The 72,089-nt window shown below is 44.1% G+C and overlaps 1 protein-coding gene across 1 annotated transcript; it reads left to right on the top strand.

Annotated features, from left to right (window-relative positions):
• The first annotated feature begins 18,360 nt into the window (after positions 1 to 18,360).
• Positions 18,361 to 41,345, top strand: C15H8orf48 (chromosome 15 C8orf48 homolog). Its single transcript, XM_063141798.1, has 6 exons — positions 18,361 to 18,409; positions 23,465 to 23,727; positions 25,735 to 25,863; positions 35,136 to 35,377; positions 37,262 to 37,414; positions 41,106 to 41,345. Exons 2-6 carry the CDS (start codon positions 23,523 to 23,525, stop codon positions 41,232 to 41,234), a joined length of 858 nt encoding a protein of 285 aa, XP_062997868.1. The 5' UTR covers positions 18,361 to 18,409; positions 23,465 to 23,522; the 3' UTR covers positions 41,235 to 41,345.
• Positions 41,346 to 72,089: the final 30,744 nt, after the last annotated feature.

Here is a 72,089-nt window from a genome sequence, read left to right as displayed (position 1 = left end):
GTCCTCCATCTTTTTGCAAACAATGCACTGGCACATTTGATCTGGATCAATGTAGAGGTATCTACTAGTCCCGCTACCCACCAATCAGTGCAACCAATTTGGAGACAAATGATCTGTCTGCTTATTGATAAGCCATTGTCTTGTATTTATGGTGTAATTGAGTTGAAAGTAGAGGGGGGTTAAAATTAATCCCTTCTGTTCTGGTCACTGGGAACAAATCAACTGGATTCGATCATTGTATGTCACTTACTGCTTGTAGAGGGATTGCAAATTAGGCAGTTAGATATTTTGCCTTTGAGGGAAAATGCAGTCAATGCAAACCTCCTTCCAACTGATACCTGAAGGGACTTCTGTAATTCTGAGCTAGACAGAGGAAAGTAGTGTATCTGTGTATTATTGGATGGTTTATGCGATATTCAAAATATTAGTGGAGAACACAGAAGGAATAGATGGCAAAAGGTTGCCGAAACCATTGTATAACCAGAAAGTATTTCCTTTGACAGAGTTACTTTAGTGCTCTGAAGAGAGATCACTGGATATTTAAAACATAGAAGCTATCCTTGAAACATAATCTGTGAATATTTCCAGCGAAGACATGAGAAAATATTTTTGAGCTGCCACGTGAAATGTCTTACTATGTTTACTCCTAGCAAATGTTCTTTGAGTCAGCTTACCTATAGATAATTCTGTTTGTGGCTGACTTGTGATTTATTTTCGATATATTGTTATAAGCCAGAAGTGATTTATTGTCTCTGTATTGTTATAACTCAGGTGCATGTTTGCATAGTTGCCATGGAACATATAGGCCTTATGATACCCCATTGCTTTTAAAAATTTGAATATTATATGATGATGATGATTTATGTAATTTAACCCTAAAGAGGCAAAACAGGCAAGCACTGTGTGCGCGCCTCCTGAATGAAATGCTTCTGAGATGCAAGAAGCCATTTTTAGCTCATACTTGTCAATTCCTGCTTACAGATGTGTATGTACTTAGCTATAAATAAAGGTGTGTGTAGTGTTTTGATCCAGGTCTCTTGAATTGGTTGGCTTAACTTCTGGCATGGATCCATTCCAGCTGATACTCGATGATCTATGACCCCCCACTTTTTTCTTCTCTAATATTGCTCATATTTTGATTTCCATCTAAGGGTGGAAGTCTACAAGCAAGGATGTTGGTGCTTAGAACCTCCCTTCAGAGCTCACCTCTAAATGCAGAATTGAGTTGAGCAGGTCTTTCACCCGGCATATACCGCAACCACTTTCCTGAGAAATCAGCTTTCAAATTAGGGTGCCGTTCAGCCCTAATTTGCAGGAATATCTTGCTCATTATGAATAATTCCAGTATACTTTGTCAACAACCCCTAAATACAGCAAGGGTGCAGGATGCGTGGCCCTCCAAATAGCATAACTAATGGGAGTTATAGTCCAACAATGTCCCTACTTTAATAGATGGAACCTGGAAGCATTTATATTGCAAAACTAGTTGAAAATTAGTTGCTGTGAGCAAAAGGTCTAATTCCTGCTGTGGACTAGGGATATTCTCTTTTTTTATATAACCTATAATAGACTTTGTAGCTAAGGATCTTAGCCCAGGATTGACTTACCATTGGATATGACCCTACCCCCCTAGGTAAGTTCATTCCTCTGTTGTCACATCTTTTCTAACATTTAGTATTTTTATTATTAATATAATGTACTTTTGGTATGACCCTATCTGCTCATCACTTTAAAAGATGCTCCTAGATTTTATCTATTAATTACATATTTATACCGTCCAACAGCCTAGGCAGTATACATATTGGTGGATGATAAAGAGAGGTGACTGCCCAGTCTTTGTATCTCCCAATTCCCTGCTCCCAAAACTTTCTTTACCTATTTCATTACATACAAAAGCTGCTTGTCTAAGTGCTTGAACCCTGAGGTTTGTACCAAGTTAGACCAATGGTCCATCTAACCCAGGATCATCTTGGTGCCCTCCAAGATGTTTTGGACTACAGCTCTCCTCATTTTCAGCCCACATGGCCATTGCACACATTAGCTGGAGATTATTCAAGTTATAGTCCAATTTATCTATACTAAGAGCTCCATCAGACAAGCGTTTTATTGCATCAGGGCACTCAACAGATTTTCATGGGTCCCTTTCCAAATTCCAAAAGTTCTTTATTGTGTCTTAGCAAATTGTCATTATACACAAACACAGGATAAAACACTATACAATTTAAAATTCCACCAACAAACCATTAAGAGTTGAATAGTTTTCCATACAGCTTTTTGACTTCGTGGCACGTATTTGTAGAGCATTGACAAGGAATTTGGCAGTTCTAAAGGATACATACTTCTCAGCATCAGACAATAGGAAACGAGCCTTAACAAGGGATGGCCTTCCCTTGAACGACCTTAACGGATGAGTGTATTTGGTTCTGAGATCATTATACACAGAGCATTCTAGCGTTACATGAGTAGTATCTTCAATTGATACTGAATTGCAACTGCATGCTCTATCCTTCTTAGGAACCCCCCTTTGCTGACCCACCCAGTCTGCCAATGGAAGAGCATTTAATCTTGCCTGAGTGAAGGCAACCCTCATTTTAATATTTGGTAGCTCTACCAGGTATTTTGGAAAAGATAAATACAAGGGAATATAGGAGGCATAGAGACTATTAGATTTTCATGGGTCCCTTTCATAATATCGTCTGCCTCCCACCCCTTCTAGCCTTCTTTGCGCAACAAAAACACACACCATTAAGTCTGAATTATTTTTAAAGATGGAAGTTGCCTCTACTGGCCCAAGTTTTAGAAACTGAAAAAATAACTTTTTAAAGCTTTTTAAGCAATCTTTTTGCGTGTTTCATCTCTCCTCCTGTCTCTCTTTTTATATTTTTCCTCCTTCCAACAAAGTTCACCAGCTTTCTGGCCTCTTCCATGGCATGTGCTCTTTCAAGAGCCGCCTACATTCCTACTTTTAAGATCAGACTACTGCAAAGTTAACAAAATGGCCTAAGAAAGAAATTAATGTCCGTTCTCCATGCTTTCAGCTCTTCCGGCAGGTCCCGCTAGCACTTTTTCTCTCCCTGGAGGTTGGAAAGTCAAGGCATTCAAGAGAAATGTTGACTTGATGTTAACAAAAGTTCCTCAAAGCTCAAGAAGTATGCTAAAGATTAAAAGCAAGCAATGTGCCAATAAATGCTGTAGCAGCAGGGTTGTTGGCTCTCCTGGTAAAGCTTTATTTGAACTTTTTGAAATTCTCTGCCTCTAGGAAATATTTTCCCCGTCTTAGGTACACCTTGGATTGTGACTTCTGATTAGGTGTTGGAAATGTGCTGCTGTACAAAATTGGTTCAATTAACAGAACGACTGGGTTCGCATGTTGTGCGAACCCACACTCAGGGGTTGAGTGTGGGTTACTGTTGAACCATGGGTTGTTTGTTGAACCTTGGGATAGCAAGGTGTCTGACATTTTCTGTAGGATGGCTGGTTAACCAAGCAGTGTGGGTTATTTTTCTCAAACAAGCCACCTTGAGAACCTATGGTTTGTTGTTGGGTTATTCACAGTGGTTAACAAGCCACAGTGCATGGTTTTGTGAACCGCCCAGAGAGCTTTGGCTATTGGGCGGTATAAAAATGTAATAAATAAATAAATAAATAAATAAGTTAACAAGCCATCCTGCAGAAATTGTCCTGGGTTCAGACAACATGCTAACTCACAGTTGAACAAACAACCATGGTTCAACAACAACTCATACTGTCATTCTGTTAATTGTACCAGTTACGTACAGCTGCACATTTCCCACACCTAATCAGAAGTCACAATCCAAGGCTTACCTAAGATGGGGAAAATATTTCCTAGAGGCAGAGAATGTTAAAAAGTTCAAATAAAGCTTTCTAGGCCTGGGGTCCAGGCCCTGAATCTATTTCCCTGGGCCCTGGATCTATTCACCAGAGCCCTGAGTGCCTTTTAGTGCCGATGGAAGGGTTTTTCTTAACTCAATTGCCATGCAAGGGGCAATTTTCAAAGGGGATTGCAGCAAGGGAGCTCCAGTAAACGCTCCCCCTTCTCTCCTTACATGTCAATTAAGAGCTCCATCACACCTACTTCCCACCACCCTGGTTTGAGTCTGCGGTTTCCCCCTCTGTTTCCTTAGCGAGTCTAGCGCTTGGCATTTTCACGTTTGCGCATTGTTGTGCTATTTCAGCTCATGTAACTTTTCACCTGTGTCGCTACTATGCTGGCGAAATCTCCTGCCCCATCCCCTAAATTCTCCTCCCCCCTGCAGTTTCTTTCTTTCTTTGTAGCTCTGTTTGCCACAGCTGCCAAAAAGATCCGAAAAAACACATAGCAGAGATAGCCATAAACTGTAAAGGCGATGGTCACATCTGACCAGATCTGATTTATATTACATCACATATGGATCACCTATGACATGCTATTCCATACTTTTAAACTTTTACATTTTGTATATCATGTTACATGCAATATGTTTATATGCATTATGATTAACTTCTGTAATTTTTTTTTGTTTTTCTTGTTGATTATTGTATTGTTGTTTGTTTTATGCAAAGGTTATTGGCCCAAAGCAATAAAATTTGACTTTATTTATTTGTTTTATTTGGGCAAATACAATTGTATGGCAGCCTGTAACTGCAATTACTACACCCAATCAGAGTTTCTAATGTCTCTGAAATTATCTGACAGTTTTTCAGGTATCAATACTGTGTGTGTCTTAATTGAATATCTCCATATTTGGAAGAGGCTGAGTGGGGTGAGGGGTAGCTTTGACATTGACATCTGCAGCTAACCAAAATGCTTACATCTGTGTAATTTTTAAAGGTAAAGCGATGAAACTTGGCACGGTGATAGCTCTTAAGGAGGGCTTTAGCCGCGCTAAGTTTGGCTCAGATCTGTTCATGCCTTGATTTTTTAGGAATTGGAGCAGTAAAAAATCAATTCAACACCACTTGCTGGAGGAGGAGAAGCGCCCTGCCCTCCACTTTCATCAGCAAGACTCCATTCAAAGCACACGCCCCCAACAAAGGAAAAAGCAAGAGGACAGCAATACACGAACACTTAAGGGTGCATTAAATCCACTTGGGGAAAATAATTCAGACTTTCCCCCCAACCAAAATAATATGCAAAACGGAGGGAAAGAGGTGAGCTGGGCGCAGGACAGGGACAATGTCATGTGAGTCCTGCGCTGCAATACCAGATACTAGATGTGGCAAGAGTGTGTTAAACCACTGGTGTGATGGAGCTCTAGGTTTTGGGTGGGGGAACCCTTTTCCCATTAGTTTAGGATAGTCTGCAGTTGTATGCAAATAATTAAAAGCACTCATTTTGAGAATATTTGGATGAACATTTGATTTGCTGGCGGTGCCTCCTGTGAAATGTAAGCAAAGCCTAGTCATGGTTTCTACTTTTGCATATATAGATATAAATCAACAGATGCAAATTTCATGCAGATTTGTGTCCTATAAACCTGGGCCCCAAATATTTTAAGTCCCTAATGTATCCTCTCCCTCTGGGCCCAATTTGCATAACTTCCCCGGGAGGAGTGCTGGAGGCAAGGTGAGGATGCTGCCGTGTCGCCTGATTGAGGTTCTCCTCCCCCTGCTCCTGTCATTTCCTGTAGAAGCAGGGCTTGCCCTACCATTAGGCAGAGTGAGATGGCCACTTCAGGTAGTAGCTTTTGGGTAAACAGCAAGTAGTTATTTTTTATTATTATTATTGTATTTCTACTGCCCGGTATGGGTGGGGAGGGGAGGTGCTTATGGGATCTTCTGCCCCATGTACCAAAATAACTTGGCTAGCTTTGCATATTATGCATCTTGGCTTGGGTAAGAGGATAGATAGGCGCCATTTGCTGCTATACTTCAGGCAGCAAACTGTCTTAAGCTGGCCCTGGGTGGAGGGCAGGTGATCAGACAGCAACAGCAAGTAGTAATCATAGAATCATAGAATAGCAGAGTTGGAAGGAGCCTACAAGGCCATCGAGTCCAACCCCCTGCTCAATGCAGGAATCCACCCTAAAGCATCCCTGACAGAGGGTTGTCCAGCTGCCTCTTGAAGGCCTCTAGTGTGGGAGAGCCCACAACCTCACCAGGCAACTGATTCCATTGTCGTACTGCTCTAACAGTCAGGAAGTTTTTCCTGATGTCCAGCTGGAATCTGGCTTCCTTTAACTTGAGCCCGTTATTCCGTGTCCTGCACTCTGGGAGGATCGAGAAGAGATCCCAGCCCTCCTCTGTGTGACAACCTTTTAAGTCTTTGAAGAGTGCTATCATGTCTCCCCTCAATCTTCTCTTCTCCAGGCTGAACATGCCCAGTTGGAAGAACAAGAGTACCAGCAGAAGGCCACATGGGTCAGTCTGTAAAGCGGTGAAGGCTCTGTTTGAGTAGGAAATGGCTTTCCAAATTAAGTGCTGCTGCTCTCTATTAGGCCAAAACCCTTAAGCTACAACTGATTAAGAGAGAGAGAGAGAGAGAGAGAGAGAGAGAGAGAGAGAGATCAGCAGTGCCTAGAATGGCAGCAAAATGTACGACTTCAGCTTTGCCTCCTGAAGAAAGAAGAAGAGACTTCCCAGGAAATGTCAGAGCGAAGTTCAGGAGTCAGTGACAGGAGACCCACCTGTAGCTGCAGGCGTGTTCCTCTCTGCTAATCAGTGTGACAGGTTGTCTCTACTCCCTGGTGATAAAAACAGATGTGATTACTGACTTCTAGCCACACTACAGGAACTAGTGAAATCCCATCAGGCAATAATGACAGGGTTGATTATTAGGCGGGGGAAAACACTTTAGGGCCTTCACTATTAAAATAAAACAAAGAAACAGGTGGTGTGATACACACGGAAATGTGTTTTGTGAACCAAAGCTTCTCGTGGGGAGAGATTTAGTCATTTTTCTGCGTAATTGTTCCTCTCCTGCTCCGTGAATTCGCCGGCACGGCCGATTTTCCCCGGCCAGATGCTCTGTTCAAGTAAATCGCTTTTGTCATTGTATCCTCTCCTTGCCTAGCTGGAAACTTCTCAGTTGTTCAGCAATTGTGCCGTGAGAATCCAATTCAGTGGGCTATGAAATAAGGGAAAGAGAGGGAATTGTTTCTCCCTGACATGCCAGGCAAATCTTCCTTTTTCGGTTTTGCCGGATAGAGTCATCCCTGCTGCTATTTGTCTTCACAATAAAATGTCATTCGGCCCTACTAACTGAGAAATAAATGCTTATGTTTTTAATGGAACATGCAAGTCCTCCTGGATTAACAGTCCTCTGTAGCATCTGATGGGAAGGAGGGCCTGAGCAGTGGCTTATGCAGACACGCAGTGGGGACCCCTCCTTTGTAGGAAGATGTTTGGGGCTCATAGGAACTTTTAATGAGCTATCCCAAAGCCATCCCATCTGGCCATCTCTTCTGATTGGAAGGAAGAAATCTTAGAGCTGTGACTCATGCAGTGTTGCAACAGGCTACACCTGGAGGGATGTCGGAGGAAGCCATCAGGAGGAGGGGGAGTTTGCCAAACTTTTATCACTTGGACACCGGCTTGCTTCCCTACGAGCTGGCCCAACTGGATTTGAGTTGGGCCACCTCATGGATTTTATGGGGGAGGTTTTCTCTTGTAAATAGGAAGTTGCACGAAATATTGCACCACACGTAAAAAAAAAAAAGAAGCTATTAAAAAGTTGGGAAAAGTACAGAAAACAGCAACTAAAATGATTAAGGGCTGGAGCATCTCCCCTGGGAGGGAAGGTTACAACACCTGGGATTGTTTAGCTTGGGGAAAAGGAGAGACATGATAGATGCACACAAAATGATGCATGGTGTGGAGAATGTGGATAGGGAGACATTTTCTGTCTCTCTCAAAATACTAGAACCCGGGGCCATCCCATGAAGCTGACTGGTGGGGGATTCAGGACAGATAAAAGGAAGGACTTCTTCAAACAGCGCATAGTTAAACTATGGAATTCACTGCCATGAGATGAAGTAATGGCCACCAATTTGGATGGCTTTAAAAGGGGGGTTGGATAAATTACTGGAGGAGAAGGCTATCAATGGCGACTAGCCCTGATGGCGATGTGCTACCTTGGTTTGATCCATGCTGGATCAGACCAAAGGTCCACCTAATCCCATCAGGACTAGTCGCTATTGATAGCCTTCTCCTCCAGTAATTTATCCAACCCCCCTTTTAAAGCCATCCAAGTTGGTGGCCATCACTACGTATTGTGGTAGCAAATTCCATAGTTTGATTATGCGCTGTGTGAAGAAATCCTTCCTTTCCTCTGTCTGGAATCTCCCACCAATCAGCTTCATGGGATGGCCTCTTTGGGCTCTAGTGTCATGAGAGAGGGAGAAGAACACCTCCCTAGCCATATTCTCTGTATGTGATTGTTTATTTTAAACAGAAACCTCTGCTGGCATTTAATGCTTCTTGATGCTGCTGCAGGAGCAAAATATTAATAAGACATTGTGAAAAAAGACAAGCAATTTTATTCATCCGGAGAGTACATTTAACTACATCTATCAGCTTTCATTAATGCGAATACGACTGCTGTTTCTCCGGCTCATCTTATTCTGTCAAGTTTGTCTATGAATTATGATTTTAATATTTTTGTATGTGCCTGAGTAGGATCCATTGGGGAGGCAGAGAGCGCTGCCTGAATAATACATAATCAGGGTTCATGTCTCCATGACACCAGGGATCATGTGGCAACGTGGAAAGTCAGTGTGGTATAAGGCAACTTTCCCCAACCTGCTGCCCTCTGAATGTTTTGGACTTCAACTCCCATCATCCTTAACTATTAGCCATGTTGGCAGGGGCTGATGGGCACTGCAGTCCAAAACATCAGGGAAGGCTGGTGTAGTGCGAGGAAGACAAGAACTGGGGAGATCAAGAATCAGGAGGGGGCAGAACCTGAGACCGTTGAGAGGCTTTGGACTACAATGCCTATGATCCTCAACCATTATCCAACCTGGCTGGAGCTGATTGGAGTTGGAGTCCAACATCTTCTGGAGGGTCATGGATTCCCCCACCCTTGGTTTAATTTCTCACTCAGTCAAGAAAATCACTGGGTGATTTTGGGTCTGTTACTATTTGTCAGCCTCTCCTGCCTCACCGCGAGGATAAAATGGGTCAGGAGAGGGAAAGGAACTGTGGTTGCAACCATCAGCTCTTGAGAAGGAAAGGGGAATATGAATGCAGTTAAGAATATATGATAACTTGGGGGAGTTTTTGAGGAACGCAACATGGGAGACCGAGGGATCAGGCCCAGAGGGTGAAATCCATGGAGACGTCCTCTGGCACAAGCCCCACTGAGGTGATCGGAAGTTGCGCAAGAGCTCACACAGCACATAGTTGAACTGTGGAGTTCAATTCCCCAAGATGTGCTAATGGCCACCATTTTGGATGGCTTTAAAAACCATGGACAAAACCATGGAGGAGAATGGCTAATAGTCCTGATGGTTATATGCCAGTATCAGAGGCAGTATGTGTATGTACATGAGTTGCGAGGGAACATGGGTGGGAGGGTGCTGTTGCACTCATTCCCTGCTTGTGGGCTTTAGACGGACCTTGGTCTGATCCAGCACAGCTCTTCTGATGCCCCTTTGTCTCCTTTAATTAGAACCATGACTACTGGAAGAGATTCAGTAGGGGGGATTCCACACGTCGTACTGAGGGCGCTTCCATGCGCCCCCAGTGCGACTCCAAAGCGATCGTGTAGCTTGCCTGGAGAAGCGACGAAGAAGAGGCGTCCTTGCCGCAGCCACTGCCGCCGCCACCCACCTACTTCCTCGCCGGCCGGGTCGGAGAGCTCGGCAGAAGAAGGCGGTGTGGAATGAAGATGCATCGATGGGGAAATCATGGGGAAGAAGGCGGGGCTCCACCCCGCCTTCTTCCGCCGAGCTCTCCGACCCGGCCGGCGAGGAAGTAGGTGGGTGGCAGCGGCGGCGGCGGCAAGGACGCCTCTTCCTCGTCTCTTCTCCAGGCAAGCTACACGATTGCTTTGGGGTCGCACATGGAAGCGCCCTCAGTACGACGTGTGGAATCCCCCCTGGTGTGGAATGAAGATGCATCGATGGTGAAATCTCAGAGTGCTGAATTTCTGTCTTTTGGTCACACAAGCTCTGCCAGCAAGTGGGGGAAACAACTTGTTTCACCATGACGCGCTGAGTAGAAACAGCCATCGCTCAACAGTAGAGCGCATGCTGTGCAGGACTTGTCGGATTTGACAAGGGCCATTTCTCAGCTGTTTCACCTACCTCAAAGTCGGCTGTTTTCATTCAGCAAAATTTCGGTAGTAAGTGAAATTCTTTTGGGGGAGGGGGGAATTGGAATGGCTGCCATTTTGTTTCCCCCAGAAAGCCCTATCTTGATGTGCTTTTTGGACGTTGGGAAATTCAAAATGGCCACCTCATTTGCCACTCGTGGGGGGGGGGCTGCCATCATAGAGGAGAGTGGTTGCATATTTACAGAAAACACATTTACAGAGGAGGTGGATCATTCCTTCAGCAGCTCATTTGATCCAAATGTAATAACGTTATTAGGCTAACACAAAGATCACAAAAATTTGCAAGCTTTTGAGATGTCTGGATCTCTTCATCAGGCAAGATGTTAACCTCCCCCCACCCTCAAAAAAGAACAGAAAAAAGCAGGCTGGTGGTGGGAATGGGAGGCTGACTGGATCTTATAGACAGGAAATCTGTGTAGCGAAAGTCAAGATGATAAGGAGGGAAAAGGTTTGCGGACATTCAAATTGGGCTCTGCCAGGTGGTTTGATTGTTTCAGTGTCCCTAAGATCATGAGGGGAAAGAAAGTAGCAAACCGTTGTTGATCCTCCATTTTGGAAAATATAAAATCCATCTGTTAACTCAAAATTGTCTCCATCCTGGGTGAACCAGATGGGTTCTTTGGTTGCTGGAAAACAGAAGATGAGATCTACTAGGCAGTTTTTATTAGGGGTGTGCACGGACCCCCCACTCCGCTTCACTTTCAGATCCGCCATTTTCGGATCGGGCCGCTCCGCCCCGCCCCCACTCCGCCTGTGCCCACTCCGCTCCGCTCGGAGCTCCGGATCCGGATCGGAGCTCCGTTCCCCCCCATAGGGGGGGTTACCGGGCCCTGCCGCCATCGCCGCCCATGCGGCGACGGCGGCAGAGCCCGGTAAGGGACCAAGGGAGAGGGGGACCTTACCTGCCTCCGTCCGTGGTCCATCACCGTCTTCAATTGATAGCACTCTTCAAATACTTAAAAGGTTGTCACACAGAGGAGGGCCAGGATCTCTTCTCGATCCTCGCAGAGTGCAGGACACGGAATAACAGGCTCAAGTTAAAGGAAGCCAGATTCCAGCCCAGACTTCCTGCTGGAACCACGGGCTCAATTGAAGACGCTGACGGACCGCGGACAGAGACAGGTAAGGGAGAGGAGGGCGGGGGGACAGCGGCAGGGCCCGGTAAACCCCACTTACCTTTCCGGCGGAGCTCCGGATCGAGGTGAAGGATCCGCCTTCACCTCGATCCTCTTCGCCACGCTCCGCCGGCCCCCCAATCCTCTTCGCCTCCGCCTTAAGGGCAGGCAAAGCCCCCCGCTCCGCTCCTGCTTCTCCGGTCCGATTAGAAGCGGAGCACATCCCTAGTTTTTATGTTAACAAAGCTGGAGATAAATTTGTATGTTGTGTTAGGGAAAATAAAAATAAATGAAAAGAGTAGACGGAAACTAGATTAGGTAGTTTTACCTACAAGCTGGAGGGAATGAACCACACAGCTGCCTTTGATTAGTATTCAAGAGGTGCAGTACAGTTACATATCCTTCCAAGGATATGTAACTGTACCTCCACCAGCTCTTTATATTCCTGACCCTCCTGGCTAGTGAAATCTACCAGAGCTGGACATATAATAGGGGTATCAGAAGTGGTCAATGCTTCATTAAGAGACAGGGTCGTTCTGGTGATCCCGGACTTCGGTAGTAGCAAAACCTCTGTTGAAAAAGCCAGGTGTAGATTCATTAGCTATGGAGAACTATCCCCCAGTTTCAAATCTACCATTTCTGATCAAAGACTTGGATGAGGTAGTATCCTGTCAGTTCCAGGCAATTTTAGAGAGGGATAAATTCATTTCAATTCAATTTTGATCAGTTTGCACCTTCCAGAGCGAATATAGATTCAGATGCAATCTGCGGTCAAAGCCCATATGTTTTCAAGCTCGCCGTGTGATTCGCACCCCCACCCCACCCCAAGTGTTTGACAGCAGTCCTACATTTGAAAAATGTGCAGGAAAAAATGTGTCTTTTTGAAAAATGCACACAAATACGCTATAATCAATGGGGATAAGAATGTGTACCTTTCAAAGATGTGCAGAACTGATGCATACATTTGGAAAAACATGCATGAAAATGTGCATGGATTTTTATGAGAAAAGGGGGGGAATCAAAGCTTGCAATCTGATATGGACTCAGAACAAGCTTTGAGATGGAATTCTGAGATCTTTGAAGAACTTGAGTTTCTCTGATTCACACGTCCCTAGTTTTGGATAACACAGTTCATTTAGATACATTCTTGTCTGACTCCTGCCCTGCATTTGGGTCAGAAACTACCTTGATCGCTCTGGTGGATGACTTAGCTGGGGAATTGATTGTGTGAGTGTGACCTTACTGGCTGTCCTGGATCTCTCAGTGGCTATCTCATTGACACCATGGTATCCCTCTGGATCGTCTTCATGGGATGGGATATGAAGGCACCGTATTACAGAGGTTCTATGGAGATGCTGGTGGACTCAGTTGCGAAGAGTGCCTTTTGCTAGCCTAGGCTGGTCTAGCAGGGGCAAAGAGAAAGCTGCCTTAGCCTACACAGGAGTCAGTAAAAGCACCTTATGCGTCATTAGGAGAACATTCAGTTTGGCCCCAAAGGGTACTATTGGAGTGGGGCATAAGTTTGAATACCATTGGCGTGTTTAGAGTGAGCATGCTTTTTTTGCCCCATCTGTTGTGTCTCAGACTGCAACCTGTGTGGACTTTGTCCCATAAACCTGCCTTGCAACCCTGGTGCAGAGTCTCCGGGAGGCTGTCTTGACATCGTCTTTGCCTTGGGGTGGCTCCAAATCCGTGCTGCGTCAGTTATACAATGCAGCCACAGATTTGAAGCCACTGCAGAGCAAAGAGGCACGGCTGAAAAGTCAGAGCCTTACTCCGACTTTTCCAGCCAGAGCAAGGTCAGACCGGCTCTTCTGCCGGTCTGTCCTCACTCAGAGCCATTAAAGGGGTGTTCCTGGGCAGAAGGTGACATCCTATTGGTCTCTGGAAGCCACAGAAGGTGGGGTGGCCCTGGTGAGCCAGGGTCTTGCTATTTACTGTTTTACTCTGTACAGCACTATGTACATTGATGGTGCTATATAAATAAAATAATAATAATAATAATAATAATAATAATAATAATAATAATAATAATAATAATAATAATAATAATAATGGCCACCAGAAAGCCCATGTTGCCTCCCCTTGGGAGGACAACTTGACACCTTCAGACACCAGCGATAGTGTGGGGTTTGATGGCAGAGCGCCACCAACTCAGCCCCCAGTACTCCCTTCAGGAAGCAGCTGATCCTATAAAGTAGAGGTGTTGAACCTCAGGCCCGTGGGCCAAATGTGTCCCATGTTGGGATCCAATCATTTAGTGGGTTCCCTGCATTTGTGCATGTCTTTCCTCAATTTAGAAGGTTGGAATTCCACTCCTACGGCTTAGGTACTGGAAGTAAGAGTGTTAAGCTAAACCATGCTGGCATCTTGGGTATTTTCGCCACAGCTCTTTTCCCTTTGGCCCTTTCCCCATAGCCTCTGAAACTGAATTTGGCCCGTGGGCCAAAAAGTGTTTCACAGCCTTGCTATAAAGCATCGCTGGAACTTTTCACTGCTTGGGGAAGTGAGGACATGAATCAATATTTTAAAAGGAATAGAAATGTTTTAAAAGCTCGTTTAAAGGAACAGTAATTGAAATATGAAAAATAAGTACTTCAAATGAGAATCTCTCTCTCTCTCTCTCTCTCTCTCTCTCTCTCTCTCTCTATATATATATATATATATATATATATTCTTAGAAATATGGCTCATTACACAGAGACCTCATTTATCAAGGAATAGCAGAATATTGCATTTAAAATCTTGAGATAATGCATCGTTCAGAAAGACCGCTGCATTAAAAGAAATGGCTTCAATTTCCATTCATCCAAATCTTCAATTAGGAAATGGACCAGTGTTCAATTTAGTTGTTTGGCCCCTGCTGTATCAGAAATCATGCATACAGATGAAATGTTAATAGTTTCCATTGCTAGATAAGTGTGAGTTAGATACGATTTTAATGAAACTACCGAGTAATAATAAACAGCCAGACGTCGGGCTGTCAGTTGATTAAGGATTTTTAGTTGATGAATCATCTGGCTATTAACTGATTAAATAATTCACCAATAAATAACATTTCAACATTCTGCATATACTTCAAATATATGCCTTTTTGAAGATATCAAAGGAAAGGTGTGAATGCAGAAAGAAATGGAACCAAAACTGAAAAGCTCATTACACAGGAAAATTGTTCCTGGGTTGTACCACTTCTGATTGCTGATGTGGTGCGGGGGTTGCATAATTGAACGCTTCTTCCGTAACTCCCTGTGCATTAATAACTAGATGTGGGAGAGAGGTTCTAGCTTAGTGTTCTCCATGGCATCCTAGAATTTTTTTTTTACTTGTAGGGATTTCCCTCCCCACCCTTTTTTATGCATGAAACATTCAGAATTGTTCTACATGATTCTGTTAATCGGCTCTTAATCTGCTTTTTCTACTTTCGGTTTTGTTGCAGAACTGAGATCTGAACGCTACGTGAGGATTATTCCCTTTCTTACCTTTCTGTTCCAAAACCTCTAGGTGGCACTGTGGTGTAGTGGAATAGTGCAAATGCACAAGAGGAAATTGTGCTTTCTTTCGTTTTCACAATTAATTTTCCCTGCTCTAAAAAAAAAAGAAGAAGAACTTGCTGAAAGTATTGTTTAGAAGGAGAATTGGAGGGTCACAACATCATCTAAAGAACCTGTAAACAAACGTGAGTATGGAATGATAAGTGCACAATAAATGCCTTGTGTAGAAAAGCCCAGGGTTACATAATCCCATTGCCCTGTTCCCAGTCTGGAATGGCACAATGCAGGAATAATTTTACCACAGCAAGCTTCCTCAGCCTGGGGCCCTCCAGATGTGTTAGACTACAATTCCCAGCATCCCACAGCCAGCCATGAGATGCAGTTTAACACATCTGGAGGGCACCAGGTTGGGGAAAACTGTACGACGTGATGCTTGGATAGCTTCTTAAGGCTCTGTTCTTGCGGAAATGAACTTTGCACTTTGATACCAGCTGCCCTGTAAAGTCTTGTGAGGCAGTAGGACTGTGTTCGCTGCTGAAATATGAAAAGAGGCTCACAGGGGTTAAGGGCTTTGTCCAAATCCACATTGCAGAATAGTATAGTCAAGGAACTGCCGTCCTGATTCCTAGACCTCTGTGGTGATCAGAAACTCAGAATGATTCGTTTTTCATCCAAGAATTCATTATCACGTAATGAGAATATGTATATTTCTGATTCATGCACGTACAAACACACACTGTAATTGGGTATATTATCATGCAAATAGAATTTCAGTGTTCAGAGAGATCACGAATCCAACGGCAGAATTAAGCGCTTTTAAAGAAAACCCATGCGCTCTTTCTCTCTCAGAGTGTAATAAGCTCACTGATTAACATTTCTGACACATCGCTGTCCCGCAGATCCTCCTAAAGGCGTTCCCTGCCTTTCCGCATCCCCCCCACCCCCCATGTGCACGTGAAATGTGTCTCAAAGAAGTCCTTGAAAAATGCAGGCTCCCGATGAACACAACATTCACTCTCACGTACTTGTAATAATGTCAGACATGTTTCTGGTCTATGATAGGGGGAATCAGAGAGTGTTTGCTGCTCATTTGACATGCAATGGATATTTTAAAATCTCATTTAACATATGATTAAGTGAACTGGTATAAAAGCTTGTCAGGGCCTCTCATGTCACAATGCATGCATCTTCACAATGTTGAGAAATCACCCAGGGACATTAGTGCCGGCACGTCTTAATATCCCGTGACACAACTAGGCCGGGCGATCCATTAGCACCTTCAGGTTCACGAAGAAAACAACTGGCAGCTTGCTAGAACAATGCTCTTCAAAAAATATTCATCCTTACAGCAAAAGGGGGACATTGTCGCAGATTAACAGCAATGCCCACGTACAGTAATGGCTACCTTTTGTTTTTTAAAAATTCTGCACACTTCTGCACATGAGAAGTATGCGGAAGTATGAGTTCTGTGAATGGAACTCACTACCACAAGATGTAGTGATGGCCACCAATCTGGATGGCTTCAAAAGGGGGTTGGATAAATTCCTGGAGGCAAAGGCTATCAATGGCTACTAGCCCTGATGGCTATGTGCTACCGGAATCTAAAGCAGCAAGCCTGTGTGTACCAGTTGCTGGGGAACATGGGTGGGAGGGTGCTGTTGCCCCATGTCCTGCTTGTGCATCCGGTGGCAGATGGCTCATTGGCCACTGTGTGAACAGAGTGCTGGACTAGATGGACCCTTGATCTGATCCAGCATGGCTGTTCTTATGCTCTTAATGAAGCAAGTTTCTGTATGAATTCATTTAATCCCTGAACCTAAAGAGGTAAAGCCACAGAAACGCCTGCCAGGTGCTTTTCTGGCCCACTCTGATTAAAGAAAGCCTTTTGTTGATTGTTTAAAATTGTTTTAGATGTGTGTGTGTGTGTGAGCGTGTGTTTGTTTGTTTATATGTTTGCATGTAAATGATTTTTTTTACTTGTAAACCACCCAGAGAGCTCTGGATATTGGGAGATATAGAAATGTTATCAGTGAAATGAAATTCATAATTCATTAGGGGAAGTAACAATTAAAATAACAAACAGCATCATTTTCTCCCTCTCTGGCTTTTCATTACTCTATGAGGGGACTACAATGTGGCTAGAGCAGGTGAACCTCTGGCTGGTTTGCTAGGGTGACTATATGAAAAGGAGGACAGGGCTCCTGTATCTTTAACAGTTGTATTGAAAAGGCAATTTCAGCAGATGTCGTTTGAAGAACCTGGTGAAATTTCCTCTTCATCACAACAGTTAAAGCTGCAGGTGCCCTGCCCTCTTTTAAAGCTGGTCACTCTAGTATAGCTCCTGCAGCTTTAACTGTTGTGATGAAGAGGGGATTTCACCAGGTGTTCCATACATACAAGTGACACCTGCTGAAATTCCCTTTTCAATGCAACTGTTAAAGATACAGGAGCCCTGTCCTCCTTTTCATAGGGTCACCCTAGGTTTGGCTATCCCAAACCCCCCAAAGGGATATATAATAGGGTGACCATATGAAAAGGAGGACAGGGCTCCTGTATCTTTAACAGTTGCATAGAAAAGGGAATTTCTTCAGGTGTCATCTGTATATATGGAGAACCTGGTGAAATTTCCTCTTCGTCACAACAGTTAAAGCTGCAGGTGCCCTGCCCTCTTTTAAAGCTGGTCACTCTAGTATAGCTCCTGCAGCTTTAACTGTTGTGATGAAGAGGGGATTTCACCAGGTGTTCCATACATACAAGTGACACCTGCTGAAATTCCCTTTTCAATGCAACTGTTAAAGATACAGGAGCCCTGTCCTCCTTTTCATATGGTCACCCTAGGTTTGGCTATCCCAAACCCCCCAAAGGAATATATAATAGGGTGACCATAAGAAAAGGAGGACAGGGCTCCTGTATCTTGAACAGTTGCATAGAAAAGGGAATTTCTTCAGGTGTCATCTGTATATATGGAGAACCTGGTGAAATTCCCTCTTCATCACCACGGTTAAAGCTGCAGGTGCCCCGCCCTCTTTTAAATTGGTCACTCTAGTATAGCTCCTACAGCTTTAACTCCGGTGATGAAGAGGGAATTTCACCAGGTTCTCCATATATACAAATGACACCTGCTGAAATTCCCTTTTCTATGCAACTGTTAAAGCTACAGGAGCCCTGTCCTCCTTTTCATACGGTCACCCTAATATATAATGAAAAGAGAGTAGACCTCATTGACTCTAAAGTCTAGGGCTGCGGGAGGGAAGAGCACCAAGCGGAACCCGAGTGCCTTAGGAACGCGAGCCGGCGGAATGTAAAGAACGTGACTCCCGCCGCTGCCCAGCGGGAGCCATGGCAACGCGAGAGGCCTGCAAGAGTGAGCGAGGCGGACCGGGCTCGCTGGAAAGCCAAGCCTCGCTTAGCGAAGAAATTCGTGGAAGGGAAGGGGCCGTATGCAACCTCTCTGACGATGCCGGGCTTTTCAGGTCTTCTCATCCTGGAAAAGGATGGCAGAGCGTCTTCTCGTCCTACTTAAGGTGGTGGGTGCTCCGCAGGGAGAAAAATCTTGCTTCCCTCCAGCCCCATCCCGTGTTTTAATCGGGCAACCAGCAGCCCAGCAAAAGACTGTTGTAAAACGGTATGTGAAGCACTTCGACCACTGCAAGTGAAAGCGGAATAGTAGCAGCTGTCATCATCATCGCTTCTTATTTAGTGGGTCGAAGCGCTTCACATACTTCAGCAGCGGAGTAAAGTGGATTGATGGGGTTTGTTTGTTTTAATCTGCCTGTTTCAGATTATGGGGCTGGGATTGAGATTGTGGGCTCATCTACACCAACCAGGATATTCCACTATGAAAGCGGTATGAAAGTGGTATATAAAAGGCAGGAGCCACACTAGTGCTTTATAGCAGTATTGAAGTGCACTGCAGGATCTACACTACTGCTTTATAGTGGCGAAGAAGTGCACTGACGTCTGTTGGGGCCCAGGACACATCTACACCAAGCAGGATATAACACTATGAAAGTGGTATGAAAGCGGTATATGGTATGTGTGATGGGTCCCAACAGTTGTCAGTGCACTTCAATACCGCTATAAAGCACTAGTGTGACTCCTGCCTTTTATATACCACTTTCATACCACTTTCGTAGTGGAATATCTGCTTGGTGTAGATGCGCCCCCAGTGTGAGAAAGACAGAGAGCTCCATCAGACAAACGTTTTATTGCACGGTCGTTACTGGGCACTCACGGATTTCTGCGGGTTGCACTGTCAGGATATTCACCCTCCCTTGTTACCCCTCCCCCAAATATCTAAACTTAGATTGTAAAATCTTTGTGGAAGGGCCTGTCCTACCTGCATTATTTCCTAAAATGTCATCCAACCCTAGAATTGTAGAGTTGGAAGGGTCTATAAGGCCATCAAGACCAACCCCCTGCTCAGTGCAGGAATCCACCTCAAAGCATCCCTGACAGATGGTTGTCCAGCTACCTCTTGAAGGCCTCTAGTGTGGGAGAGGCCACAACCTCCCTAGGTAACTGGTTCCATTGTCGTACTGCTCTAACAGTCAGGACGTTTTTCCTGATGTCCAGCTGGAATCTTGCTTCCTTTGACTTGAGCCCATTATTCCGTGTCCTGCACTCTGGGATGATGGCGAAGAGATCCTGGCCCTCCTCTGTGTGACAACCTTTCAAGCATTTGAAGAGTGCTCTCATATCTCAGTCTTCTCTTCTCCAGGCTAAACATGCCCAGTTCTTTCAGTCTCTCCTCATAGGGCTTTGTTTCCAGACCCCTGATCATCCTCGTTGCCTTCTGAACACACTCCAGCTTGTCTGCATCTTTCTTAAATAATAATTTTATAAATAATCACCATGTGCCTATGCAAGCCATGTGAATGTACTTTCATTGGCTTCAGACAGTAAATTTATCTGAAAAAAGGCAACATGAATATGCAGAGTTAATCCTTTAACACACTGATGGGACTTACTTTCTCCTTTGCTATTGCAATCATGACCTAAATGATGCCTTGTGTTTAAAATAAATAGAAAATCATTTCTCCAGTGCATCTTCTGGGTACATCACATTCCTTCAAGTTAAGTGTGTTTGTGCTTATTAAGCAGCTATGGAAACTTGTCTTCTCAATTATATTACAGGGGAGAATTTGTTTTATGTTTGAAATTAGGCTTTTGATGTGCAAGCAGTTCTTACAGAATAAGCCAATTTTAGCACCGCAGTGCATATTCAGTGAGGACAGTCTGGTCGTACTTAAAAGAAAAACAATTACATTTCTCTGCAAGGAGTAAATGTTTTGGCCCAGTTTGCACATCATGATAATTCCACAGTTCTCAGTTTGAATGTCACGGTATCAACTCAGGAACAGGGGGATTCTTGAGTTATTTCGGAAAGTGGAAGTAGCAAGCGTGGTGTAGTGGCTAAAGTGTCGGACTGGGACTCAGGAGATCCGGGTTCTAGTCCCTACTCGGTCATGGAAAGCCACTGGGTGACTTTGGGCCAGTCCCAGACTCTCAGCCCAACCTACCTCACAGGGTTGTTGTTGTGAGGATAAAATGGAGAGGAGGACTATGTACGCTGCCTTGGGTTTCTTGGAGGAGAAAAGGTGGGATATAATAATAATAATAATAATAATAATAATAATAATAATAATAATGTGGGCGGGAGGCAGGATGCTCTCTCCTGTGCGGACACACTAATTCCTAATGCTATCTCCTTTTTAATTAACAAACACACATATACACAGTATTCTTTTGGCATCTTAAAGACTTCGTTTTGCACACTGAAAAATTATTGTGGCACTGGTTTACTTGGGCTAGTGTCCACTTCATCAAACGTGAAGTACTGTTTTCAGTATTTGCACTTTTTAAATAAGCACTTGGATCCAAAGGTTATGAAATATAAGATTTAGCAGTTTGTTAATTTTCAACATTTATATACCACCTTTTATCACAGTGATTTCAAGGAGGTTTATAAGAGTTAGAAGAATATAAAATAAAATATCTGAAGGCGTGGTGTGCATTTCAATATACCCGTTATTTCTTCGATTCTAAGACGCCATCGATTGTAAGACACACACTAATTTCAGTACCACCAACAGAAAAAAAAGCTTTGATTCTAAGAAATAATAAATGCACCCGCGATTCTAAGACGCAGCCTGTTTTTAGAGATGTTTATATGAGGGGGGAAGTGTGTCTTAGAATCGAAGAAATACGGTAAATGCAACTGCAACTCGCTATGCTATTGTACTTGCCATTGTGTGAATCCTATGTGCATGGTAGTAACCTAGGGTGACCATATTTGGGAAACCAAAAAGGAGGACACCTAGTGTGTGTGGGGGGGAAGCAGCTTTCTGAGTCCTGCAGAAAGTACGTTATTCCCCCGCCACCTTAAAGAACCCGATTGGAATGGAGGAGGGGAAAGGATTTCATTCTGCACCACCACCATCCACTCCAATTGGGGCCTTTTCTATAATGTCCACGAATGACCCACTTTCCCCTTTGAGACCTCAATTGGAGCTCGGGGTGGGGGAATGATGTGCCTCAAGAACGCATGTCACTCCCTCCTGCCATGTTAATGGCAGCCTTAAAGGGGAAGGTGTGTCATTCTAGGACATTATTGAAAATTATAGAAAATCCCCCCTGACACCATGGAAAGAACAAAAACCAGGACAAATCCGGGGAAATCCTGACAGTTGGTCACCCTATAGTAACCTAACATGGGTTGTTACAAAAGCATGGATAACACTGGTCTTTTCAGAAATGAGATGTCAGTCTTTATTTCTGAAAAGAAATGAACTGATCTCAGTTACTCATGCTTTGTTAACATCCCGTGCCTGGGGGAAATGTTTGGAAATTTCAACTGGTTTAGAACATGGTGCCCATGCTAATGCCTGGGGCCCGCTACAATTTCAGATGTGGCAGATGGTTAGCAGGGAAAAGGTCTTCTCAGTAGTGTCTTTGGAATGGTCTTCCCAGAGAGGTTTATCTAGTGGTGCCCGTTCTGATGTTCTTTCTAGCACTTGGCAATGAGCTTTATCATTTTCCCAGACACTATAGTTTTTCAGTGTTTTAATATCTGTTGATCTGTTATGCTCGGATGCTGCTTTCATACAGTTGTTTGGACGTGAACGATTGGTTCATTAAGCCATGATGACATGATAAACCACGCTGGGTTAATTAAGCTGTCTGATGGGAGCATCTCCCCTTTGTGGGGGGCACTCTGGATTTTTGCTCCTCTGGAGTAAAAGTGCAGGCGTTTGTTGGTGGATCTGGTGCCCACTGACTAGGAGAGGATGCGTGTGGAATTTGGTTCTGATTCTGCAGAGCCCCAAGATTTTTTAGCCACTTCCCCTTTTGGGGGCCACTTGGAATTTTCCCTCCTTGGTGGGTTATTGCACAGTGGTTTGATAGTGGATTGGGTCCCTCCTGACTGGGGGAGGCTGGGTATGAAGTTTTGTCCCAATCCTGCAAACTTCCAATGCTTTAGAGGTGAAACAGTGCCAGTTCTGAGGCAGGTGAGTCAAATTACACACAGTAACTTAATAAGCTACTCATAGTAGTTTATTAGCCCGCTTGTGTGGTGGGGTATTGTGGGCTATTTAAAAAATAAGCTACTGTGAGTAGCTTATTAACCCATCATGGGCTATCATGACGTCTGACTGCAGCAGCTGTATTAGTTATCTTAATGGTGGTGTTTTAATATTTTGTTGTAAGGGTGGGGTATAAATCTAAGTATTGTACTTCACAAATCCATAAAGATCTACTCTGGCTGCTGTTTTGTTTCTGATGCAAAATGAAGGTGTTGACCAAAAAAGCAAAAGGCTTTGTTCGGGCATCACTGAATAGCTGTCCTCTCCCTTAAGAACCTGAGGGCCTTTTCTGTGGTGGGACCCTGGCTAGCAAATTTCTTCATTAAGACAGATTTGCTTTGTATCATTAATGTTATATTTTAGGCATAAGGTGAAGTTGCTCTGTTCGCCTGCGTTTCTAAAACTCAGTGATTTTACTCGTTCTATAATTTTATTGATCTCTTTGTTAACATGTGTATTATGGAACAAACTTTTCTATACCAATAATTAAGCTCTTATCCACAAAAGCTTTATATCACAATAAATCTGTTACAGTGCAATCCTGTGTATGATTACTCAGAAGTAATCCCACTATGTTTAATGAGCCTTCTTCACAGTTAAGTGCACATAGGATTGCAGCTTGACATCGCAACCCTATACGTGTCTATTCAGAAGCAAGTCCTCTTGAATTTTCCCAAGAAGCTGGTTACATGATTACCCTTAGCTTCTAAAATGCCACATAACACTCTTAAATTTTGCTTTACAAGCCAACATGGCTACTGCTCTGGAATTTGGGTATCTTAATGAAATATAGCCGTCACGAACTTCTTTTTGCATTTTATTTATAAATTTGGGGACTGTGCAATTTCTGTTGGTATTGGGGGTGTTCAGATAAATTGTCCTGAAGCTATTGTCCGCTATTGTCTGGTTATTGTGCGTACAGTCTACCGGCTGGTAGTTTTCCATTAACCCCATGCTGCTTCATCTGTAATTAATTTTTACCATGATTATTTTTAGTTGATCGCTGTGGCGACCAGCTGGGCAGACAACCCCTAGGACGCATATAACAGAGCAGATGGAGTTGAGTTGGAATGGTAGCAGCTCCGTTCCAGACTATTCAGAGGATACATTTGCGTCCTTCAGCGAAGGAGAGGAGGAAACCTGCCGGCAGTATGAGAATGACCCATTTGAATCTTATTACTCTGGAGAGGAGTCGGAATGGCCTGCTGCGTCTGATCTGTCTGAAAGTACATGGCAATCATCGAGTCAAAATGATGAAAGTATGTTAGGCATCCTGTTCATTTTGGCCCGTGCAATCATACAATTATTGGGAGGTGGCTTAGACAAGCAAAAATGCTAAGGGAGGCAGTAGGGGGAGGAGGAAAGGAAGGAAGGAAAAGGATCTTGTTCACTTTGTGGTAAACAGCAGAGCCTTCAAAATGTTGTCTTACCAAACCAGAAGTTTTTGGTGTTATTTTTTTTATTTTTTATTTTTTTGCACACTGAAGGCTCTTAGTGAAAATAAGGGTTTATGTCCAGAGGTGTCATTCTGCTAGCAAAAAATGTCTACTCCTTGTAGAAACCCTGTTTTTATCGCTGCACAAGTGTCAAATCCAATACTTTGATTTTGCTTGCGAAAGGCGTTGCAGAAATCGTTTCATAAGGCATTGTGCGACTCATTAGAACTTCATTCGATTAGATGTAGCTTGCACTAGTTGTGCTAGTTCTGGGTTATATCCAACATTATCCTAGTGGGAAAATGACAAGAGTTGCTCTTGTTCTACTAGCAGGTGGATAGTCGCTATCAGAGCTAGCACAGCTGGTGCAAACAACACCTAGCTGAATGAAGCCGTAATGAGTTATGCAACACTTTGTACAAGCGGAATGAAAGTACCAGATGTGACAGTTACACAAGGATAGAAACAGGGTTTCCAGAAACGGTAGGAGCTTTGCACTACCAGAATGATATTGCATATAGAAGCACTATGTGCTAGGCAGGAGATGAGGAAGCATGGCATGTGGTAGAGTGGTGCTAGCCGAACTATAGACCATGGGTCTGCTGGGGCAGAGAGATGTTTCTGGCCTACAAGAGCCTTGGGGTTCACACGATGGGTAAGTGCAGGTTATCCTTAATGCCCCTTTACCCAGGCGACATCCATGAGTAAATGAGACTGCGTAGCTTTGGTCAGTGACTAATATAGAAGAAAGGCACAGATGATAGGAGGCAACTAATATAGGAGTAAATGACAAATCCTGCACACACATTAGCTTCTGTGCTTATGGCATCGTTTCACACTAGTGCATTAATAACTACTTCAACAAGAGAACAGAGAAGGCTGTACACACATTTTTCACACCTAAGCCCACTCTTAGTTCATATTGTACAGTCAAACTATCCAGTCTAGTCTGATAGTGATTGTATACCCATCTGTCATAGCCGGGGGGTCGGGTGTAGGGGTTGAGACGGGACGGGAAGTGGTAGCTATTATGGTTAAATATCAACATGAAATTTGGCTAACGTAATGCAACCTTAAGTATATTTACTCAGACATTAAGCCTTAATGGGCTCAATGGAACTTATTCTCAAGTAAGTGCATAGGATGGCAGACTTATGCCCCATCTGCTGTACATTTAATTGGAAGTAAATCTTACTGTGTTCAGTTGGACCCAGGTCACTATACATAAGTTTATTACAGCTGTGGTCTTCCTAAATAAAAAATGTCCACCGAGGACTGAGTCTGATTGGAAGAATTGTGTTGGTTCAACTGAGCTGGCAGCTGGTTCTGTGTCAAATGACTTTCAGGTGCCCTTCATTTAGGGTGACCATATGAAAAGGAGGACAGGGCTCCTGTATCTTTAACAGTTGCATGGAAAAAGGAATTTCAGCAGGTGTCATTTGTATATATGGAGAACCTGGGGAAATTTCCTCTTCATCGCAACAGCTAAAGCTGCAGGTGTCCTGCCCTCTTTTAAATCTGGTCACTCTAGTATAGCTCCTGCAGCTTTAACTGTTGTGATGAAGAGGGAATTTCACCAGGTGCTGCATGCATACAAATGACACCTGCTGAAATTCCCTTTTCAATACAACTGTTAAAGATACAGGAGCCCAGTCCTCCTTTTCATATTGTCACCCTACCTTCATTGCTGTCTGTGGTTTTTAGCTCATTTAACATGCAGGAAAGTTGCCACGCGTGAAGGCTAATATATCTTTTTCTTTTTCTTTTGGGATGACCTTTACATTCTCCCAACATTGCATTCAGACAGTACCACTTCTAATTTGTTTTTAGCAGGACAAGAACCAGAATCATTGGATTCTACAGCAGTAGGAGAGTATTTAACTAGCAAATGGATCCGTCTTTTGAAAGACAACGGAACTAACACTGAGCTAGCCAAATCTACCGTTGAACCAGAGAATGGTGAGTTGGTTTTCAGATGTGGCTTGTAAGCCAATAAAATACTTTCTACCCCAGCCCACCCCCAACAGTCTGTTTAATTATTGACTGTTTCTAGTCTCTCTAATATTTTTCTTCCACTGTGCAAAATATCAAAACAACAGTTTGACCAATCCCCTGACTGTAACCTGATGAAGCCTTCTCTCTGCATGCAAGGGCTTCTTTGTTGTCCTCTCAACAGCAGCCCTTTTCTGCTTTTGAAACTCCCCCCCACACACACACACTTCAAAAGTAACTTGTATTGCCTTTGGATGGCTTTTTAGCAGGTGAGATTGGGGGATTCTGCCCACTAAATCGTGGCTCCTGTAGTACTGGTGGGATGAGAACATCTTTCTTGCCTAGGGACCAACATATACTGAGTCTGGCTTTTGGCCCATCTAGATTAGTAACCAGTAGTGGTTTAAATAGTCGATGGTTGGTTATTTAACCCACCATGGGTTAGTGGGTTGTGTGGAGGGAGTTTTTTAACCAACAGTTGATTGTTTGGCTGAAATAGCCAACTCAAATAACCAATGTTGTGCAGAGTTGACTATTTGAACCAACATTGGTTATTGTGTTGTGTGGAGGACACCGTTGGTTATTTCGTCAGCCACAGAGTCGTAAGGCAAGAGCAGTCAAATTGGTGGCTGCTGGAGGACTAGGGGGAGAGAGGGCAGGGGATGAATGGGTCAACTAACTCAGCATGGACTAATAGTCAACTCAACGCTGATCCTAATCCACACCACAGTTGATTATCATGTTGTATGGGGAGTACCCCCTAGATAAACAACTGTCAAGTTGTTTATTACCCAACCATTGACTATTGTGTTGTCTGAACACAGTCTCTGAGTGCCAAGAAGATCTTGGGCAAATGTCCCACTGCCTGCAAATTTTAACAACAACCCACCAGCCCTGCCATTGGGAGGGATTGAAGTCTGACCTTCACGCAAAGCATATACTGAGTCTGGGCTCTCCAGTGTGGTGCTCATGGACACCTCTCTTGGTGTGCACCAGGCTCCCTGCTTCTTCTGATTTTTATTCCTAAGATTGTATGTATTGTTTGTGTTTATTTTAAAGTGGGAGGCTGGTATGCTACAAAACAGATAGCTGCCCACCAGGACTAGGACCATTTTTCTTTGGTTTCAAAAGTGTTTTAGTGTTTTGGAGCCCACCCCTGCCTTATTCTTAGGTTCTTGAGGAAGTTTTTAGTCTCACCAGTTTGCCTTTTGGGAAATGGCTGTTTTGTGGCTGGCCATGCCCACCATGGCTGCCTCAACTGTGCCCACCACCAGTCCAAAAATGTTTGGGACCCTAAGCTGTGGCCACGTTTTCCACACTGTACGTGAGCTTCATGACTAGGTGGGCATTTGAACCTGGGTTTCCCACACACAGACCCAGCACTCTGATCACTTTGCTTCCATGACACCCTTTATATTCCTGATTTGATACTCTTGCCTCCTAAAATCCTCTTACACTTGGAGTGATAATCAGTTATTAAGAACGTTGTAACTCTAGAAAAAGGTGAGTTAATATTTTCTCTGGTCTTGCCTTTGGAGAGTTTATTGGCTTTTGCCCTTTGACTCAACTGCCATGGGAGGTGGCTTTTGGCTGGCATGATGTGACCTTATTCTCTCTTTTCATGGCTTATGATTTTTCATTCTGTTGCCATAGCATCTGAATGCTTCCCAAGTGAAAGCCTGCCAGTTCTGACAGTGCTTCCGGCAAAAGGCTGCTCGCCAAGCCTGGAGATGCCTTTTACCTCCATGAACATGTTAAACCAGGGCTTGAGCCGATCAGTTGGTTCAAAATGTGGCAGCTAGATGACTGACCGGAATGTATTTTGCCAGTATTAAAACAAATCTCCACTGGCTTTCTCTATGTTGCTGGGCAAACGTGGAAAGTCCTAGTTTTAACCTTTAAAACTCAAAAGTAATTTTGGTCACTACAAAAACTGGGGTTATCACAATATGCTAACCCATGATGGTTTATTTTAGTGTGTTGCTTGTGGGTTGTTCCCCACACCCCCAGTCAGTTACGTAGCCCAAATAAGCCACCTAGAGAATCCATGGTCTGCAGGAAGGGTTATTTTATCTGAAAGACTGTCTTCTCCCCTATGAGCCTGCCCATGCTCTCAGATCTTCAGGGGAGGTCTTTCTCTCAGTCCCACCAACATCCCAGGCACGCCTGATGGGTACGTGGGAGAGGGCCCTCTCGGTGGCTGCTCCAACGCTCTGGAGCTCCCTTCCCAGGGAAGCTAGGCTGGCTCCCTCCTTGTTACACTTTCGAAAGCAGCCAAAAACGTTTTTGTTCCAGCAGGCCTTTGGGACTACTCTGGAACTGTGTTAGTGTGTTGGATTTTTTAATTGTAATTTGCTTTTTTATTTATTTTTAATGTTTTTAATATTACAGAGGTTTAATTCTATTTTAACTTTTGTAAATTTATGTGTATATGTTTGTTTTAAACTTGTAAACCACCTTGAGTCCCAGTATTGGGGAGAAAGGTGGGGGGGGGGGTTATGATGATGGTGGATGGATTAGCATGTTGTCTGTTGCGCTTGGTGGGTTACGGAGATCACCTATAGAGCTGCTTAGCACGAGCCGCTCACACCACCACCACCACCACCACTCTGCTGCTCCAAAGCGATATCTATTTCCACCGCAAAGAAAGTTGGGGTACCTGCCTGGCTGGGTGGGACGACTACAGGAAGAGGAGGGTGAGGGATGTGTGTGTGAAGTAAACTCCTCTGTGTACCTTTTTTGCCAATCCGTCTGTTTGCACAACCACCTGCCCAGTGTAGCTTACTACCCACCATGGGTTAGCATGATGTGTGAACCCAGAGTTAGCTCAGCTACAGTTCTGGTCAGTCTGCAGAGTTCTAGACAGGCTACAGAAGCAGTTTTGGTCACTACAGTTATGTTCAGCCTACAGAGTTTCTCCTTCATAGGTGCGATATGCCACCACCATAGGTTTCTTGGTTTGGTTTCCTGAGCCTCTAGCACAGTGGTTCTCAACCTTCCTAATGCCGCAACCCTTTAATACAATTCCTCATGTTGTGGTGACCCCCAACCATAAAATTATTTTTGTTCTTCTCTACACGATCCATTGTCATGGGATGGTTTGCTAATGAAAATAATGCATAACAATAGCTTTAATAATACAAAAGATGATACATGACATAGTTCAGTCAATACAGTTTCCTAAGACCATCGGAAATATGTGTTTTCCGATGGTCTTAGGCGACCCCTGTGAAAGGGTCATTCGACCCCCAAAGGGGTCCCGACCCACAGGTTGAGAACCGCTGCTCTAGCAAATGCTCTATATTAAGTATTTGGGTCAGCCAATATATACTTAATCACACCGGTAGCTTCTTGAGACTGTCTCTCTAAAGGCAGAACAATAACTTGTGTGAAATAACCGCAGTTGCTTTTATGTTCTGCGGTCCCAAAATGTATCTCTTGTATCTCTTAAACACTGAAGTCTGCAGCTAGGGGAGCCTCTTACAATTTGTTTTATCTACTTGGAAGTGGTCGGGATAACTGTTTAATCGTTTTTATGCATAATTGAAGATTAGCTGCAGGATAATTAAGGCCCACTCAGTAAGCTTAGGAGAAGGTAGCAATTTGTCCGTTTGAAGTGTTACTTTTTAAGTTGTGCTGCAAAAAAGAAAAAGAAAATGAAATCCAGCCTTACTGTGATAGTGTGAATCTTGACTCAAACATTTGCCAATGAAATGCCCTTTTTAACGGCATGCTGGAAACTAGGGATGTGCTCCGCTTCTAATCGGACTGGAGAAGCAGGAGCGGAGCGGGGGGCTTTGCCTGCCCTTAAGGCGGAGGCGAAGAGGATTGGGGGGCCGGCGGAGCGTGGCGGAGAGGATCGAGGTGAAGGCGGATCCTTCGCCTCGATCCGGAGCTCCGCCGGAAAGGTAAGTGGGGTTTATCGGGCCCTGCTGCTGTCGCTGTCGCCCATACAGCGACAGGGCCCGGTAACCCCCCCCTGCCCTCCTCTCCCTTACCTGCCTCCGTCCGCGGTCCGTCAGCATCTTCAATTGAGCCCGTGGTTCCAGCAGGGCCCAGACTTCCTGGTGGAACTGCGGGCTCAATTGAAGACGGCGACGGACCGCGGACGGAGGCAGGTAAGGTCCCCCTCTCCCTTGGTCCCTTACCGGGCTCTGCCACCGTCGCCGCATGGGCGGCGATGGCGGCAGGGCCCGGTAACCACCCCTATGGGGGGCGAACGGAGCTCCGATCCGGATCCGGAGCTCCGAGCAGAGCGGAGTGGGCACAGGTGGAGTGGGGGCGGGGCGGAGCGGCCTGATCCGAAAATGGCGGATCTGAAAGTGAAGTGGAGTGGGGGATCCGTGCACACCCCTAGTTTGCAATATCTGTTTAATCCAGGGTGGGCAACTTGTGGCCCTCTGGATATTTTGGCCTATGCTTTCCACCAGCCATAGCCAGCATAGCAAATGGTGGGTGATTACAGGAGTTGTAGGCCAAAGCATCTGGAAGGCTACAAATTGCCCACCTCTGAATGAACCTAACCGTGAACTAAGATGAATATCTGAGACCTTCCACCAAGCACCTCTTCCTGTGGAGGTTTAAAGAATGGTAACAAGGGAGAGGACATTCTTGGTGGTGGCCCCCTGAGTGTGGAATGCTCTCCCCGGTGTGGCCCGCCTGCGGCCAACATTTTCATCTTCTCGGTGCCAGGTCAAGGCTCTTCTATACAGCCGAGGAATTTGATGGCATATGATGGGGCTTTTTAATGTTCATTTTTACTGGGGCTTAGTAGTTTTACTCATAATTGTTTTAAACTGCTTTATATCTTCGTACGTTAAAAGATTTGTATGGTGTTTTATCATGCTGTGAACCACCAAGAGCTTTGCCTATTGGGTGTTATAGAAATGAAATGAATGAAGGTGAAGAACAAGCTATAAAACACTTTGTCTCAATATAGTCCCTGAGCTTTGTCTGAAAGCACCTGATGAAGCAACTTTGCAAAAGATAAGCAGGTAAGGATCTGGTCAGTGCCTGGGTGACAACTTGAGAGCTATATGGCCAGTGTGGTGTAGTGGCTAAGGTGTTGGACTGGGAGTTGGGAGATCTAGGTTCTAGTCCCCGTGGAAACCCACTGGGTGACTCTGGGCCAGTCACAGACTCTCAGCCCAATCCACCTCACAGGGTTGTTGTGAGGATAAAGTGGAGAGTGGGAGTAGGATTATGTACGCCACCTTGGGTTCCTTGTAGGAAAAAAGGTGGGATATAAATGCAATAATAAATAAATAAATAAAATACGGATACGGTCAGAATTCATCATGGAAGAAAGGTGGGATATAACTTAATAAATAAAATAAAAAATTACTTCATAATGAAAGCAATAACAATAATAATAAAGCACTAAAAAGTAGCAGCAGATCTACGTAAAAACTGTACAGCACCATCCGTTTGATTGCTGGCAAAATCCCTTGAAAACTGAAAATGGATTTTACCTTCTGATAGAATGCAGCACTTAGGCAGGTAGCCAGGTATGCTTCTCGTTAGGAGGCACATTCCATTGTCTGGGTGCCACAGCAGGGAAGCCTCTGCTCCTCACCCTGGCTGATTTTACCTCGTTGAAAAGTGGTCCATAAAGCAGAGTCTTTCCATTCAAAGAGCGGCTAAAAATGTAGCAGAAACTTTTTTTGTGCCAGACTACCACGTGTCTCACCGACTAGCTCTGTGTCGTGATTCCATGCCCTCCCACCGAGATGAGAGACAATAAAGAGGTCTGCTGTGCAATCCACAAAGCTTTATTCTGTAAATAGATGTCTCTTCACACCTGAAGAGAGTGTGAAAGCTAGAAGCTAACCTCAAAGCTAAATTAGGCAACTGCCTTGCTTTGTTAAGCTATCAGTTCAATGGACAGTTCCCCCACAACGCTCAACAGACTTTAACCTCTCAGGGCAGGTCTTGAAGCTGAAGCCTCTGCTGAGTAGCTGACCAGGCAGACTGCCTCTCAACTCCACCTGCTTGACCCTGCGGCATGTCTACACTATGCCTTATCTCGGGGATCACCCCACCATCATCCCGGTGCGTCCACATGACACACAGGGGATCCCAGGGTCAGGGAGGTATTATTATTATTATTATTATTATTATTATTATTATTATTATCATCATCATCATCATCATCATCATCTTCATCATCATTTATATACTGCCCCATAGCCGAAGCTCTCTGGGCGGTTTCCCCAGGATAACCGGGATGGCTTTTAGCCTGATTTTTCCCACGGCATCGGGATCGTCCGTCCCGGTTTTGTCCTGGCTCCTAGTGAGTAAATGCAAGGAGCCAGGAACCGGGCACAGAGCTCTTCAGGCGCTCCATGCCCATCGGGTGTGGGGTGGGGTGAACAGGAACGGGTTTGGGTTTTTTTTTACCTTTTACTTTTCGCTGGAGCATGAGTGCACTCCAGCTCTTCATATTTGTATTTTTTTTAAAATTATGGCTGCTGCGACGGGCACAATGCCCGGAACGTCGCGTGGTCCATGTAGACTGAGGGGGTGGATCTCACAATCAGCATATCTTGAGATCCTTCCCCTCCCCTGGTGTAGACATGGCCACTCTTGGGTCTGTCAGCTTTGATGTTCCCTCCCACTCTGACAGAGACTGAGTTTCCAAGGGGGGAGGGGGATCTCTGAGCCTGGGGTCCTGTCTGATATGCTCTTGGAAGATACCTCCTGGACTCCTGAAGAGCCTTGGAGAATTCCCTCTCCCACTTCCTGAAGTGCATCTGCTTCTGCTTCTTCACTCTCCGAATTCGATTGAGGCTGTGAAACCCAGTCCCTCACATTAGGGAAAATGGCCTGATCCTGACACTGCTACAAAATCTTCCCCTTGTAACACCATGGGCATCTCCTGCCATTGCAGGTGATGGTGTTACTCAAGTTGACACTGACTGCAGACTAGCATCCCAGAAATGTTTCGTTTGTTTATCTAAATTTGAAGAATATTACCATGCAAAGAGCTGACTGCCCTCAATTTATGTGCATATCTTTTATCCAGGCTGAATGTCTAGGGCATTACTTCTTCCCCCTTTATGAGACAAAAGGTATCTTGAAGGATCATTCTCCAGATGAGCAAATGGGTCTGCATTAATTAGCAGAAATAGTCCATAACGAACAATGGCACAATACCTTAATAGGGCCAACTATTATGTGTCAAAGTAGCAAGCAAGCTTTTGAGTTTACTAGAAAGAGTCTCAATGCACAGGGCATTTGTACGGCAGAGAACCTGCATAGTCTAGTTAGTGTCTGAGGCAGATCTGGACACCTGGCTTTGATATTTTCAAAAGGACAGCAGCCATTGCTCCTTTCACCCCAGGTTCACTCCTTTCACTCCTTTCATCATGAGTTCTCTAGCTTGCACATCACATTCCCCATTCCACCCTAAGACTATTATAAACTGCAGGTTTTCCTAGCAACATCTGTTCTCTCTCTCCCTCCTCCCCCCTCTTTTTGGGATGAGTGGGTGCTTTTAGCTTAACATCCAGTCAAAAGAAGAGTTTTGATGAACTCAAAAGTTTGTTCTGTAGTCTGACACAATTCTGTTCGTCCTAATCAAGATAATACCCTACAGGGGCTTTTGGATTTTTTTCCTAATGACCCAACATGACTGCCTTCATATTTTGACATAAATTGCACAGAATGTGAAGTACTGTCTACACAGCCTTGCTTTCCTGAAAGCCCCCTTCATTTTAGTGGTCTTGTCCAGGCATAATACTTGGATCATGTCCCTAGTGTTAAACATGGCTCTTCTCTGCTTCTCACCACACTAACGTTCCAATATATAGAGAAGCGGGTAAGCTTTTATCAGTGCAATCCTGTGCTCTTGTACTGGGAAGTTAACCCCATGGAGTTCAGTAAGTGTATATAGGTTTCCAGTCTTAGTCTGATAGCCTGCAGTTCTTAGTAGAGATGTAAAGTTTCTGGAAATTTTGAAGCCATGGTGGGAAAATGGTGGCTCATTTAACATTTTCCATGCTTTTAATTTGAGAGTTGGTTGGTGCACATTACCTTGAGAGTTTTCAGGTGGAAAAAGTGATACAAGAATCCCCAGAGAAGCTCACCTGGCTCCTACATTGTGATTTTTTTTGTTGCCAGGTGAAGACTTCTTTGTCTTTCTAAGCTTCCAGTTTTAAAAACATATTTTAGTGGGTTTTAGGCCTTGGACACTCGTGTTTTGTCTGTTGTTGGTTTTATCTTGATACTTTTTAAAACTTGTATATGATTGTATGTTCATGTTGTATTTTTATATTTGATGGTTTTAAAAAAAATGTGCACTACCCAGATACTTTATTTTTAATAGGCAGTATAAAAATGCTATAAAATAAATAACAGCTTCCTTGGTGTGACAACAAAGCGCGCTTCCAAACTAACCGTAAGTTTAAATGTTGTCCAGTATCTGGACTGGAGGCCACACACATGTTGAAGCAAGCTAGTGAATTTCTAACACAAGTGTGCATTGCAGTTCCTCAGCACCATCCCATAGCTGTGATCATGTGGCCCTGTTTAAAAATCCCACGTCCCGTTGATTGGCTGAATAGAAAGGGAAGAGGGAGGGTTGGGTTTAGTCCCTCCCTCTTCCACTGATGAGCTGTTTGACAGATTTCATCTATTCTAGAACATCTGTGTCAGCTTTCCCCAACCCTAATGCCTTCCAGATGTGTTGGATTACAACTGCCATAACCCCCCATCCAGCTGTGCTTCACATCTGTTCTGTTAGATTGGAGCTTTCCAAAATCTGCCTATTAACAGCAAAGTAGATCAAGAGAATTTCAAGTTTATCTGGAAATGGTCATATGTTTTGTTTATGCATATTGTATTCGTTTATGCATATTGTAGCTTCTGATTAAAAGGAGTTAAATTAAGCAGTTAACTTAAACTGTTAAAATTAATGTCTGCATTAAGGGTAATGCCTACAGCACAATTATTTACTCAAGTTCCATTTTCTCTAATTATCACCAATTCTGCCCTAAGGTCACTTCATTATTCTTGCAAATAACACATACTTTTTTCTTTGTTCTGGGCCATTTCTCTTTGGGCTTTCCCCCCCCCCTTCACATCAAGGGGCTTGTATTTTGCGCTTGATTATCCAGAGAGTGGCAAGATACCATATTTTGGGAATACTAATTCCTGATAACAGGTTGCATAAATAGGAGGCCAGTATGTCTTCTCTTGCCCTGCATGTGGTAACTGATATTTTGTTTTTGCTGGTGCAGCATTGACAGGAATTACCGAGGTATCTGAAGAAGAGCTTGGTCCTCTGCAATCTTTTTGTGCCATCAAGATTAACCAGCTCTGTCATCTGCCGAGCTCAGCACCAGTGAACAGGAACAAGCACAAAGATCAGAGGCATGAACTTACTTTAGAGAAGTCACTGACGTGTGGTTTGAACTGCATTGTCCCTGATCCACTAGTGAATAGGCTCTGTCTGAAAAATATCAAGGAGACTATGAAACAGGTACTAAAGAAAGAATGCTTCTCTCTGTGTCTTGTTCCTAAAAAAGGGGGATGCAAAAGCAAATGCAGAGCATCCTTACGAATACCGATATCAGGATTTGGCTTGCACTGATCCTTTTTTCTATACGATCATTAATCAGATGATAACGTGTGTTTTTTTCCTATAATGTAATACAAAAGCTGTGTTAGTCTACTATTCTAAAGAGGGGGAAATGTTTGTTGGCAGCTTGAGACTTAAGTTTTTATTACAAAATGGTGCAAACTTTTGTAGGTGCCCAACCTCCTCCAGACGCTGACTTGGAAAGTTCTGTTCTCTTTTTTTTAACAGCAAAACCAAAGAATAAAGTTGAACATTGTCTGGATGCTGCTTGCTTCATACATAACACAAGGAATCCACTTTTCAACCAAATTGTTTTATCAGCCATCAGAAAATCTCACAAAATACACTAATTTTTTCATTAGTGCAAGTGTCTAGACTCTCTTGATTTTTTCCAAATTACTATGGTCTCCTCCTGCTTCCATTTCATTTAGCACTTTTCCTATGCAAAAAAGCTGTCCGTGTGCATTGCATTGTCCTTCACAACACCGTGTCTTTAATTCTACCAATTCTGCCAAGTCTTTGAAAGAGAGTACTTGAACCCTGACCATCAAGATCCCAGCCCAACTTTCTATCCAGTTATTTATTTATTTTATTTATTTATTTAATTACATTTATATACCGCCCCACAGCCGAAGCTCTCTGGGCGGTTTACAACATTTTAAAATAGTAAACATTAAAAGTATACAATTTAAAAAAACACACACACACACACACACATAAAAACAGTATAAAAACAACAGTATCCATTTAAAAACAACAATTGTGGGGTCCATTAAAAACAAACTTAACGTTGTTAAATGCTGTTAAAAAGCTGTTAAAAAGCTGTTAAAAAGCTGTTAAAAATGCCTGGGAGAAGAGAAAAGTCTTGACCTGGCGCCGAAAAGATAACAATGTTGGCGCCAGGCGAGCCTCATCGGGGAGATCATTCCACAGTCGGGGGGCCACCACTGAAAAGGCCCTCTCCCTTGTTGCCATCCTCCGAGCTTCCCTTGGAGTAGGCACTCGGAGGAGGACCTTAGATGTTGAGCGCAGTGTACGGGTAGGTTCATGTCGGGAGAGGCGTTCCATCAGGTATTGTGGTCCCAAGCCATGTTAAGCACAAGAATGGAAGCCCATATCCAGTTTTGTACTTTGGGGTTGCCCTTGAAAGTTGTTCTGTTTTCTGGTCACATCCACCTTTCTTCGAATGGACCTTCTTTTCATAAGGATGTGATGGGATCACTGAGATGCACAAAAAGCATTAATATATATTAAAAGTAACTTGAGAACTCTGGTATTGTATTTATTGTGTAACCGTCTTATGGTGCAATCCTATGCATGCTTTCCCCAAAGTAAGTCCTACTATGTTCAGTGAGGCTTACACCCAGGGAAGTAAATGTGTATAGCATTGCAGCGTTCTTTCAAGATTCCGTTACATGCTCTCCCATCTTTAAAAGGTTAACTTTTTTTATTACTTTCGAAAGACGGAACAAAAGTTTTAGGCATGTTTGCTTACTACAAGAAAAGTTTGGTATATACCAACTTTTGTAATACGACGGCTCCCAAAACTAAGAGTAGCCTTAAGTAAAACAGTGGTATCGCTACTGTGAAGGGTATTGCATAGGAGGAAAACAAATGTAATTTGGTGTAAAATGTAACTTGGGCTTGCCTATTGTGCTTATTCTGTGGGGAAAGTTTATCACTTACACTGCATTGGAAAAGGACACCTTTGTCTTGAGAAGTTACATGTGGTTATTATTTTTAATGAAGACAGTCATCTTAATTGTTTGTTGCTTTGCCTCTCAGTTAGCAGAAACTGAAATACATCAACCGTCACGATGTCCCCACTGCATGAAGAAAAGAGCAGAGCTGTCAAAAGCTGCTTTTCTCCGACGAAGAAAGACCTTGATGGAACAGTTTTTGCTTCAAGAGAAACTGGAAGAACACATATATACCAAAGTAAGCCATGATTTAGGCAAACAGGGAAATTTTTGCAGCCTTGAAAATAACTCTGCAAATGTTATTGACTTCACAAAGCTTTTGATCAGAAGGAGTGTCTACACACAGGTCTTGCTAGTTATAGAGTTGGGAAGAAACAGACATTCAATGAAAAATTTAAGTAATTGACAACAGTCATACAAGGAGAAATTATTTTTTGAAATGATCCCTCCAGCCTTTTTTTCTTAGCCATTTCACTGATTTTTCAGCACATTTGCTTGTGACTAAAAGCTCCATCCGACGAACGTTTTATTGCACGCTCGTTACTGGGCACTCACAGAGTTTGCTCAGGTCCCTCACATGACATCGTCTGCCTCCTGTGAGCCTTCCACCCCTTCCGGCCTTCCTTTTACGACAAAAAAACCCTGGTTAAGTCCTATGTATTTTTAAACTCTGAATCGCTGCTCTCCGCCATTAGGACAGCGGACTCAACGGGCCTCGTGCTCATTCTGTACTTCCTCTTTTGAAAAGAGGAAGTAACTGAGGAACGAAAACACGAAGGTAGGGAGCGTGTTAATCCCCGGTGTGATGGAGCTTTCAGTCCCATTGAACTCAATAAGTCTTACATTTTATTAGGCACGAACAGGGTTTCACTGTTGATCTCAGATTTCTCCCTTGCCGCCTCTTCAACAAACAAACAAACCCCAGCGTGGGACGCCTTTAAAACTTTACATCTGCTTTTGAATAACACATCATTGGTTTTTTGCAAGACATTCTTGGGGGGGGGGGGAATCAATGAAATCCAAAAACAAATCCACTTGCCCCCAAAATATGACTGAACCCAAACAGCCTTTTCTCCCACCTCGAAACTTCCTGACTGTTAGAGCAGTGCGACGGTGGAATCAGTTGCCTAGGGAGGTTGTGGGCTCTCCCACACTAGAGGCCTTCAAGAGGCAGCTGGACATCCATCTGTTAGGGATGCTTTAGGGTGGATTCCTGCATTGAGTAGGGGGTTGAACTAGATGGCCTTGTAGGCCCCTTCCAACTCTGCTATTTTATGATTCTATGATTCTATGAAATTCATTGAGAAATAGTCCTTGTCAGCTTGATGCAGCCCTTAGTAGTTGGAAAAAATAATGAAACAAAAGTGAACTAGCTCCCTTCCAGTTTGCAAAATCGTCCAAGTTGACTTGAGGTGGGCCTTGCTCACTTGGTTGTCTATGGTAAGTAACTACTTACAAGCCTGCACATTAGGGCTAAGGTATGTGTGACTCAGTTGCATGTATCATATATATTTTTTCCTTTGATGTTTTCTCCTTTTACAACATGTGGAAGACTGGTGCACAATGAGGAGTTTCTTAACATCTTCACATCCTGTTTATTGGCTTCCTGAAAGCATCGAGTTAACCACTGTAGAAGCACAAGACTGAACTAGATGGACCTTTGGTGTGAACCAACAGCGCTCCTGTGTTCTTCAACCTTTTGCCATCTCCTATGAAGAATAAAGCACCCTGCAAGAGAGGAAAGCTTTTAGCTGAATAACCTACCAGACAGGAAAGGGGTTCTGTTTGCCAGTTGTAGCAGAGCTATCTCTCTAACGCGTGTGCCAGTCGTCTTCTACAGATTGTAGACTCTGTGGATGCATTTTATAAAAGAAGAAAACCATCGGAGTGTTGTGTATAAGTGTGACCCTTGCAGACACAATGCATGTGGCAAATCTAGGGAACCATTTGAGCCTCCTTTGCTGATCTTAGAATTTGGCACAGTCATGTGCTTGATCCTCCTTTGATGACAATAACTGAAGGGGGTTGAAAATCTGTCCTATGAGATATATATTGATCTGTCTTTTTTTTTTCCTGCCATTGCTTTCTTTTTTTGGGAAGGAGACCAACCAGTCTGATATAGAAATAACTTCATGGAGACTGAGTATGCACATGGAATTGTGGAATGTCTGGGCTCCCTTAGAGAACGTTGTCATTTATTTATTTATTTATTACACTTATATACCGCTCCCATAGCCAGGGCTCTCTGGGCGGTTTACAGTCATGATCATAGGGTCACAACCATTGAGTGGGCTTAATGAAGTTCATGCATCAGTGAACTCCACGTTGTGTCAAATTAATTCTCCTCTCTTGGGAGTTCAGCTCTGGAATCTAGACTCATTCTTTTGCCCATAACCCATCAGTGAAATCAAGATATACAAATGGAGAATGAAAAGGTGCCTAGCCACAATATCCGCCTGTTGCTTGCCTTTGGACACAGTCAATGAACGTATAAAGCTCACATACAGAAAGGAGCTGTTCACACATCAAGGCGACAAATTGTGGGTTGTTTGCAGGGATGTGTGTTGCACGTGAGCCATTCCCATTTCCTATAAACGACCTCTGTGCAATCGGAGCTTGTCATTCATATGGGCTAAAACAACCCTGTGGTTAACTCAACAACAAACCATGTTCCCCCCCATGAATTATGTGTTAAATAAGCCACTATTTGCTGCTGCAATGTGCGAACCACGACCAAGTCTGATTATTAGTCCATGTTGCCCAGCATTGTCTGAGGCTGGCAGCAGTTCTTCTGGGTATCAGGCAGAATTCTTTCCCCAGTCCTGTTTCCTGAGATGAGGCTTCCTGCATAGAAAGCGTGTGCACTACACTGAGCTTGATAACTCCTGTAGGCATGATTTCTGTAAATATTTCTCCACTTCAAGGGCATTGTATTTTCTTGCTGATAGTCAAATATCTGTGGATTTCTATGTTAATGGCCTGTATTTGCTTAACTTATTTATGTTTCTTGCTCACAGCTATCCAGATGGCTCAGGCTAACTAACAGTAGCTATATGTTAATGGGTGGGTGTTCATGTTTACTGCGTTGAGCATTCCTGCTGGTGTCATGTTCACGGCAGGGAACATGGTACATACATTTTAAATAAATATACGGGGTGGAGAACTACTTGGGTTGGGTGACATCAGTGTCATGCCCACTGACATCATCCCCCAGCCTTCCCGTTTTGCTGAGATAGGCACAGCGTTCCATGCCTCTCTTGGCACAAGAAAGGAATTCGGACAGTACTAGGAAGAAGAGGTTCTAACCAAGGCCCCGCCTTTGCACGCTGCCTCTCATTCCCATTGGAAAGGCATGAACAAACTGGAACGGCACCATTTGGCGCTGCTCTTCCCAGGGCCAGCACCCACCACAACCCACTGTTATTTGCAATCCGTAATGGAATATAATGGGGTGAATCCCTCTGCATACCACCGCTCACCCTCCCAATTGGGAGGTGGAGCGCAGTGTGCAGAGAAATCCCGCTGCCTTGCTTTCTCCGATTACAGATAGAGATAACAGCGAGGATTCCTCCAGTGCCGAGGAGGCTCTGCGGCCCCGATCTAGTTGTTACTTTAGTTGTTGTCAGCATTTTTATCCCCCGTACCTGCACATGAGGAGGCTGAGAGAGAGAATGGGTTACCTAAGGCCACTTAGTAAGTTCGTGGCAGAGACAGGATTTGAACTGGAGACTTCCTGATTCATAGCTCAGTCACTTACCACTACTCTGTGAAAATGGATATAACCTTTGTCCTCCCATGCCTGGAAATGAGGCATGTGTAAAGGAAATGTTGCCTCAGTGACTGTCACCATGCTAATTTATTATTAAAGATAATGGCGAGGAGCAGTTCTCCAGTGGGAAATGTCTCACCAAGTCTTCCTTTCCTTCTAGGATTCTCTCACCCTCATTGGAGAAATACACAGAAGTCTTCCTATGCTTTCTGAAGAACCCAGGAACATATGGCAGAAACTGAATGAGCGAGCTCTGAAAGCCCAGTGCCTAGTTGTGTGGGAACATTAATCAAAGCAGAAGAGACAAATAGGTTGAATCCACACAAGCTGAGCAATGAAGGATATTCCAGGGTTCAACTCTGCATCCTATTGCAGTGCAAAGAGAGCAATATGCTATCATCTGGCTAAATACATATTGCAGATTATGAAAGGGGATTTTATTATTCTGATAATCCATAAGTATTGTTTTTGTGAATTTCGTTTCGGGATTTCAGAGCAGCTTGCAGCTGCTTCCACCTGTAAGCAAAACAAATGGTTCTGTTTTTCAAGACAGAGAGGTGTAATTATTGGGTTTCAGCTCAATCTGTGCCTGCTGCCACTTGTTAAATTGAAAACTGGCGCCCCCAGGTAGAAGGAAAGGGTGGGGTTGGGGGAAGAGGGTTGCAAAGGAACCGCAGAAAAGTTAAGCTGGTGTGTTCGACAAATACGAACAGGAATTAATCCATAGCCTTGAAGATTTCAAGACAAGAACCGGTGATACTAAATTAGCAATGTCAGTTGATGGATGATGAAACAAAGAGGGAATACAACAGCTGACAAAACTAATAAAATGTCCAAATACTGTTCCTGTATTTCCTTTTTAAATGTTGATGACTGGTTTGGGGGATTATATCCCATAAAGACTGGGTTCAGACAACACGCTAACCAAAGGCGGTTTAAATAGTCAATGGTTGGTTATTGTCGTGTACTGTAGCTGCTCCAGCTTCCTCTGGGAGACGAATGAGGCAAAGTGCTAGGCAATTTACAAAGCTTTATTGCAAGCAATAAACACTTCTGTAACACAAACTAGACGCCGTCTGTGAAACTCCCCCTTAGGCAAAAACTATGCAAACTAAGTAAGACAATTGTCCGTTCAAAGAAAAGGCTTTTCAAATGTTCATAACTTCAAGGTGGTTGATGCGTGGACGATTTCTCATGCAATCTGTCCAACTGTCTCTTTGCCGCTAACCTCGCTGAACATTTTAGTTTCCAGCGATTCCTAGCATCAAGTAAGGTTCCTGAATGCTCACCTCTGGAAGTTGACTCCCTGTCCCGTGAAAGCATAGAATTTGGCCTTGAAGAAATAGACTCTGGAGGGGGCAGATTTCTAGCTGGAGCCTCTCCTGTGTGAACCTCCTCCCCCACTGGCTCTAACTGCCTGGTGTCTGGCTCGGCGTCTTCTGAGTCTGAATCTGTTTGAATCTGTTTGAAATAAGACCTTTCCTCTTATTCCATGGCTGCTAAGTTTGCTCATGAATCTTTAGTGAAGAACATTGTCAAGAGCCTTTTGGAAGTCCAGGTAAACTATGTTGGATCACACATTTATTGACACTTTCAACTCTAAAAGGTTAATAAGATGTGACGTACCTTTGCAGAAGCCATATTGATTCTTTTCAGCAGGGCTTGTTCTATATGCTTGCTAGTTTTATCCAATCATGCTTTCCACCAATTTACCTTGAAAATTAAACTGGCCAGTAATTTCCTGGGTGACCCCTGCTTTCCTCTTTAAAAATTGACATTACTTTGGCCATTCTCCAGCTTTCTGGTACAGAGGCTAATCTTAGGGATGTGTTATTTATATTTTGAGTTCTTTATGAACTCTAAAATGGACATGATCTGGGCCTAATGATTGGTTAGCTTTCAATTTGTCAGTAAAGTTGAGAACTTCATCACTCTTTCCCTCATTTCCTCAGATTCTCCTCCTGAAAATGTCAGTTCAGACACAGGTACTGTATCTGCCTTACATCTTCTGCAGTGAAGACAGATGAAAATAATTCATTCAGCTTCTCTGCAACTGTCTCATCGTCCTTTAGTACTCATCTAACTCCATTTTCATCCGATGGTCCATGTGCCTCCATAGCTGGTTTCCTGGTTCTGATATATTTATTATTATTATTATTATTATTTATATAGCACCATCAATGTACATGGTGCTGTACAGAGTAAAACAGTAAATAGCAAGACCCTGCCGCATAGGCTTACAATCTAATAAAATCATAGTAAAACAATAAGGAGGGGAAGAGAATGCAAACAGGTACAGGGTAGGGTAAGCAGGCACAGGGTAGGGTAAAACTAACAGTAGAAAGTAACAGTAGAAGTCTGCACGACATCAAGTTTTAAAAGCTTTATGAAAAAGAAAAGTTTTTAGTTGAGCTTTAAAAGCTGCGGTTGAACTTGTAGTTCTCAAATGTTCTGGAAGAGCATTCCAGGCGTAAGGGGCAGCAGAAGAGAATGGACGAAGCCGAGCAAGGGAAGTAGAGGCCCTTGGGCAGGCAAGAAACATGGCATCAGAGGAGCGAAGAGCACGAGCGGGGCAATAGTGTGAGATGAGAGAGGAGAGATAGGAAGGAGCTAGACCGTGAAAAGCTTTGAAGGTTAACAGGAGAAGTTTATATTGGATTCTGAAGTGAATTGGAGGCCAATGAAGAGATTTCAGAAGCAGAGTAACATGGTCGGAGCAGCGAGCCAAGTAGATGATCTTTGCGGCAGAGTGGTGAACAGAAACCAACGGACTGATGTGAGAAGAAGGAAGGCCAGAGAGAAGAAGGTTGCAGTAGTCCAACCGTGAAATAACCAGTGCATGAACAAGCGTCTTGGCAGAAGAGACAGACAAAAATGATCGAATCCTGGCAATATTATACAGGAAAAAATCGACAAGATTTAGCTACTGCCTCAATATGAGGAATAAAGGAGAGCGAGTATTTAGTACTATGGGTTGCCCCCTTGATGACTGGAAGCCCTCAAACTCAGAGACTTTTGATCATCCTCTGCAATCTTTGCCTCCTCATCCTCCTGCTCTGCGTTTTCACCAGATGGGCTTTTTCTTTTTTTTTTGGCCTGTCTAGTGATGGAACTTCAGAGGGACAGGAAGGAGGCTGGAGAGGCCTCAAGGTAGCTCTCTTCATTTCCTCTCTTAGGAAATGAAGGAATATATATGTATATATATCACACTTCCTCCTTTGTTGATGATCAACATGAGACTGTGTGCGTTGCTTTAAAGAACTTTTTTTGTGCCGAAAGTGAATGTGGTAGCTAACTGCTACATTCCCCACCCACCCACTCACTCCCACCCCCGGGCTTCAACAGAAACCAGGGGAGTTTATATTACAGTACACTGCTGCTTTGAGAGACTTAATGAGCTTACGTAGTTTTGGAAATATGGCAGATGAGATTATTAGAGAACATCTAATTGAGCAAACATCCTTGTTTCATATACACGAACGCTTACCCCTGGAGTTGGATCTTACATTGGAAACAGCTATAACTGCTGCCACTCAAATTGAGGCAGGACTGGCAGAAGCTAAAACGATGAGTTTGGATAAAGCAGGGTTTGGTACGAGCTGTGTATCCCCTGCATAGGCCGTTCTGCTATAAGGCAAACAATTGGCTATGAAGAGAAAGCTGATCAAAAACGATCAAGTCAACAAAGTCTGAGCTCTTCACAGCACTTTGCAAGTTACACAGGAAGTCTTGCTAAGATAGTTCAGCGTAATAATTGTAGAAAAGAAAAGATGACACTTTGCTAATTATGTCTTTATAATAACCAGCGTAACCAGAAGGTACATGTAGTTACAATACCAGATGTTACTGGTATTGGATCAGTCTCACACACATGGTAGAAAAAGAAATGTACTGTTCACATTTTTGCTAAAGCTGCAAGGGATATCAAAAGATATTGAATTAATGCTGGATACTGGATCAGCAGTTTGTGTTACCTGAATCAATTTGTTTGCATTATTTTGGCACTCTTGGTGCGTAATCTAAGAATCAAATTACAGTATGTGGATGTCTGGCTGTAAAAGTAACCTTTGGCCCATGTTGTGTGTCTGCAGAATTTTACATTGTCCCTGTTGGTATTCCTGTCTTTGGAAGATATGGATTTACTGCACTCAACATTAGGATAGTTGATGGACATATCGTTCCTCCTCAGTTAAGTACTTTTGTAGTGCAAGCAACAGTTTCAGCTGTGTTGAAGGATCAGAGTGAGCGAAAACCTGGCTTCGCGCATGGGCTTGTTCATAAAGTTAAAATGAAACTGAATATCCTTTTTCGCCAGAAGTTGTATGTATGTAGAGATGCAGTTTCTGAAGAGATTAAGAAATTGGTGCAATAGGATGTTACTGAGGGTATTGATTGATCTGATTGGGTGTGTGTGTGTTCTTTACGGTGTTGCTTTGCTGCTCCTTCCTCTTGAAACCCCGCGGTATCTCTGCTGCCGGGGGGCGGGGGGAGCAGGAAATCCCCATGGCAGGAGGGAATGCAAGTTTTCCAGCAGCTATTCAACACATTGGGCCCTCTGCCCGGACTTCCTGCTCTTCCAGTAACCTATCAGCATTCGCCATCTGCCCTGGAACACCCCTAGCTCAATGCTGAAGTGAGGCCACACAGTAGAAGGACCGTGGTGACCTCACTTCAAAGCAAAAAGTTGGGATAAGTCCTGACTTTTTAAATTCACAGTTCCGGGGAAAAGTCCCATGGGGGTTGTGAGTTGGCACAGTAGCCCTGCAGCCACTGAGAGGCAAATAAAGCATTCAGACAGCCCCTGGGTCTCACCTAGTAGTGACAAGGAAGAAAAATGTAATTAATTAATTAATTAATTAATATCCAGTGTTATTTGGATGATATTACTGTGGGCATATTCCTGAAGAGCATGAAAGTAATTTGCAGTTTGCATTAACCTGTATCAGTGGGGCAGTCTTGAAGCTTAATTTAGATAAATGCAAATTTAGACAAACTGAACTTTCCTTACTGGGATGTACAATTTCACTACAGGAATTGACACAAAATCCTGATCATGTGTTGGCAATTCTAGAAGCATCTCCTCTGGCTGATATACAAACTCTACATTCCCCCCCCCCCTTACCTCTTGGTATACAAAGTTCACCCCACGGCCTGAGTTCGATCCCAGCGGAAGCTGGTTTCAGGCAGCCGGCTCGGGTCAACCTATCCAGAATCCACCAGGTTGAGGAAGGCTGAGCTAGACTGAGGAATTGTCAGAGCTGGGTATAGATCCTATGTTCCTTTGCAAAATTGGCCACTGTTTATCTGAAAAGTGTCAGAAAAGTTGTTGTTGTAGATCCCCTAGTACAACCTGGCCCAAATTTGAGCCCTTTGGACATGGTGTCTTCTCCACCCTTGCCTGGGCTGCTTATTCCCTCCTGATGTCTATTGATGGGCTAGTCACTGGGAACAGTTGCCTTCCTCTCTTGATTATGCTCCTCTGTGGCCACAGAAGGCAAGTTCTGGGCCACCTAGGAATTAGCACCAGTGCCACCCGATTGCTTCTGGTCGTTGTGTTTTGGAGCCCCCAAAGAATTTTTGAAAGTCTGTCTTAAATGCATTGACGTTCACTTATTTATTTGTTTTATTTAGTAATAAAATAGTATTGTTTTGTTCCCACATAGAATCATGAGCATGATCCATAAATACATTTTTAAAATACCTCTGTAGCATTTAAACAGGCTTCCTAAGAATGTCCTATGAGATCCGTATTATAGTATTCTTAAGAACCATTGTATGCTTTAAATTTTCTTTTTTGTGTCTTCTTTTTTGAATAAGAAGAACTGACCATTTCTTTTTTTGCCTCCTGAAGAAAGGTGTACAACAGTCTCACAGTTTTACAGCTCATTGGGGGGGAAATGCATTACACTGGTTAATGGGGATTGCAAGCAAGCTATACACTCTAGCAGGATGGTTGTATGTCTATATATATACATGTTACCTTCTTAAAAACAAAACAAAAAATCAGAGATTGACTCTTTAAAAAAAAGATTACTTGATCTGCTACTCACACAGTCATTGTCTTTTGCAAGATATAAATGTTATAAGTTATGAAAACAGAAACATGCCGTTATAAACTTGGTTAAAAGGAAGAGTAAAGAAATAGGTAAGAAATTCGGGTTGCCACCCAGTTAAAGAAATCTTAGTTGGTTAATCATATGTGTTGATTAGATCTGCCTATGAATAAAAAGAATAATTTTGAAGGACAAGCAACACATTTCTATTGTTTGCACACGCACATGCGGCAGCAGGCGTCATCTTAGAAAAAGCCTTCTCTCCTCTGTGATAAAGGAGAGAGATGTCTTCTAAAGTGGGACCTCCCTCACATAGTATTTTAAGTCCTTGTATTAAAAATAACATCAAAAAAATAAAGTTGACCCAATTTAATTGCGGGCACCATTTTGTCCCATCAAAAGGTTTTAAGTCACTTCATCTAACCTATGAACGAACGGTGCGATCCTATGCACGTCTACTCAGAAGTAAGTCCCATTGAGTTCAATGGGGTTTACTCCCAGGTAAGTGTGCATAGGATTTTCTCCCTTTTGAATGAAGGATGCGGATGCCCTGTCATAAGCTGCTTTTGAATCTACCTGCTAGAAGTGTTTACCCATGTACCATGGGTGTGTATACAGGAGAGACCTGCTTGAAATAGAAGCCCAAAGTCCCTTTAGACAAGCCAGAACTAATTGCTTTTTTCTTCTTCTTTGGATCCAGCTTTAGGATTAAAGTCACTGGCCTTTAAAACTTCATTCCAATGAAACACATGCTGAACATCAAACTATTAGCTGTCCCTCCTTGAGGGTGTTTTACTCAGTTAGGGCTTTAGCAATTCATTTCGAGTGAATTACTACATTCCTTTGGTTTTTTTATACAGGGCTTCAGCCACAAGTTGAGAAACCTAACTCTTCCGCTGTTGTTATAAATGTTGGAAACAGAGTTAACACCATTTTTAAAAGGTTCATTTTTCAGTAAAACCTCTGTGGGTGTGTTTGTTTATTTTTAAGAAAAGAATAAAAAGGACGAGAAATTATGGAAGAATTATTAATATTTTTCACCTGGTGGTGAGAGTTCCCCATAAGAAATGGATTTGTTAACTCACTTTTAGTTTCCCATCTGCAGTGAAGCATATACCTACCTCCTGTGAATGTTTTTATTTCCATTGTTTTTTAATGGAATTCCCATTAAAATCTGGGAAATTCTGCATTTTATGGATTTGTGGAATCCCATTGCCTTTGATCAGGGAAGCTTCTCACTGATTTCAAACTTTTGGGCTGTACCCTTAGCTGCTGTATCAGATGATTTATATGGATTTCAGTCATGTTTTGCCTTTTTTGCAATGACTGGAGTTTAAGTTTCTCAAGGTCAGCGGTAAATTCAAGATGAAGACAAAGCTGCCATTCTCAAACTGGCCCTTCAGAGTAATCCTATTGCAGACTATGGGACTATTCCTTCGGTGTCGGTTTGAATATTGCAATCTGTGGTTCATGGTGGCAAACAAAAATGCAATTCTACAATGCAACCGTGATATGTCTTCGTAAATAAATATAATTTAACGGAAGAGTAAGGCGGTGGGAAAATGTTAAGCCATTAATGCCTAGTACCAGTTGGGTAAAGCAATGACAGATATTACTTAATTGCTCTGCCCATGAGTTTCTTCCGAGTCCCCCTTCACCATCCCTCCCCCCTGTCCCCCTGTTCTCAGTAATCTGGAAATATTACAGGTAAGCTTGGGTTGGTGTTTTTAGTTCTCTTTTTATGAAACAAGTCTCGCTGTGCTTTGAAACCCACCCTTTTCATGGTCCCTCTGATATTCTTCATGGGCTTTCTGGAGTCTTTTGCTCCTCAGTTTCCATTTGTGAAAGCAGTAGGTCACCAGGGACATGGTGATCAGCGAGAAGATGAGGACCAGGACAACGGCCAGCGCAACGGCGGAGGAAAGGGACGCCTCCGTCTGTTGGGCTTCGGCGTTGCGCGTGGCATTGAAGACGGCAGAAGTCTCATACTCTTTGGCTGCCAAAAAAACGGGTCTGGAAGTGCTGCTGGAACTGGGCCGCATTGGGATTCTGTAGGAATGCTGACGTTTTAGTCAGATATTCTTTTGAAGATACATGCGCCGTGAGTTCTCATGAGGCAATGTGTCAAGAGGACACTGCTCAATTCTTAATCCTGTTCACGAAGCCACATGGCCTGTGAAACAAGCCGTCGGCACAATATGAGTCATGTGCATCCAGAAACCTTTGGATTCCGTTGATAGCGTGATCGTAACAGAGCATCCACAGAGCTCAGACGGAAACCATGCATGCATCGGTCAGAGTTGGGTACTCTACAAGTTTGTTTCACTCTAAAGGGGGGTGGTGGAGGTGGGAATGTTCCTAGCAAAAGCTTGCAATCAAAGATTCCTTGGTGAGGAGCAAAAATCGGTTCTTCCAGAGATGCTTGATACCATGATCAGTCCCACTCAGGTAGCTTTCATTCCGATGTTCAAGAACCTTTGCTCTTCTATGTCTTTTCAGAACTTGCCTTGTACACTTTCTCTGTTTCTATAGGGCTATGGGTTGATTTCCACCTCAGGTCTCTTGATGCAGAAGCTAAGAGTTGTCTGTGTGCTTTTCAACTTTGAAAAAGTGACCTATGTAAAGAAGAGGGCAGGGGGTTAGTTCGTGGTAACGAACGGGTCGATTCTTTTCCTGCTTGTCCGAGACCTTTTTCTGCCTCGGTTAGTGAACTAAATGCTTCAACACACCCATCGCTCTTCCAAGTTAACATACCAAATCCCCCAGGGCTGGTCATGTTTCCCCCCACAAGTGCATCTCCCTGTTCCAGGTAATAAAAATACAACAACAGTAATAAATTAAACAGTATTTTTTCCCCATATATGACACTCAAAAATCAACTTTGTGAGGCACCCACCTTGCTACCTAATTATATGACTGTCCCTGCTCAATGGAATGTCTAGATTTGTCATTCTCTTGAAATACATTTTCAGTTAGACTATCATTTGATGTTTTCCAACGCATACAGAACTCAAGTCAGTGAATATTTAATTCCCTAAACTACTTGCTAGGTGGTCTTTCCAACGAAGCAGGTTCCAGTCTCTCCCTCTCAATGTGCGTGTACGTTTTACCCCCAACAAAGGTAACAGTTGTTTGGAAGGGAGGAAATTTAGATTTAAAAAACATGGGGAGGAGCATTAAACCCCCAACACCTCTGCACCAGTGAGATCTGAAGCTCTTCACCATTTCATTACAGTAAAACAAATGAGCAAAAAGTCAGGACATCCCATCCCAGGCCTCTCACGTAATGTATACTTTGGGCTAGAGATCGAAGTTCATAGAATCATAGACTAGTAGAGTTGGAAGGGGCCTATAAGGCCATCAAGTCCAACCCCCCGCTCAGTGAAGGAATCCACCCTAAAGCAGTTTAGGAGTCAGCAAGTTAGCCTGACTCCTAAAGTGTATTGTAGCATTTGCCCTTATGTGACTGCTCTGATAACCTCTCGTTTGGATTACTGCAATGCGTTATACGTGGGGCTGCCTTTGAAAACGGTCCGGAAGCTTCAGCTGGTACAAAACAGGGCAGCCTGTTTACTAACAGGGACTGGCCGGCGAGTTCACATTATGCCAGTCCTTTTACAACTTCATTGGCTGCCAGTCCAGGTCCGGGCCCGATTCAAAGTGCTGGTATTGACATTTAAAGCCCTAAACGGTCTGGGGCCAGGTTATTTGAAGGAACGCCTCCTCCCATATGTACCTGCCCGGACCTTAAGATCATCTACAGTGGCCCTTCTCCGTGAGCCCCTGCCAAAGGAAGTGAGGCAGGTGGCTACTAGAAGGAGGGCTTTCTCCGCTGTGGCACCCGGTTGTGGAATGAGCTCCCCAGAGATGAACATGTCTCTTCAGGGACATGTTGCTCTCCAAGAGCACCTTCAAATGGCCGTATGGGACAGGGCAGTGAGGAAGGCCCCCAGGGCACGTCCCCGGATTCTGGGCCCCCTCTGCCCCATGGCCACTTTTGGCGGCCACTGTACCGACAGCCCAGATGTTGTCCTCCCCGGATCAAGGTGTTGAACTTTGTGCAATTTTGGAAAGGTAATAACCAACAATTTATACTTCACCTGGAAACTAATTGGCAGCCAGTGAAGTGATTTTAAAATTGGTGTAATATGGTCACCCCTAGGAGTACTGATAACAATTCTTTCCTTTTGACCACATTATTCCTTAGTGGCAATGAATTGCTCATTTACACACACACACACACACCCAATGACAGAATCCTATTATCTAGTAAACAATCTTTCTTAGAACTCTCTTAGCATTCTCTTCCCCTTCTTATTGTTTTTATGATTTTATTAGAATGTAAGCCTATGCGGCAGGGTTTGGCTATTTTATTGTTTTACTCTGTACAGCACCATGTACACTGATGGTGCTATATAAATGAAGAAGAAGAAGAAGAAGAAGAAGAAGAAGAAGAAGAAGAAGAAGAAGAAGAAGAAGAAGAAGAATATCTTTAGATGTGCTGTTAATTTGCAAAACAGACCCTCAGTCTCTTGCAGGCCTGAGTGCCAAAGATTGTTCCAATGTAGGACTAATTCCAACTTCATCTAATTAATAACAAAGAGGAAGCTTGGCGGAAGGTGTGTTAGCACAGCAGGCTTTGAATGTTGGGCTTCAAGCATTTAGAAGCAGAGAGAAGGACACTTTGTGGAAAATCTAGAGGGACCACAGATCAATGTTACAGTGCATAATTTGCATGGCAGTGGGCCCCGTGACAACCCCCCTTGCTTTGCCGTTGAAAGGGGTATTAAGTCCCAGGTGATGGGAAAGACCAAAGCTGAAGATCATGAAGAAATAGGAACATAGGAAGTTGTGTTATACTGAGTTAGACCCTTGGTGCATCTAGCCCAATTTTGTCAACACTGACTGGCAGCAGCTATCCAGGGTTTCAGACAAGAATTTACTCCAGTCAGCCAAAACTAGATTGACAAGTGTTACCCAGAGGACCTTTTCTTCTGCCACTCCCAGACTGTGGAATGGCTTTCCAGGAGAGATTCGCCAACTCAACAGTCTTTCTGAATATAAAAAAAGCTATAAAGAGTTATCTCTTCTGGCAAACCTACCCAGTCGAATTTTAAGAAGTCTGGCTGTTTTTTTTAACAATGCATTAGTTTTATATGTTTTAATCAGTTTTATGTATTTTATAACATTTTTGTATTTTATGTTGTTCCCCGCCTCAATTCATAGGGAGAGGCAGGTAAGAAATATTATTATTATTATTATTATTATTATTATTATTATTATTATTATTATTATTATTCTGTTTCAGAAGAAAGCTTAAAACGCTGGATTTTAAACCACAGGGATGTCTGTGGTGCAACTTTCTTGTAATGCGACTGAGGCCAGATTTCTTTCAGGAAGCTCAAGTGGGGAGCAATATCCCAGTTGATAGGTAGAGAACTTGACCAAAGGGTTAGAAGGCAATCGAAGTCAGAGGAAGGAAACCTCACGTAAGAACAATGGCAACTGGACCAGCTTGTTTTTCTAGACTACTGAGCACCTTTCATATCAAGTAGAAGTTAACAGGCAATGGTGGTACTCCGCTTTTTTGACAATTGGAGGCTGGTGAACATAACAAGTTAATTGTGCTGGAAGCTGTATGCAGACTGCTTTCCACGGAAGTTTTCCTCCTATTGCAAATAGCAAGCATGATTTGTGTGTGTGTGTGTGTGTGTGTATGTGTGTGTGTGTTGCCAATCAGGACTCTGGCAGGGGGCAAAGGCTTAAGCCCTGGTCCTGATCCGACTCCCCCACCCCATGCCAGGTATTTGTAAAAAGTAAAAACAAACAATTAAAAACCACCGATGTAAGGCCAAAACCACATTATAGCTGTAAGAATGGGTGATAATTTCATTTCAGCTGGGTGTTGATAAGAATTGACCAAAATTCACAACGTCCTCCATAACTGGGAGAAAACGAATTTAAGATTTTAAATGAAATGAATATGGGAGAAACGGACAGATTTGTCCATCCAGGGCCAGGCCTTCGCGTGCTTAGCCCTTAAAAGTCCCTGTAGATTCAGCCTGTTAGGGCTGAATTAGGGGTACTGCCTCTTTTTTTCTAGTACCTTGGGCTGACCCAGAACCGTCTTGGAACCAAGGCAAGGCGGGCCGCATCAACCTGCCTCGCCTCGGTTTTGGGGATTCGGCCCAAGGCAGTGCACAGCCCTAATAAAAAGCTATAAAAATAATGCTATAAAAATTAGGCATGTGCTCCGCTCCGATTAGGAGCGGAGAAGCAGTAGCGGATTGGCCTGCTCCGCCTTACCCAGAGGCGGAGTAGAAGCGGACCGCGGACCCCTAGAAGCAAGGCGAAGAGAAGCGGCCATTTTTCGGAGCTCCTATTTCAGGCGGAGCGCTCCGATCGCCATCTTGAAAACATTTCGCCCATAGGATTGCATTGTAGGAAATAATCGCGGATAACTGGATTGTTTTTGAAGCTATCGTTCTGAAAATTCTTGTGCTCAGAGAGTCGTGGATGGGGGTCATTTTGAGACTACTCTCACCTCTCTGCGTGGTGTGGGTCGCGCGCTAGAATTTTTTAAAAAATCAGCGGGAAAAATACCTTTTTCAAAGGGCTGAGGGGCAGAGTCAGCTCCCGGTCATGATCACATGATCCCAAAGTTAGAGGAGGGCATAGGCAAAACGGGTAACTTGGGATTCTGGGAAACTTCTCTTTCTTCATCTGAACGGACTTTTCCCAGTGTTTTTTTAACACAGTAGCCCCACCAAATGCACAAACACAACCTGAAAACATATAATAAGCCAAGAATAAGAGATAGAAACACAGCACTGCTACCCACCCTAACTTTGGGGAACAACTGAAAAGATGTGGTGCAAGGGGATGAGCTCTCGTGGTGAAGCAATGGCTTTCTTGAGCTGAACTGGCAGCTGCTTCCCTCTCCCCTGGGCACGTCCCCCTATTACTGGTAAAAGACTGATATAGCCTTTTTTTTAAAGTTCTTCTTGTTGTTTATTCAGCAACACTGCTGCTTGTTTATTCAGCAACACTTCCCTATGGGGGGGAAACGGAGCTCCGATCCGGATCCGGAGCTCCGAGCGGAGCGGAGCGGAAGTGGGCAGAGTGGGGGCGGGGCGAAGCGGCCCACTCCGAAAATCGCGGATCTGCAAGTGAAGCGGAGTGGGGGGTCCGTGCACACCCCTAATAAAAATGGTATATGGAATGTGGATTGTGCCCCAACAGTTATCAGTGCACTTCAATACTGCTATAAAGCAGTACTGTAGATCTAGCCATAGTGGAAATACCCAAGAGGAAATCACAGTTTCTTTTGCTTTCATAATTAAATGCTGCATTTCCCCTGCTCTAAAGCAACTTGCAGAAAGTGCTGGATAGACACAGAAATGAAACTGGCGGATCCTGACATTATCTGAAGAACATGTAAACAACTGTGTGCAAGGAATTATGAGCACACTGTAAATACCTTATGTAGAAAAGCCCTTTTGCATGTGGAGAAGCCGGGAAGATCTTTGGATCCACTTAGATTAAATGCCCATTAAAAAAAAATACCACATAGGACTGAAAATAGTATAGAGCAGGACAAAATGAATGATATTTTGGGGTGCTTTTCTCTACAGCAATTGTACCCAACCAAAGAACATTTGTGACCGGTAGTCTTATCTAACTCCCTGCCGGTATGCAAAACTGTTTCCACCTATTCTTTTCCTTTGTTCTTCTTTAGGATCTTGTTCCTACCCAACTGACTCAAAACATAAATCTGAGTATTCAATAATTCCTCAGTGTCCCAAGACAATTTTAGTCATATTTTTTCTCCTTCATCTCCATTTTTTATTGCTGTAGATAATTAACATTCCTACGGATTTTCTCCCAACAGTACTTTATTATCAAAGTTGTCCTCATAACTTTCTGGTCCAATGCAAAAATATTTATATAGTCAGTAGAAGCATTATACTGCACAGATTCAGCACCTTTTAATTTTAATTAATTTTATGTATCTGATTTTATACTAATGTATTATACTAATGTTGTTCCCTGCCTCAATCCAAAGGGAGGGGTGGGTAAGAAATAAATTATTATTATTATTATTATTATTATTATTATTATTATTATTATTATTGCATACAGATGAGGTTTTTATCATGCCGTTGTCCTGCCTCATTTTACAGAGGGTCCAGTCATCACCGTCTTCAACATGTAACCCTCCTGTGTTTTCCTACCATTTCCCAACAGTTTGAAAATATTGATGGAAACCCTATTACCTATTATTTAAAATTATACCCAATCATCCTTGTGGGAACAGGCCAGAGTGGTTAACAATCAAGCATCCAGAACAATATAAATAACAGTCCACAAAAATGCATGCAACATAGAATCATAGAATCATTGAATAGTAGAATTGGAAGGGACCTCTAAGGCCATCAAGTCCAACCCCCTGCTCAATGCAGGAATCCACTTTAAAGTATCCCTGACAGAGGGTTGTCCAGCTGCCTCTTGAAGGCCTCTAGTGTGTGAGAGCCCACAACCTCCCTAGGTAACTGGTTCCATTGTCATACTGCTCTAACAGTACTAACATCATCACAAAAGCCTGAAAAGAAGCAGAAGGCCTTTGTTTCAGCTCCGTATCTTGTAAGGCAAAGTTATTAACAACAAAGTTATTAACAACAAAGCTATCACATTTACAGTGGTAACACACCCAAAAGCTTTGGTGGTGATACAGTGGACCAGGATACCTGAGAGAGCGCCTTCTCCCCTGCCAACCTGCCCGGTCACTGAGGTCATCCGAGGGTCTGCTCCTGGTGGTTCCACATAGACCCATCCTCCGATTGGAGACCACCAGGGGAAGAGCCTTCAGCGTGGTGGCCCCGCTCCTATGGAATTCCCTGCCTCTGGAGATCAGGCAGATGCCAACTTTGTATTCCTTTCGGCACCTCCTGAAAACGTCATTATTCCAGGAAGCCTTTCCTTAATGACCAGCCACGGTTCACTTTTCATTTTGCTTCTTTTAAAATCTATTTTAAAGTGCTTTATTCTGTTTCTATTTTATTTTATCTTGTACACCACTCTGAAATTTTGAATGGGAAGCAGTATATAAACATTGTAAATAAATAAATAATAATAAATTAAACATTTTCCCCCTGACTGAGGTTGCAATCCTACTTAGAGCAATTCCCACTGCATGGGACTTACTTTCAAATAGACACAGTTTGGCTTGAACTGCCTGGCTGTATTTCTGTACACATTTTCCTGGGAGTTGGTCTCATTGAACTCGCCAGGACTTACTTCATCTGAAGGAGCAGGTGCATGGCTTGGGTGTACCCCTAGATCCATCCTTGTTACTGCAGGCCCAGGTGGACTCTGTGGCCTGGAATACTTGGAGTCATTTTTGGCTGATCTGCCAGCTGTGGCCTTCCTGGACAGGAATAACCTAGCCACAATAATACATGCACTAGTAACTTCCCGATTAGACTACTGCAATGCAGTCTATGTGGGGCTGCCCTTGAAGATGACTCGGAAGTTGCAGCTAGTGCAAAATGCAGCAGCTAGACTGCTGAGAGTAACATCTCATTGACACCATATAACACTGTTCTTAAAGGAATTGCACTGGCTGCCAATATGTTCCCAATCAAAATTCAAGGTGTTGATAATGACATTTAAAGCCCTAAATGGCTTGGGACCTCAATTTTTAGAATCATAGAATAGTAGAGTTGGAAGGGGCCTCTAAGGCCATCGAGTCCAACCCCCTGCTAAATGAAGGAATCTACCTTAAAGCATCCCTGACAGATGGTTGTCCAACTGCCTCTTGAATGCTTCTAGTGTGGGAGAGCCCACAACCTCCCTAGGTAATTGGTTCCGTTGTCGTACTGCTCTAACAGTCAGGAAGTTTTTCCTGATGTCCAGGCAGAATCTGGCTTCCTGTAACTTGAGCCCATTATTCCGGGATGATCAAGAAGAGATCTTGGCCCTCCTCTGTGTAACAACCTTTCAAGTAATTGAAGAGTCCTATATCTGCTTGCCCAAGACCTGAGAACAGTCCGAGAAGCCCTTCTCTGTGCCCCACCAACCCGAGATATACACTATGGTGGTACCTGGGAGAGGGCTTTCTCTGTTGTGGCACCCCGGCTGTGGAATGCCCTCCCCCTAGAGGCCTGACTGGCACCAGCACTGGCTTCATTTCTGTGCCTGGTTAAAACATGGCTTTTTAACAAACCCTTTGATGGCTAAATCCACCAGCCTGCACACTGTCTTGTTTTAGTTAGATTTTACTGTTTTAAAATTTCATACAGATTTTAACATATTAATGGCTTAATTTGTTTTAGAATTGTATATTTATTGTTCTATTTTATATGTATGGTTTTATCTGTACGCCGCCCTGAGATCCTTGTGATATAGGGCTGGATAGAAATGTTTAAATCAATCAATCAGTCCCACGAAGCTGATTGGTGGGAGATTCAGGACATATAAGAGGAAGTACTTCTTCGCAAAGCACGTGGTTAAACTATGGTTTTCACTAGCACAAGATGTAGTGATGGCCACCAATTTGGATGGCTTTAAAGGGGGGGTTTGGATAAATCCCTGGAAGACAAGGCTATCAATGGCTACTAGCCCTGTTGGCTATGTGCTACCTCCAGTATCGGAGGCAGTAAGCCTGTGTGCCCCAGTTTCTGGGGAACATGGGTGGGAGGGTGCTGTTGCATCATGTCCTGCTTGTAGGTCCCTGGTGGACAGCTGGTTGGCCACTGTGTGAACCGAGTGCTGGACTAAATGAACTCTCAATCTGATCCAACATGTCAGTTCTTATGTACTTATGCTGCAACCTGGATGTCAGGTGCATACCTGCAAACCTACCACTGCTGCAGGTGTTGTTACTTCTCCTACCCATTCTTTCTCTGCCATCTTTCCCCTGCCTCCCCTCCTGTGGTGAGCCTGAGTCCAGTGGTGCGGCACAACAGATCAGGGAACCACTAGATTAGGGAGTGAACAGCAAGTGAAAGGACTGAAGGCTTCCTTGCTTTCTGCTGCATCTGGAGACAACAACGACAACCAATGTCCAGGTTGCAAGTGGACAAAAATATGATAAAACAAACAAACAGATAATGATAAATGTTGCAATTTCTACGTTATAGGAATATGCAGGCTAAGGAAGGCTCACCAGTCTTTTATAGATTTAGCAATTTCACCATCATGTTTGATCTTTATCATCTTTGACTTTCGCTTTTCAAATGGTACACGAGAAGCCCCAATCGTTCTGCTTGTGGATGCAGCCTTCTTTGCAAATGTATTTAGATGGTTTTAATCATTTAATCCCAGCACAGAAGACCCAACATACTGCTCAAGGACAGAGGAATACACCTTTAGTTCCTCCCCTCCACTATGGAATGACTGCTGGCATGAATATCTAAACTGCTCGTATTGTGATCTGCTCCATGTGTTTCCCATACATAGCAGATAAAAATCCTAACGGGAAACCCTCTTTTCCCTTCCCAAGGTCAAATGACAAGGCAACTGCATCGCACATCTTTTACATGTTTGCTGCTGTTCAACCACAGATGCCTGTTTTAATCCATAGATTTGCAAGAAAAAGGCAATTTTATGTGGTGAGAGTCTCACATGCAGCTGTGAATCTTTATGTTTAGATTCACAGTTGTGCTTCCTAACAGGCATGTAGAAAAATAGCATTGCTGTGCCATAACGAATCATTGCAGGGAAGGAGTCCCACTCTCTTGTTCCTTAAGCATTTTAATTTCCATTGAAGAAGAAGAAGAAGAAGAAGAAGAAGAAGAAGAAGAAGATTGGGCATCTTGATATTTTGTGTTTTTAACTGTTTGAATGGCATTTTAGTCTTTCAACTGTTTGTAATTCACCCAGAGAACATTGGTTCTTGGGCAGATTAAAAATATAATAATATTCATTTTGAAATAAGTTTTATGTTCTTTCTGCCGCTGTGGACATTTCTTTGTAGAAAAGATATATACCATTTAGAAACAAGATATTGTAAGTTCCTTTCTCTTCTTACAGAGACATTTTATTTATTTATTTATTACATTTTTATACCGCCCAATAGCCGAAGCTCTCTGGGCGGTTCACATTCGAAAACTAGGCTATGTTTCTCTTCAGCAAAAAACAAAAGCAGTGTAAAATTGTAATGTAGATATCACAGGGGCATTTATGAGACTGATAGGAAAACAATAATGGTGTGTGTGCGTGCGTGCGTGCGTGCGTGCGTGCGTGCATGCATATCCAATGTATATGACATTTGGAGTCTCCAGGATAGCCAGAAGGTCTTTGAGTTAGGGTTCCCCTTTTGGGGTTACTAGACTTTAAGTCTGGTGAAACAGAATAAGCCACAAACCTTCCATGACTACCAAGGAAGCTAGCCTAGAACTGTTCTTACTTCCTCTCCCCCCACCCCCTTCAAGATTTGGAAAAGAGTTAAAGTGTGAAGGAGATATGTTCGATCTGACCTGCATCTGAGAAGTGGGGCAGAGAGGTGATAAGCTGTTCTATGGGAGTCCCACCCCACCCCCCAGTATGTGACAACGGGACGTCACACTCTTTGCCTTGAGCATACTATCACATTAGTTTAAATTGAACAGTGCTAGGAAAAGGCGCAACAGTGTGGAAAAGAAGTATGAAAATCACAGGTAGATTGTTATGAATGATTATGTTCACGCACAAGGACACACACACACACACACACACACACACACCTGGTTCACAGCATGGGAACACATGCAGTGACTTATATATTTGTTACATTGAATGGCTTTCCTGAACAAGTGCCGGTATGCACCCTTTCCCAATGCTAGGGCAAACACTTTCAAAATAAAAAGAAGAAATGAAGAAAGTCTTGCTGCATCAGCTATCAACTCCTACCTTCATATACCCACCCCCCTACACACACACACACACACGCACACACACTTTATGGTGCTGTCCAATGCAAGTCGCTTTACCCTGCAGGGATTTTCCTGTAGAAAAATGGATAATTTTAGAAGTGGCCTTCCACATAGGCTTTGCGCTTTGATGTCCCTGGGATTTGCCCATTTGATCGTTAGCCTCTAGCCTGGGCCTGACTTGGATTCTAGAACGCTTTGTTTCGAAACCGCTTTGGGAACGAAGAAACGTTTGTATGAATACCCATCCCCATCGGTACGGTGAGAAGCGCAATGCCCGCGCGCAGACGTCGTGTTTGTGGGGTGCGGTGGCGCGGGCGCCTCTGTGCCTGGTGGGTGGGTGCGTGCATGCACGAGCGCAAGGCTGCCGTCTCAAAGGGGCTTACTTGGGCGCGGACCCTGTGAAAGCCTCTGGGTCTTGCTCCCGAGTAAAGAAGGCGAGGATGGGGCTGCAGGCAAGACACGGGCGAACTGTTCACCTGTGCGTAACTGCCTCGGTTCTGATTGCCAGCAGGAGCCTGCGGGCGCAAACTCGCCCGAGTCCCCGAACTGCGGGCCAATTGGCAGAAGGCGCAGCGGAGTTGCGGCGCTGCCCAGGTGCGGGATCCGGCCCCCTCCGCCGCTCTGCCTTGCATGCAAAGAGGCGCGGGCTTGCGGCCGTTGGCGAGGGAGCGCGAGCAGGGAACGCCACACCGCAGCTTCGCCGCCAGCGACGCGCTTTGCAAGGCGAAGAGCTGAAAGCCATCCCGGGCAAAAGGCACGCCTGGACCGGGCGTTCTCGTCTCCCCACCCCAACCCTCGCCCTCCCCGCCCCGCAAAAGTCCTCTCCAATCCTTTGATTCCCACGCGCGCACCCACACCCCCCACACACCCCACACCCCACACCCCCATCCGATTTCCCTTCTTCAGGAAATCAACTCCGCGTTCCGGATTTTCTGGGCGAGGATCGCACGTGCGCGGCGTTCCATTTTACGACAGGGAGCCGGGGGGGGGGGAGTGGGGAGAGGGGAGGGAATGACCACTTTGACATGTAGGCAAGGCGGCGTCGAGCGATCCCCCCCCCTTCCCCACGCCGCCCCAATCCCTGCCTCGTCCACATAAGAGAAATGATCTGATTCAGCAAAACAGCGCGGCGCTTACCTTTTGGCTTGGGCATAAATGTAGTGCCTGCTCCCAGGACCAGCAAGGGCTTTCTTTTCCAAGGGCTTCCCTCTCTCGCTCTCTCTCGCTCTCTGCCTCTCTCTCTCTTCCCTGAGTATACGCTGAAGGCAGATTTTGCCCGAGGTCTGAGCCCTGTAGGCTCCCCACCACCACCACACCACCACCACCAGCTCCCCCGGTCGCTTCCCTGTGGTCCTTAATCAGCCCGAGGCGCAGAATGCTGAATAGGCGGGCTGTTTGTAGCGCTGCAGGCTCCGCCAGGCTGAAATAGCATCACACGCGCGCGCGCACACACACGCTCACACCAGAGCACCCACCTCAGCAGCAGCGCTGTGAACCCAGCCAAATTCTTCAACTTTATTTACGGATAGATCACATGGGGAGGGAGGGACGGATGGAAAGGGGGGGGGGGGTCCTTTGCCAATGTGGGAGGAGCATGTGAATGCAAAAGCGCTTTCCTCCCCCCCACCCACCCTTCCACAACCCAAACCCAACCAAGAGCTCCCCATGGTTAGTCATAGATAAAAAAAGGTTCATGTGTGCTACCCCGATCCGAGGATATAAGCAGGAAGGCGTGGGGGTGGGGAGGGGGAGAGAGAGAGAGGGAGAAAAGAAAAGATCTAATATGTTCACAGGAATGTATAACCTTCCTCTTGCCTGATCTCTGACCAAGAGAAATGTTGCACCTTGGAACAAATGAACAAGATCCATGAAGTGCATGGATATATTGGCAGGGGACACCCAATACAATAGGGTAGCCCAGCAGACCGACGCTGGTGGCTCTGATGTCAGTGAATCTGCTCCAGGTTTCAGTCAGAACCAGTCAGAACTCTCAAGGAGCTATGCAAGGTTCTGATGGGTCTGGCTGAAACCTGGAGTGGACTCACCAGCCCACTGACATCGGAGCCACCAGCCTCTGCCGTGGCCCAGGCAGCTGTGGGCCAGACATCAGAACCTAGGAGGCTTTGCACGAAACTCAAAGGGGAACATCTCCTAGAAGCATCTTTGTCACTTGAGGCTCAGGTGGCCTAGGTGGCACGGAGTGCTTTCTACCAACTGCGGTTGGTGGCCCAGCTACGCCCCTATCTGGACAGGGATAACCTAGCTTCAGTGGTCCATACTCTGGTAACCTCCAAATTAGATTACTGCAATGCCCTCTACATGGGGCAGCCTTTGAAGATGGTTCGGAAGCTGCAGCTTGTGCAAAACGCAGCGGCCAGATTGATAGCTGGAACAGGGAGGTTTGAGCATATAACACCGATTCTGGCCCGCTTGCATTGGCTGCCTATACATTTCCAAGCCCAATTCAAGCTGCTGGTTTTAACCTATAAAGCCCTACATGTCTTGGGACCACAATACCTGATGGAACGCCTCTCCCGACATGAACGTACCGGTACACTGTGCTCGACATCTAAGGACCTCCTCCGAGTGCCTACTCTGAGGGAAGCTCGGAGGATGGCAACAAGGGAGAGGGCCTTCTCGGTGCCCCCCCCCCACTGTGGAATGATCTCCCCGATGCTCACCTGGGGCCAACACTGTTATCTTTCAGGCGCCAGGTCAAGACTTTTCTCTTCTCCCAGGCATTTAACAGCATTTAACAATGCTAAGTTTGTTTTTAACAGCCCCCAGAACTGTTGTTTTTAAATAGATACTGGTGTTTTTATGTTTCTGATCATTTTTAAATTTTATATACTTTTTTAGTGTTTACTGTTTTTAACTTTTGTAATCTGCCCAGAGAGCTTCGGCTGTGGGGCGGTATATAAATGAAATAAATAAATAAATAAATAAATAAATAAATAAATAAATGGTTGCCCCCAGCTTGTGTTATCATGGCCTGGGGAAGGGGTGCCTCATACACTCCTGATTTTCTCAGTTGCTCCATTTAGTTATGGGGCAGAATGAACGGTCTGTAGTTGGGGGGGGGGGACCTGTGAGTAGGGAATACAATTTTGTGGGCTGAGTAATATTATAGTTCACTTTCTGCAGCAACATAACTTGGGCCAGCCTGGTGTAATGGAGTTTAGATGGAGGGCTGAGATATGGGGAGGGGGGGGGGAGGGAGGCAAAGTGACATACTGAGTCAGAACATTGGTCCATGTAGCCCAGTATTGTCAACACTGACTGGCAGCAGCAGCAGCTCCTGGTTTTCAAGCACAGTTCTTTTTTAGCCCTACACCTGGAGAAGCCAGGAATTGAACTTGGCACCTTCTGCAATCATAGCAGGCGCTCTCCACTGAGTCACGGCCCCTCCCTGTAGTTCTCTCCTACTAAGGCATTTGGGATGTAATAGTTCCGTTGATTACCAAGGAGTAGTGGAGGCGGATGGCTCTGATTTTGGTGGGGCTGTGAATCCATTCTGGGTTTCAGAACCAGCTGGAGTTCTAAAGGAGCTATCTAAGGTTGTGGGCTCTCCCACACTAGAGGCATTCAAGAGACAACCATCTGTTGGGTATGCTTTAAGGTGGATTCCTGCACTGAGCAGGGGTTGGACTCGATGGCCTTAGAGGCCCCTTCCAACTCTACTATTCTATGATTTTATGATTCTAAGGTGCTGAACCCTTTCCCCCAAACAGAGTCAGAACCTTGAATAGCTCCTTTAGAGTTTTTTCTGGTTCTAACTGAAACCCAGAATTCAACCACAGACCCACCAAAATCAGAGCCATCAGCCACCATATTTATTTATTAATTTATTTATTGCATTTATATACCGCCCCATAGCCGAAGCTCTCTGGGCGGTTTACAAAGGTGAAAAACAGTGAACATTAAAACCAATATACAAAAATTTAAACCATCAAAAGCATAAAAACAACAATATCCATTTAAAATAACTATTACGGGGTCTGTTAAAAATTCAGCATATGTTGTTTACTGCCTGGGAGAAGAGAAAAGTCTTGACCTGGCACTGAAAACATAACAATGTTGGTGCCAGGCGAGCCTCGTTGGGGAGATCATTCCATAATTGGGGGGCCACCACTGAAAACTACCTCTCCCTTGTTGCCATCCTCCAAGCTTTCCTCAGAGTAGGCACTTGGAGCAGGACCTTAAATGTTGAGCACAGTGTATAGGTAGGTTCATGTCGGGAGAGGCATTCCATCAGGTATTGTGGTCCCAAGCCATGTAAGGCTTTATAGGTTAAAACCAGCACTTTGAATTGGGCTCGGAAACGTATAGACAGCCAATGCAAGCAGGCCAGTATCAGTCTTATATGTTCAAACCTTCTGGTCCTGGTTATCAATCTGGCCACTGCATTTTGCACAAGCTGCAGCTTCTGAACCATCTTCAAAGGCAGCCCCACGTAGAGTGCATTGCAGTAATCTAATTTGTAGTTTACCAGAGCATGGACAACTGAAGCTAGGTTGTTCCTGTCCAGATAGGGATGTAGCTGGTCCACCAACTGAAGTTGGTAGAAGGCTCTCTGTGCCACCGAGGCCACCTGAGCCTCAAGTGACAGAGATGCTTTTAGAAGGACCCCCCAAGCTATGAACCTGTTCCTTCAGAGGGAGTGCAACCCCATCTAGAACAGGTTGAACACCCACTGTCCGGTCAGAAGAACCACCCACTAACAGCATCTCAGTCTTGTCTGGATTGAGTTTCAGTTTATTAGCCCTCATCCAGTCCATTGTCGCAGCCAGGCAACAGTTTAGCACATCCACAGCCTCACCTGATGAAGATGAGAAGGAGAAATAGAGCTATGTGTCATCAACGTACTGATGACAATGCACTCCCAATCTCCTGATGACCACACCCAACAGTTTCATGGTTCCATGGCCTAGAAGAGTGAACAGAGCAAAATTGGACATCACAAATGGGAGTAATGTGGCAGAGGCCAAAAAAGTGACATTTCAGCCTCCTTGGGGCACTTCACGTGTGATCTTAGTATTGTTGCATTTCAGCTTCCCCCAAGGTGGTCCCATCCAGATGTTTTGGATGGCAACTCTCATTATCTCCAGCCATGATGACACATCTGGACAGCACCGGGTTGGGGAAGGCTGCTGTTTTTAGTTCAAAAGAATAATTTTGAGGAATGGTTGCTCCAGAGTCTGCAGGGTTCATGAACTACTGAAAGCATGTCTCTTAAGACTTGAAGAAGAATTCTGAGTCAGAGGAGGGTGAAGTCTGCATTATAAATGCGATAGATGCTCCATCTCCCTGGTCATGTTAAAAAGCTTTGGGTCTCATTGTCCTTGCTCCCAATTCCTTATTTTATCCATTGAATAGGAAATATTTGGTGTATGTCATCTACCTTTTTCTAAAGTTATTGGGTCTGTTCTGTCCTTGAACATACTGTGCCATTCCATCTTGCTTATCTCCATCTCCAAAGAAAAGAAATAAACCTTGCGCTGACAGATGTGAAGAACATTCATATAAAATGACCAGGTATAGGAAAAATGTTCGGTGCTGTGAGTGAATTCCATTTTGGAAGAAGATGATCGAAATATATAATAATGTGAATGGTTTGGCTCACCTAACAAGGGTTTGCTGTTTGATTCTTTTGTCAAATATGGAAAATAGAAGGTCTCTACTAAAACTCTCAGGCATCCAATGATTATTTTTTTTAAATGCGAGGTATACCCAAAAACTTTTCCAGCTTGCAAGGAGGGATGGGTGAATGGGGTGGGTGGGTTTGATTTAGAAGGAAGAGATTGCATGAAAGCCCTCATTGCTCCTGTGTTACTGCCTTTTGGTGACCATGATAACTTCCCTGCAGTGGGATGACTTTCTTTTTAATCCAAAAGATGATATTGCCCTTACTCCAAGTTGACTTCAGATAAGCAAATTTCATTGGCTACGTAGAATCATCATGAAGCCATGAGGGCACTCCTTTCTGCCCTCACTCTGCTGATTTCTGGTTACAAATCAAATCAGCTCAATTAAAAATGGCATGCGTAAGCTCGGGGGAGCATAAGCTAAACAGCTGGTGCATTACTTTGGCACCTGATAACAGCTGTCACCTGTAAAACAGCAAAAAAGGCTTCCAACTGTAGAACTTGATTTGCAGAGTTTGAGTATTTATGGTGTTGTTGCTGAGCTATTTACTTATCACTCGTTCACCCACAATTTCTGGTCCCATTTGTCTGGAAAAGAAAGCCTAATCCTTTTTTTTTTTTTTTTTTTTAAGTGTTTTAAAAAATGCTATTTTTTTCTACCCAAGATCCACAATGTTAGGGCTTAACCAGTGGAGGCTGGTGGCTTTGATGTCAGTGGGGTGGGGAATCCACGCTGGGTTCTGGAAGTCCAAGTTCTGACAGGTTCTGACTGAAACCCGGAGCGGAATCACTACTCCACAAAAAAGCTATAGGAAAAAGAGGCGACCAGCTCTAGTGCTATGAAATCTCAAAAAGGTTTCTTTATTTTTCTTATACAAAATATAAAAAATGTTCTAAAAACTTTAAACCAAACTTGTACAACGCTCAACGTTTTGGATCTTGTGGATCCTTGGTCAGGAGCTGCACAATGAAATGAATTACTTTTCTAAGTAATTATAAATTCAAAACGTTTTTGATATTTTTTACAAGATCGCAGTCGTATTCATTCTTTCTCCTTCAGTAGTCAAACTGTTCTGAGTAGGCCTTGGTCATAGATCCACTTCAAGAAGGACGCAGACAAGCTGGAGCGTGTTCAGAGGACGGCAACCAGGATGATCGGGGTCTGGAAACAAAGCCCTATGAGGAGAGACAGAAAGAACTGGGCATGTTTAGTCTGGAGAAGAGAAGATTGAGGGGAGACATGATAGCACTCTTCAAATACTTAAAAGGTTGTCACACAGAGGAGGGCCAGGATCTCTTCTCCATCATCCCATAGTGCAGGACACAGAATAATGGGCTCAAGTTACAGGCAGCCACATTCCGGCTGGACATCAGGAAAAACTTCCTGACTGTTAGAGCAGTACAACAATGGAACCAGTTACCTAGGGAGGTTGTGGTCTCTCCCACCCTAGAGGCCTTCAAGAGGCATCTGGACAACCATCTGCCAGGGATGCTTGAAGGTGGATCCCTGCACTGAGCAGGGGGTTGGGCTCAATGGCCTTATAGACCCTTTCCAACTCTACTATTCTATAAAATTATGTGCAATGGGGAAGTAGCCTTCATAAGTAAGAATTATGGTGCAATCTTATGCACATTTAGGCAGAAAAAAGTCCTACAACTTCCAGCATCCTCCAGCCAGAATTTCCCCCCCCTGTCTGAACATGCATAGGATCTCACCCATAGTGCATGATTTTATTTTGTTTTTCCTCTTTCCTCGCAGTCCCATTTACTTCTGTTTTGTGTCTTTTACACTGTAAGCCTGAGGACAGGGACTGTCTTATGACTGATCTTTGTGGCTCACGCTGGCAGCCCTTTTTGGATGATGAAAGAAGTAAAAAAAAAATGCAACAAATAACAAGCGAACAAATCTTATATTCATCTCCTATCTAAGGAGCTATTCCAGGGTCAGGCAACCTTTTTGCCCATGAGGGCCACATGTGGTGGTGGGTTGTGGGTAGGGATGTACAAATTTTGATAAGCCCATTCTGCCTGTGTTTTGTCATTGATGGTTTGAGCAGAGAGATTATCTCTTCCCTCTCCAGCTGTACTCATCCCAAAACTTCACCCTCTGCAATGAGGGTAGAAGAAAACCTCCCATAAGCATGGGGAAATGGAAGTCTTTTATCAATGGAAAATGGGAGGCTTTATCATAAAATGGGAGGTTTTTATCAAGCATAACTGCTGCAGGAGGAAGCAAAACTGGAGTGGGCCTTTGGGGTCATGGGCCTTTGGGGTCATGGGCCTTTGGGGTGCCGCTGATTCCCCACCCCTGATATACATTACTCATTCCTAGGGCAGATCCACACAGAGGCTTCGGGACGCCTTAGGGCGCCCCGAAATCGATGATGTACACCCTACCTTAACCATTCCAAGAAGAGGCGGAGGAGGAGGAGGAGGAGGAGGAGGCCCCACATAGCCCCTCGCGGGGACGGGATGAAGAGTTGCCGCGCCCGGCGGCTTCGCCGGAGAATCAGCTGCCGCCCACCTACCCGCCAGCCTCCTTTTGCCAGCAAAAGAGCCACCCGGGCCCACCTGGGGTCGGAGAGCTCGGAGGAAGAAGCCGCCGCAACTCTTCATCCCGTCCCCACAAGGGGCGATGCGGGGCTGCCGCCTCCTCCTCCTCCTCCTCCTCTTCTTGGAACGGTTAAGGTAGGGTGTACATCATCGATTTCGGGGCGCCCTAAAGCGCCTTCAGGGCATCCCGAAGCCTCTGTGTGGATCTGCCCTCTAAATGTATCGTAAATTTGCCCATCCCCACTTCTGATAGGAGGATTAAGTCTCTGCCACAAAGTGGGACGCTGTTCCCTCTCTTTTTTCTTTTCTTTTACATGGGCAGTCTGCAGACTACAGAGGAAAGTCAAAGGATGCATGTATCTTGTTTGCGACATCGACATACTTGGGCAGATTTTCCAAAGGCATTTATAGACGGACGACTCTGAGCCAGCCAAGAAAGACACATTTAGAGCATGGAATCTGTTCCACAAGGTTAGCAGTGTGCTTGATTAACTGATATGCTTTTTACATCCGCAATAACGCAGAGTAATTGCAAAACCAATCTTTATCAGCAATATGGTAATTCCCTGAGATTTATATTCCAGTGCCATTTTCCTTTCTTCTTCTTCTTCTTTTGCCTCTCACACAGCTGGCTACATTTAAGCCCCAATCAAGTCTCTAAATGAAGTTTTTGGGGAGGGTTTTTTTTTTTTTAAATGAACATGGATAGACATGGACAGACATGGATAGAACATGGACAGTGATAGCCTAGCTACAGTTATCCATGCTCTGATAACCTCTCGTTTGGATTACTGCAATGCGTTATACGTGGGGCTGCCTTTGAAAACGGTCCGGAAGCTTCAGCTGGTACAAAACAGGGCAGCCCGTTTACTAACAGGGACTGGCCGGTGAGATCACATTACGCCAGTCCTTTTACAACTTCATTGGCTGCCAGTCCAGGTCCGGGCCCGATTCAAAGTGCTGGTATTGACATTTAAAGCCCTAAACGGTTTGGGGCCAGGTTATCTGAAGGAACGCCTCCTCCCATATGTACCTACCCGGACCTTAAGATCATCTACAGGGGCCCTTCTCTGTGAGCCCCTGCCAAAGGAAGTGAGGCAGGTGGCTACTAGGAGGAGGGCTTTCTCCGCTGTGACACCCCGGTTGTGGAATGAGCTCCCCAGAGAGGTCCGCCTGGCGCCTACACTGTACTCCTTTCGTCGCCAGCTGAAGACCTTTTTATTCACTCAGTATTTTAACACTTAATTTTAACTTAAGTTTAAATTATACTGTTTTAACTCTGTATTTTAACCTTATATCAATTTTGCTGCGTGGTTTTATCCTGGTTGTGCTTTTTATATTGTATTTTGTATTTGTATTTTTAACTTGTTGGTTGTTTTATGATGGTTTTAATTTTTGTGAACCGCCCAGAGAGCTTCGGCTATTGGGCGGTATAAAAATGTAATAAATAAATAAATAAATAAATAGACGTCTTAGGTTCATTCAGTCACAACCTGTGAATGCTAACAACTACTTTTAGCTGTAGCAGTTAGTTAACACAGACCCCTGAGCTTTGGCCAATGAGGGAAATCAGGCCTCCTCCACATTTTGGAGGGGAATTTCCCTATGCACAAGCTCTATTTGCATTATTCATGAGTCTCTCTGTGGCAAGGGCACTGAAGGGCCAAAAAGGAGCAAGACCACTAGAACCCATGGCAACATGGGCTGGCAGATAGATGGCGTACATATGAGATTCCTAGATGATTTTAAAGATTGTGGTGAAATATTGAGGTGGAAGTGATCTATTATTATTATTTATTTTATTTTATTTTATTTACTAGCTGTACCCTGCCACGCGTTGCTGTGGCTCAGTCTGGTTAAATTGAAAAGAAAGAAAAGACAAAGCGGATGTTTCTAATATGTTTAATTTCACAATGCTTGTGGATATACAATATTTTTAGTTGTTCCATTGTCTGTGTAGATATAGAGATTGTCTGGTTTGCCGACTCTAGAACACGTAACATATAATTGTCCATGTGAGAAGCAATCTGTGTCTAGATCTAAACCGCACAATTCTAAAGATTGGCCCTGAGCTTTGTTGATGGTGATTGCAAACGCCAATCGAATTGGGAATTGCAATTTCTTAAATTGAAATGGCATATCTGTTGGAATCATAGGAATGCGAGGAATGAGGACATCTTCACCTTTGAAAGGTCCTGTCAAGATTGATCTCCGACTATAACAATTGCCACTTCGTCTATAGTTGGAGCATTGAATCTTCGCACATGTTCTCCAGCAGGCGTTTTGTCAGCATGAATAACAATCTTGTGTGTATCAGATGGCATCATGTCAATTGCTGTTTTGAACAAATGTACTAAATTGTTTTTTTTTTGTGAAGTAGCTGTTGCAGTTTTGAAACGATGGACCTTTTTATGCCGGTATAAATTCCGCAGCGTGCATTCAATTCATCATTGCCATCACCGATGAAATACATTTGTAGGAATTTATGTTGACTATCTTGAAACGGAAGGAAGGAGCCGGCTTTATGATAAATTTGTCCTTTGACTTTGAAAGTTGGCATAAATTCAGCTGTGATGATTTCTGCGCCGAATGACGTCATTTGGAAGCATGACTTGTATTTCCTGATGTTAGATAGGAAATGCTTTGATTCTGCGGTATATCCGGCAAGCAAAGTTTGTAATGGCTCTGGTGGTTCTCCAAGTTGAGGCAGTTAAATTTTTCCAGCAGCGCAACACATTCCTTTTGTTTCTCCATTAAATTTAAGAGCCTTGCAATAAGGACACACTTCAGTCATAGTGCCAATGAGAACATGCCACCTCAAACTATAATCATCAGCTGGGTTGTACCGGAATGCAAGGCGATTGTAATCGTGTGATTGTTTACCACGGAGTCGTGTTTGACGCTGATGTGCTGTTTCTCGTTGACGTCTTTCAGCCACTCTCAGCCTGTCGCGTTCATTCTGTTGAGAACAAAGCAGATCTGAAGCTGTAGAACGCAATTGCCATGCTCACAACCGTGCATCCTCAAGTCTGGCTGAACGTTGCTTGGCTGGTTCCTTGGCACGTATTTGAGGCATTCTTTTTCTTTTTTTCTCGTTTGCTGATGCCCGTTCTTCCTCAATCTGATTTGCAATTTCTCGTCGCAGTGCTTCCGCTCTGTGAGTACGACGACCTAAGTGTGATCTTCTGCGAGGCATTATTTGGATGAAGTAAAGCAGATTGTTTGGTTTTTTAAAAAGGATGTTTTTACGGTGAGGAGGTTAGTGGAAACTCCTGGCAGTTACCTTTCTTCAGAACGTGTAACTGTCACAGGTGTGACATCAGCGTACTGGTGGCCCTGCACCCCACAACTCTGGATAACCTCTCCCAATGGTTTCATGTATATGTTAAATAGCATGGAGGACAAAACAGAGCCCTGAGGGACTCCACAGGCCAATGGCCAAGGAGTCAAACAGGAGTCCCCCAGTCTGGGTCTGTCCATCCAGGAAGGAATGGAGCCACTGTAAAACAAAGACACTGCAAATATAAAGACAGCCTTTGTCCTGCTATCACTCTGCACCTCTCTCTCTCTCTCTCTCTCTCTCTCTCTCTCTCTCTGTGTGTGCATGCAAAATGGTTTCATAATAAAGTTGGCTTGACTCCAACATGTCTCGGTTTCAGACTGCCTACTGTTGTGTATCTGAAAGGGTGGCAGCTGGTATGCTAAAAGGAGTGATGGGACACTGGAAACTGGCAAGGTTAAGAACTGAGTGGTTGGTGCGATGAGATCTATCTTCGTCAAGCCAGCTAGAAACCACCCACTTTCCCCCTATTTATTCCCCCCCCAGCAAAAGCGAAACTTTGTTTCCATCCATAGGATGTTGTAGTTTCCCCCTGAAAAGCTACTGTGAAAATGATGCTATTGAGATCACCCGTATTCCCTCTCTGTGTTTGGCCTCTCACAGTTGCTCAAATGTAATGGGAAATAAGGGGGGCCCAAT

The sequence above is a fragment of the Elgaria multicarinata genome, chromosome 15 (assembly GCF_023053635.1).
Source record: "Elgaria multicarinata webbii isolate HBS135686 ecotype San Diego chromosome 15, rElgMul1.1.pri, whole genome shotgun sequence".
In the NCBI taxonomy this organism is placed as follows: Eukaryota; Metazoa; Chordata; class Lepidosauria; order Squamata; family Anguidae; genus Elgaria; species Elgaria multicarinata.
The sequence above is the reverse complement of the archived record's forward strand: the minus strand, read 5'-3'. Positions and strand labels throughout refer to the sequence as shown.

What these genes read in the sequence shown, in the direction of transcription:
- C15H8orf48 (XM_063141798.1), top strand. Translation starts at nt 23,523, where the DNA reads ATGGAGTTGAGTTGGAATGGTAGCAGCTCCGTTCCAGACTATTCAGAG. An exon ending in ATCGAGTCAAAATGATGAAA is followed by an intron (nt 23,728 to 25,734) that starts GTATGTTAGGCA and finishes ATTTGTTTTTAG; the next exon opens with CAGGACAAGAACCAGAATCA. An exon ending in AAGAACACATATATACCAAA is followed by an intron (nt 37,415 to 41,105) that starts GTAAGCCATGAT and finishes CTTTCCTTCTAG; the next exon opens with GATTCTCTCACCCTCATTGG.